The sequence below is a fragment of the Clupea harengus genome, chromosome 14 (genome assembly GCF_900700415.2).
Source record: "Clupea harengus chromosome 14, Ch_v2.0.2, whole genome shotgun sequence".
NCBI classification, from domain to species: Eukaryota; Metazoa; Chordata; class Actinopteri; order Clupeiformes; family Clupeidae; genus Clupea; species Clupea harengus.
In genome coordinates this window covers 22,006,525-22,069,609 of record NC_045165.1, presented here as the reverse complement: position 1 = coordinate 22,069,609, position 63,085 = coordinate 22,006,525, and the positions used below count along the sequence as shown (strand labels likewise).

The following is a 63,085-nucleotide window of genomic DNA, read 5'->3' as shown; positions in this document are numbered from 1 at the left end:
TTGAATGGGGGTGATGTACTTGCCCGGATTTCTTTTCCTTACGTAAAGTGAATGTAATTGTAGCTACCCTCACAAACAGTCCTCTGTGCTCTGAGATCATAGGCTAGTCTCTCGGGGCGTGCAGAAAGGCTGTCTTACAATGTTCATCAATATTCTTCACGCCGCGGAATAGTTGTATTGACAGCGATAAATATCATCAGCGGAAAGATTTCCTTCGATATAAAATCGCGCGGAGGGGTTTTACATGCCACTCAAATCGTGTAATCATGCCCGTACTTCTATCAGCAACGGTATGTGACGGGTGTACTGACTTTATCCGTGTCTGCATTCAAACAAAGCCGTTATGATGAAGCTCTGGTATTTTGGTCGCGTCCATCCAGGTTGTTTTCCTTTGTAGTCCTGACAGATTTCGTTGGCAATCTGCGGAGGTGCGACGTTGCAGCACTTCTCTCGCTTGGAACGACAGCTGCAAAGGTCTGGAGAGCACACCAGCGTCGCCCCATCCCTCACGGTCAAAATCACTTTTCAAATCAGATCTATTCTGTTCCAGCGGTAGTCCCCTGTTGGACCGCTTTCAGCGTAGAGATTGATTTAACGTGTGACCGAGAAAGAGAAAGGGAGGGAGCGGGCCCAGTCATCTGTTATACATTTCCCCTTTGATCCAACAGCGTCGAGTCTTATTTTCCAGCCTTACTCCAGCATGCATTTTCTTGTGTGTTTCCTATTTAGAACAGCTTTCGGATGAGTGCCAATTCGTGCTGCTCACGGCCCCGTTCATTATGCAAACTTCTTTTCCCTCTCTATTTTACCACTCCATTCCAAATTTTCTCTGTCACTGTCACATATGTCCATGTTGTCCAAATTTACAGACAGGCACAAACCTCACAGTTTATTTTTCTTGTCCAGACGCCGCTGTGAAATTACTTTTCCAGGTGACAGCGTAAGCCCCGGTCGTACAAGAAATGTTTTAAGGGTCTCATCAAGATAGGGTCAGTCTGTCTTTCCTTTCAAATAAGCCTATTCAAATGGTAAAACGAACTTATTTTACTGTGTGGGCTGCCAGCAAGAATCGATCTGACCTCACATACTGCTGCAAGTTGCCCTTAAATTTGGATCGCACCTTCAGGCACATATTTCAAATTGATGGGAGAGCATAAGCAAATAGTCGATTCGGTATTGAAGACTACTATGAAAGTGCCAAAACTTTCTCGTTAGTAGTACCTCCACAGCAACACTAGCTCCACCTACTGGTCGTGAAGGAGTAGTACACACCATGGAATTGCCACATCCCTGTCATCAATAGTCTACTTTTGTTCGAAATTTGGCACAAAAAAAAATGAAAACACTCTGTTAACGATTTTCTATAATATCGGAGTGGTTCTTAAAGGCTTGAGAACCAATGCAGTCATATGGAATCCACTTCATCTGAACATGTATTCTGCAGTCTTCTAATAGCTTAGAAGTGTTTTTGCATCATCTGCTGCTACACCAAGGAGTTTAGCTGTAGGCTACAAATCGGGTTCTTATGTGTGTGTGTGTGTGTGTGTGTGTGTGTGTGTGTGTGTTTCACAGTAAACACAAGAAAGCCTTCCCACACAGTTCTGTAACATCCAAATGATGGATAATTAAGTACATTTAAAAGTCTTGACCTTAAATGTGGGTTGGTTAAATGTGTGTGTGGGCAGTTGCGCCTGGTTCCTCATTTGCACCATGTTCCTGCACATATTTTTTCACATGTATATTTATAGGTGTGCCAGTGCACATAGAGCAGCTGAGGAGGGGAATGTGCCAGTCTAAGGTTATCAGGTTGGCCTGGCACTGTTTAATATGCCATGAGAGCATAATATATTGCATACATGTCATGGTAGTTTTGGCTATGGAAACACACAAAAGAAAATATGTTATAGTTTCTCACTGTAATATATATAACATATTGTCTAATGGAACTAAAATGAAGACAGAGCTACCCTCATATATTTGAATAGAAATTATGTTTTCTAAACAAAGTTCGAGAAGAGCCCATAGGAATGATTGACAGCTGTTGCTCACCCCACTTATGCTTTCTAGGAGATTCAAACCTGCCTTATCCGTCCGTCACGTCACATGCTCCAGTGTGCCAAAGTATCCCACCTCCTCCCCATTCTATTCCCTTTCACTAGTAGCTCTAAGCTCACATTACCCCTTATCCATAGTGGGCATGCTCGCATACAATCTCCCCTATAAGCATCCCAGGAGCACGGCCAGCTCCCAAGGCAAACATGCTTATTATCAGCACTCTAAATCAAACATTCCAAAGGGAAAACTAGTGAAAGGTGAGTTATCGGAGTTAAGTACTTTTTAAAAAGATACTTCAGAAAAAAAACACACAGACCAGTGATTCACCATTAGAAGCATTTTTGTTTTCTCCTTTAAACAATGATATTACATACAAATCTCCCGTTTTTCATAAATGATCACATAAGACATTGTTACAAATGTAATACAAATACAGAGGTACATTTACATACAATGAGGTGACATCTCTTCATAGGAACGCTTCTGAGAAAAAGTAAGGCACCGATCAAATCGGTGGATAGAGGCAATTTGTTCAAAGGAAAATAAAATGAGACATAGAAGAATCTATACATGACAATAATCAATAAATAATCAATCAAAATCAGCATGACCAAGCAGTGCATATAACATGTACTTACAAAGTTCTGCATGTGTTGAAAAACCTCTTTAGTGGGAACACACCTTGTGAAAGTATATATATTTGTGTCTTTGAAAGTGTTAAGAATGGTGAATAGTGTGTATTGTGCTGCCTGAAATAGCAACCCTGGTCTTCCTGACATATTTCTTGTGTAATGCTGGTGTTTGTAAATTCCTGTTGTTATCCACTGCAGGCACATACAGATGAAACTCAGTGGCCTCTCTTTGGTAACAAAAACTTTTTTTTTGGAATTAAAGGACTCAGCTTGTCTCAGCTTTCATAGTAGGCAAAAACACAGAGCTTGAACTTGGGATTACTCAGGGTTCTCTGCGCTGGTGTTAATTAGCGGGGACTCTTTGAGTTGTACTCAAACTCTACTCCAGTCATCAGCACTCTGCAGCAAATCCACGTCTATCGCCAAACTCTTATCGAGTGGCTAGTCTTTACTTGTGTTAGTCTGACAGGAATGACTTAAAAGCTGCCGGCAAAGAACTCCAAATGACATTTGTCACAAAGCAACATTGGTCCTGTCTGGCAGCAGAAATGCAGTAAAGGAGAGTGCCAACGGCCAGCTAAACCCTGCAATTACTGAAGCAGACGACTCTCAACTCTTGTACCTTCTCTGGCATGTCAGTCTCGTGTAATGGCCTGATCATGATCTGGATTTGTGTAAAGAATGGCTACAGAGTGAACACTGCTGTGCTTACAAGGTTTGGAGACATACATACATCGACCGTGGCAAGTATTTAGTGGTTCAGCCTAAATGAAAGCTGTAATTAGTGGGAGCTCATAACTGTCGAGAGACATTCTTTGTCAATAGTAGACATGGGCTAGCGTACTGATCATCCTAATTCCGTGGCCATCCTGACACCCCATTCTCCTTTACAGTAAGCCATGCTCTCTTCTAAAGGGAAGGTTAAGGGTTGAGCAGGCCGTGTGGAGGAGGCTAGAGGCCAATGGCTATTTAACACTGTGCTTCCCCCTCTGCTTGAGAGCAGCAAGAGGAGCCGTAATCCTGCAGTGAAAGGCTTGGCTTTGATCACACCCCAGACTTGGCACTAACTCCTCACGGCAACAGATTCCCACGCAGCCCCACTACCTCTGACGCCTCTGCGCACAGAGCTCCCTGAGCCCCCAGAAAGAGAGCTAGAGAGAGAGAGAGAGAAAGAAAGAGAGAGAGAGAGAGAGAGAGCGAGAGAGCAAGAAGACAGGAGGAAGAAGAGGGAGATCAAGAGAGAGAGAGAGGGAGAAAGACTTGAAAGGGGGAGGGGTTGATTCTATTCCTAGGGCAATGTTTGCATACTCTGCCTGACTTTCTTTCACAAGGTGCATTTCACTGTTGTGCTGTAAGGATGTGCTTCTTTTTTGCAGTCACAAAGGACACCAGTTCAAAAGACTGACTCCACTTAATGTATTTTTTCCCTTTTTGACTTCCTTTTTGTCCAAGAGTGAATGACACTAGACGTGCATCATTACTGACTTCAGCACAACCTAGGAACAACTGCTCATATAGTCACAACACCTCCCATATATTTAGATTGGTATGCCCATTATTTCATGTTTTAGATAAATTTCCTTGTACCTTGTGGCTGGATAAGACTCTCATCTCATCTTTTTTTGTGTTATTTCACTACAAAAAATAAATAAAAAATACAACAGTTTATCAATTACATAACTGAGAAAGACAAGTACGAAAAATAGGACCAACTGAACATAGAGGTCTACAGAACCATACCGCTCACAGAGCTTTGTAACGAGAAGCTGTCTTGGTTCATTAGTCCTGTTATCAATACAAAAATAGATAGGAAAAATCTATATAAGCGTATACAGTATGTAACAATTGATAAGTGAGAAGTTAACTTTTGCTCAAAAAGAATGAAAAGAACCATTTAAATTGTAAGATCACACAGAGATCATGACACATGACAGATTAGAAAAGCAACACCAGCAAGCAGGCCACTTTTAGTTCACCTGTCACTAATATTTCCTCTGGGCTGCAGGGCTCAGGAGGCTGACACCTTGCTTGACATCTTCTGACACAAGCCCACCACAAAATGTGTCATTATATTCATACAGTTCCTGTTACAAATTTTTACAGCTCATTGCCAGCTTACATGTTTTTTTTTGTTGTTGCTATAATACGACTACAAAATGTACCTGACATTATCGCCACACTCATATGCAGTCACTCATCATAATAACAAAACAATATCATCAGTATACATAAGCCAAAGCAAGCATTCATCTCGTCTTGCTTATGCATGTCAGATAGGTCCATGTAATCATGTTATAATGCGTTCATATATCTGAGCATGTTCTAATAGCAGGCTTAATCACAGGCATTATGAGAGACTGTAAGACATCTGTGGCACCTTTCAGGGATCTCATGAGCCATTGTTATTCTGACACAGGCTTGAGCTTTCCTGCTGTGGCTGGTTTCGAGGGACCCCATGCAACGCTCAGCACTGGTGTTGGCCTAGCCGAATAGTTTGAGTGCGTGAAGAGCCTTCCACAAGTCTAATGTGTTGATTCTGTTGGGAAAAAAAGCTTAAATTATGGAGAATGGCTGTGAAACTATTTCTCGTTTTCGGGACATAACGCAACGCCGACTAAGAAAATAAAATCTTTAAACTTTATGCAACAACCAGGAGGAGTGCATCACTCAGATCTGATTTGTAACATTCTTGGGTCAGATTCACGAGACGCCATTACAAAACTGTAGATATGCCAGCTTCTAAGAGAGAACTATGTGGGCTTTATGGCAGAACATGTCAAGTAACTCATTACATAACATTGCATTTGCAGCGGTTAGTCAGCATCACATTACACCAGCACTCTAGCTGAATCCTAACTACACAAAATGGGCTCTAGCTTCTATAAAATGACAGAGTCTGTTTTCACTATGGGAACCTGAACACATAAGCCAGACCACAAATGAGCAAGGCTCCACTAAAAATCGCTGGACCCACTCCAAGTTTCGCACACTGTTTAGTGTCTTGCCACTCATTCATAAATGCAGACTCTAGTGTGAGGCATTAGAGACGTATGTCGAAAGTGTTTTTTTGTTTGTTTTTTTGTTTTTCATGTGTTTTTGTTTGTTTTCTTACAGTGTGACTATTGACTGTTGACTGACTGACTGCCGAAGAGTGAGTGAGGACATGCAGGTCTGACCTTGAAAAAGACACGCTGGACCCCACACACAAGGATGGCAGCCATGCTTAACAATAGAAGTGTGCAGTGTAAAAACAAAAGTATAAGGCATGCAGAGAACATTCTAGGTGTGCCACTGTAGAACACAGCACTGTGTGGATGAGCAGACATACCAACAAAAGAGGGAGAATGTAATTGATGTCACTATAAGTGTCCCTTTCAGTAAGTACAAATCAGAAAACACTTCTCTTAGGAACATCAAGCTTTTTTTCTCTGGGTAGAGGATAAAGCCTTTCAGAAAGATACAATGGAAAATGGATGTGTCCTGCTTTAAACTTCAAACATAATTTGATTGGCCAGGATTTTGAGTTTCTGTGAGTCATCCTCTTGCACCACAGAAATCCCCACAAATCATTGTGTGGTCAAAGAGTCCTCTGCAATCATCACAAAAATAGCCTTTTACAAGTCTTAGACCTGTTTCAGACGCTGGTGAGAACATTGGTCTGGCTTTATTACTAACGTTTAGAGTGAATAACTCATAGCCTTGCACTGGTGCAGCTTTGTCAGTTCAATCATTCAATCATTTACTTGCATTTTCCATTTCATGAATATACACCAATTTATCCATCACAGCACTGTTTGATTACTAACTGCTCACAAAACGGCACATTTCAAAAATAAAATTATATTAGCGTGATTTTGAGTGCCTTACATATAATTAAAGATTGGTTATTCTTTAGTTCAGAATTAACAACTCTTGGAACAATTAGCCATATGTTTAGAAAAAGTACTACACTTTAAGTGCCTATGTTTAAAATGAATATGTGGCTTTTTACCAACTGTTTGGTTTAAAAACTGATTTTAGAAACTGGGAGCACTGCTGGTGGAGGCATGACTTGCCTATGACAACAGAGGTTTGTGTCATGGAGGACAGGCAAGAACTCTCTGTACACTGACAAGTGCAAATATGATGGTGCAAGTATGTCCTTGAAATGTTTAGATAGCTGTCATCAGGGCTCAAGATGTCATCTTTTGAAACACGGTGCAGTCTGAAGTGTGCCATACCAGTGACAAAGCTCTCAGATCCCGCCAATATCAACACACACAGTATACTATCGGGACAAAAGAAAAAACACTTTCTTGAGGAACCTGAAACCTTGGCAAGAAGTAAGCCAACTACTATATAACATTGCTTCAAATTCAGGTCAACAAAAAAATGAATACATTTAACAAATGAAACTCATTTGCCTCTCAGAAACCGTTAAGGCCACAGCTTGGCTTCATATCCCAGAGTGCACGGCGGGACAGCTCTGTCTGTCCCTGAGCACCTCTGAGGCTCGGCCTGGTCGGTGTCCCCCTCAGTCTCCATCCCTCCTTCCCTCTCCTCCATACCTACAACCGTCCATCCATCCATCCATCCATATATCCTTCCATCCATCCATCCTTCCTTCCTCTATGACTCCAACAGGCTGTGCCAGTGACAGACCTGCTGCCCCTTTGACTCCTTCATCTGTGTCCAGTGTGTGAGCTCCTCCTCGCCGGAGCTGTTGAGTCCTAACGAGATCCAGCCGATCATCTCCTTGCGTTTGATGCTGCGCTTGTTGTAGACGGAGAGGATGAGCGTGACGTCCGAGAGCTGGAAGAGGGCCACCTGAAAGACAAACGTCTCCTTGTAGGTGGGGTTGGGCTGTCCGCGGCAGATGGACGTCTTGCACTTGGACATCTCCTGGCCCATGGAGTTCAGCAAGGTCAACTTGACAAACGTGTCTGGGAGAAGGCAGATGAAGAAGGAAGTCCATTAAAATGAATGTCAAAGAAAGCCTCACTTGACTATACGGAAAATCCAACACCTATTTGAGGATAGATTGCTAAAAGTTTAAAGAATCATGGAAAAGTGTATTTTAACCTAATCTCTTGGAATTTTTTTTTATGTTATTACCAACATCAATGGTTGGAAAACCTTAATGAATTCAGTGCCTATGTTTGTCCACAAGATATGCACATATTCCTGAGAAATAATTAATACAACTAATTAAACACCATTGACAAACAAGTCTGAATCATTCAACCAGACTATCAAGACAATTTGTCTACATTTGTTATAATCTTGTGCTAAATGCCTTACTTGGATTATTGCCTTGAACATGTATTGAATTTCATTCCATTCATTTTCTTATTCCTTATTAGAGTTGAGGTTTAAATACCAGATCTGAGTGAAAACGTTCAGCGTGTCTGTCAGTCTTTAGTCTTTTCATTTCCAATTAACTCCTGACGGCAAAAAGCTCTCTCTGACCAGAGTCTTTGCCTCAGCTCAAACGGCAGGAAACTACCTTACGTTCTCAAACGCTTCAGTGAATGTGCAACACATCGCCGCGACTCCTTTTTTGTATTTGTCTGGGCCTACAAATGTATTTTATGATAATGCAGTCTATTTTCAAAATGTCAAAGTGTGTCAGGAATATGTCAAGGGGCTTTCATAGTGTTGAGAGCCAGATGCTTTCTGGAGGCGTATCTGCATTGCTTTGAATAAAGTCTCGTTCCACTCTCCTCTCGCACATAAAGAGCCCAGCTGAAACAGGCTTGATTTTCTTTCACCCGCCAGTGAATGGAATTGACAGTGGCGCCTGTCAGTTCTTTAAGTGGCCAGTGGCAGTGGAACTCTTCTTCAGCCATTGTTTTTGAATAAGCAAGAGTTGGGAGTGCCAATTAATGAGCGTGCAAGAGTGGCAGGCTGAATGCAGATGGTGCCATAATGACCCTGAATGCCAATTCCTGTTTCCTGTCTCAGCTATGTCGTCACTAACTATCAGTTACTGACATGATGAGAAATGTACTCTAATAATCTATCGGATCATTGTAAGTATATTTGGATATTTAATTTGTGTACAGTAAAACTTAACATACAGTACATTGACACTAAGTTTTCAGAGCCACACATTTTATGTGCATACCTTGTTTGTTTGTTTCTTTGTTGTTGCATCGTTTTAGTTTTTTTTTTAATACTGATCATACAGCTCCCACAGTCAAGCAGAAAACACTGACCAAGCAACACTTTTGAACTAAATATGAATTAAATTCTCAGACTGCTGAGATTACATCCACATACTTGGGGACCCCCCTGGTAGCCACAACACAATGAAATAAGCCATGTACCGTAACTAGCCAACGCACCTTACAAAGTAGTGCAGACAGGCTAGTCTACTGAACTGAACCAAAACACAAGACACATGCTACACAAAGACAAGCGGTCACATTTCCCAGGCAACATCAACAATGCAAAGCAGCGAGGGTGTGCAGGGAGGCAAGGCATCAGGGAAATGCGATGGTGACATTGTGGGAGATGGCACACACTACTGTGCACACACACGGTATACCATACATAGTAGCACACAGAAACAAGTGCAAAGCTTTACTCATGGATGGCCTACCTGGGAAAATGCCTTCTGGCTGATATCTACTTAGCCACTCTAAGGGCTATCGCTAACATAACCATCCATGAGGGAAACTTTACTAATCTACGCCCACTGATATAGTGAATAATGAGAGGAAGAGATGGAAACAAACAGAGAGTGAGAGAAAGAGAGAGAGATAGAGAGAGAGAGTGTGTGTGTGATAAAGTGTCCAACACTGATAGTTTGGATAGTAGCCAGCAGACGCAGTTGATCTGCAGAGCTGACAGACTCACCTCTAATAATATAAACCTGTCCACCTATCATGTGCTTTAGACAACAGAATAGTCCATCTGACAACAAGGGTTGGGAAGCAGTAAGAGAAACAATGGACCAAGATGTCAGTAACAGGGTGAAAAGTTCAAGGAAGATCAGAGCAGACAGCCAGACAAAAGAATCAAAGGGGACAAAACAGAGAACAGCAACTAGGAGAGAGAATCCAGGTCAATGACATCACACAAGGCTTCAGAGTGCATTTCTGTCAAGGTGACTTCATGAAGCTCTCAAGTATGTTCTTTCTCCTCACAGGGCAGGGCAGCAGAGGTGATTGTGGGTAAAAACAGAGGGGAAAAGTTGGCAGCATGTTGGTTGTGTTTTGATAGGATGCAATGGTCTCAGTCTGTACAGAACTTGCCTGAATAACACAGTGACGCAGGAGTCAAGTGTCCTTCAGTCTGTTTCATCATGCACATTCAATATTGTGTCTGTGCTACACCATGTGAAAATTCCACATGGCGGACAAAACATTAACCATGACATGGTTATATAGATCAAGATGAATAAGCAAGAGACACTTGAATGCTTGTGTTTCCTCACGTAATGGAAATTTACATCTAAATGTAAAGGGTTTAGATGCTTGCTCTGACTGTTAACATTCACTTATTGTCTTTCCACTCTTCACTCGAGTCACATACATTGTAAGCTCGTTACATGTTGCATTCGTGTAATTTCCATCCGAGCTTTAGACAGTATATTAGGTGCCAGATACTCCACACCATAGTTGTCCCACCACTTGTCAACATTGTTATCTATTTGACATTACCCAAACATTTTCAGTCACTTGGAGTTATCCAACTAGACTTAAAGCTGTCCAACAACAATGGAGGAATGCATTTAACAAAATGTTCACACACTGTGGGAATTATATCTCCAGTTTGACCTTACACTTTGCTGACGATGTGGTCTTGTTGCCATTTGAGCTGCAGAGCTTGCAACTGACAAGAAACCGCTTTAGCGTACTTACTGGGTGGCTTATTGGCAGCCAGATTCTTGAAGTGGCTGCCTTTGATGATCTCCACGGAGAGACGGCCAGTGGTGGCATTGTAAACGAGACCTACCAGGATCTCTGGCGAGGAGCCTTGGCCCTCCGACTGGAATGAAGACGCACTCTGGCTGGACATCTCTGAGATGCTGACCTGGGACTCACTGCCCTGGAAACAAAACAGGCAGGCAAATGCACAGAGGCAGATGTAGTTCATCAGTAGTTTCATTTTAGATTTTCATTTTTTTTATGTCAACAGAACTCCCTTAAGTATTTATCAGACTTCTGGCCTATTTGTGACATGCTATAAAAAACATAAATGGTCAGTACATCTGTAAGCACTAAAGTTATTGACAGGGGCCTATAGAATGATGGAGAGAACCTCTGTGGCATTCCATAAATCTAGAACTAGGTAAATTGGCCTTGCATCCCTCATATAATCAAAGTTTTACAGCCATGAAAAAGTTGCCTTAGGACACATCTGGCCAAGCGCCAGACCTGTCTTCCAGTGGTATGATCTTTCTGTAATCTTCCTCTCTGGGCATCTCATGGTGCTGTAACTCACTGGTATTGTTGGGCAGGGATCCAGTATGACAGGCACGGACATCTTGCCCTGCAGGTTGAGTTTGGTGAGGTAGAACACCTTCTCGCCCAGCACCTTCTCCTTCTTCATGCGGCGTATGCTGTACAGGCGGAAGCGCACGGCGTAATTGCCGATCATCTCCGTCTCGATGTGGCTGAAGCGGAATGTCTCTGTGAAGACTGGGCACGGGCCCTTCTGGATGCCCGTCTTGGCCCGCTGCTTCTTGGTGGGCAGCAGCACCAGGTGCACCTGCCAGGAGATGTTGCCCGTCCGCTTGAGGGGAGGGATGTCGGTGACTGCTGTGACCGTCACCGCCAGCCGCTGGTCCTTTGAGTTGTAGTCAAACACCACATCCAGGGTGCCGTACTGGGCCACTGGGTCTGGCTCGTAGCCTTTTGGGAGCTGGCCAGCAGACCCACGAGCTGACATGTCCTGAGGGGAAGATTAGCCATGGTTAGAGGGTGGGCATTGAGTTAAGCATGCATATCACAGAATTCCCCTGGTGTCCGAGTTGGAACACACACACACACACACACACACACACACACACACACACACACACACACACACACACACACACACACACACACACACACACACACAAGCATCCCTCATCCCTCTCCCTCATTCTGTCTCTTTCTTCATTTTCCTTCTGTCCCTCATTTTACTGTTGCGCACACACAGACACACACACACACACACACACACACACACACACACACACACACACACACACACACACACACACACACACACACACACACACACACACACACACACACACACACACACACACACACACACACACACATCCACGCACACACACAAACACACAAACCAAAATGAGTAAAAAAATGCTGCTGCACATTACAGTTGCATTACAGGGCTTCACTTTTTAAAGCTTGTGACCATATGGTTATACAGTGAAATGTCTTTTTAATAACTTTTTATGCTACTCCTGTGGCTCCTTTGCCAGGCAACAGGAGACTAATGTACTCTTGGTGGTGGCAGCAGAGGAAAAAAAAACAAGGAACAGGGAAAATATCACCCGGCTACAGTGCAATATGCTGCATAAATAAACTTTCCCTCTCGGATTGTCATGGCATTTTTCCCTGTTTCAGCATGGTTACCATGGTTTCTTCCACAATGAGCTCGATGCTTACAGCCTCTCTGTATTTACTTGTGTTCATTTGGTATTGCCTAGAATCACACTGTTCATGTTTCTAAATGGAGTAAAACTGCAGTTTACCTTTCTGCAACACACAGTGACAAAAGTGATGAAATGAATCAATATGGTCAAGCTAAATTCGTTTGGGAAATAGACGTGTGTAGGGGGAACATGATTTCTCATGATTGCTTGAACTGGATGCTCACTACACCAGAGAGAGCACTCAGTTCTGTAGCTGTAAGGAGGACTTGAGGAAAGCTGCTTAACCTTCTGTGCTGTGATGACTACTGAAGCTGCCAGAGAGTACTAATCCATTATGGAGCAGGTTAGTGAATGCAGCAACACACTGAATTATTTAATGAAAGTGAACTCGTTGACATGAAACATAAAGAGACATGCATAAAAAAGTGAAACAGTTATTTAGTAAGTCCTCGTGCCCTGGCACGAAAGGACCACACTTGGAGCCGCCTCCGTTGTATCATGCCCTTGATCAGTGTAATACCAATATGGCAGATATTCAATACTGATTATGTTTCATTTTTAAGCAACCGTGTCAGGCGGCGTGTAATTGTTTCTGACAAACTGAATTATATATAAATGGAGCAAAACATGATAAAAAACATGTCAATATTTGTTGACTGAAACATATGCCTCATATATGGATAGATGTCAAGACCTCTATGCATCATTAATCAGTATGGTATAAGCGCATGTGACCACATGAGGATTTTCATAGTTCATGTTAGCCTTCAGGTCATTTTATATTATCCTTACATGGAAAACAAATCAATCACACCATTTATGATATATATGTAATTAATGAAGTGGTGCTGAATTTGTAAAAACAGACTCATCTGGGGGGTGGCTGTTGCATTTGGTCTTACCTCAGGGCTGAGCACGGCCGTGCTGTCGCTGGGCACGTCCTCCTCGTAGCCCTTGGTGAGGTAGCTCTCTGTCTCTTGCGCGCCGCTGCCCTCACTTGGGCACTTGCCGTATGAGTGGCGCGGGCTGTCGCTGGCGTGAGACAGGCCGCACTTGGCATCGCCCAGGTCGGAGGGCGTGCTGGACATGCGCGGCGAGCCGTCCTCGTCCTGGTAAGGTGGCGGCTGGAGCTCGTCCAGCGGAGGCGTGCGTCTCATTCGCTGAATGCAGTTCGCTGTAAGGACATACAGGGATAAGAGTACGAGTTCCTCAGCCATCAACACTCCAAGGCCTTGTTGCAGATGCAGTGAAGTACCATAGGTTATATGTATAATGGTAAGTGTGCGATGTGCAGTCATGAGACAGCCATATCAGAATCAGCCTGAAATGTGGGCGGGAAATATTTCAAAGTTAACTTCAGTTTGAAACTTCTAAAGCAATCCAACACTTTATGATGGTGTGCTTCAAAGTAGGTGTGGTGATTCAAATATGAGAGTAGGGTGAAGCTCTTGTAAGCCCCTAGGCATAGCCTTGTCAGTAATGGATTTCATCCTGATCCACTACTGATATTTGTATTTAAGTTGTATCCAGACATGTGCCATTATAAAAAAGTGGCAAAGTCCCATCTGGCCCCAGAGACTAGGAATAATGCATTGTGAGTTATGTTATACGCTACCCATACAGACCATGGGGACAACACTTCATGTGGTGACAATACAGTATATCCGCCACAACTGTAACATTATTTTAAGCCAATGAGGCATGGGAAAAGCTACAACATATGGGAGGCTAAAATCCACAAAATAGGCTGAAAATGGAAAAAGATAATTCACAACCATGCCTCAGTGTGTCATGCGTAATAAGACCACTGTGACCAAAGTGTTGGCGAAGCATGCTGTTGTGTCAACCATTTTGAGTTATTGTCTGTAATAACCCTCACTGTCACTCACAAACTGATATAACTCACATAGATCTTGCAACTAAACACAAAGCATGCAGTTTGTTCAGTCTTCACTGTTTGTGTACCCTTGAGTAGACTGCTTGTTTTGTCTCAATTTTGAACCAATTTATTTGATAATACGGCTAGTGAAGCTACCGCACTGGTGAACGCAAGAAGACAATTTGACGGTAAAATGCCTCATTTGTCAGGAGTGATCATGTATGAAAACCGAAGCAAAACTCAAGAGAAAGAACATTTTCTCTCAGTCTCAATGGATTCTGACTTTCTTTTTTGCGTAAGATTAAAATAAGGCAACTGCTCTCACAACGGTACTCTCATTCAAACATGAAGCTCGACCTGCTTAAATAAAACATCAGAGATGTGAGCCGTAAAAAATTAAGCAGTGTACATTTTAACCATCCTTAAATGTTTTTTTCAGTATCCCTCCTCTAAATGATTCAGCTGCCCCCTAGCCATCCCAAAACATAGTCCTTAAATGAGCTCCCAAAATAGAGAAGTGTAAATGCAGCCATTTTCATATGGCTCTGGCCTGAAGAGCCCCAGTTTCGCTGGCCATCCCCGTCAACAAATCCCCCGTCCTACTCAACGGCGCTCCGCCATGTCGGAGAGATGACCCAACGCGCCTCTTGGCATCAGTGAGCACACATGCAAACTCCATTAAGCCCGGGCGGTGGAGTGTCACACGCACGCACACTCACACATACACACTGCGAGGGGAACGGCGGAATGCGCCGGTGACCGCAGGAATCTGCTGCCGATCAGGACGGGAGGCACGTTAGGTGACCTCATTCAGCGATTATCGTCTGGTACCCATTAGCACAACCCCACTGGGATTCAGACCAGCGAATAAACCCAAGACCGTCATAAACAAGACTGGCCTCAATGGCTCACAGAGCACAGGCAATAAAAAGCCCCAGTCAGTTATATTCTCTTTTCATACCGGGCGAGACGTTATTCTTAATGTCGACTTTTCGAAAGCCTCCACACTAAGGATACAACAGCATGAATAACAACCACTTCAAGAATTGTGCTGCCTTCACTGCCTTTGTCCTGCCAGAAAATTATTAAACCTAAGTACTTCAGTTCTGTGACAAAAACGACCTCCTTAAGTAGGTTTACATGTTTTTATCCAGGATTTATAACAGTGACTCCTGTTGTCCTTGTCCCAAAATTTCTGAGTTCAGACTTGCCCAAAAGGGTGTGATGGTGAATTCTGCCCATGCGGTATGCTCTCAAACTCAACACTAACATAAGCGCAGCCTCAACTTGAGATAGAGCGCACTTTTTTTCCCCTTCTAAAGACTTCAAAATGGAGATCTATGTGGGAAAGGCTTCCCTGCCTCGGCTTTTTGAGTGACACAGGGGTGGGATCTGATCAAAGGCGAGCAGCCATTTTTGAACCCCGGGCTGTTTTGATTTGAGCCGGGGGTGAGCGATCCGTCGGCGCCGACTGCGCTCGGTGCTCGCTAATTGGGACTGTCACCGTCGTCCCGTCCCTCGCTGTCACACTGGCTCATCCTCTCCCTGCCTAACGAGGTGAGGATGACAGGATGAACCCTTCCTTCCCTCCCGACTGAGGCATTAATGTTTGACACCGCATTTAAGGAGGGCTTCTTTTCATCATTGGCCTCCGCACGACACTGAGAAGGAGGGCTGAGGAGGAGGCTGGAGAGCTGCTGGGGATTTGGGAGGTGCTGCTCACCCGATGCTAGTCAGCACTTAAGCGCTGGCAGGGGGAAATTATAATAATGCTGTACGTTAGGAGCACGAATGACATCTCAACTGCCTTACAAGGTAGTGCACTACGGCAGCGTAACCTTGAGACCTTCAGATAAAATATTAGTGATATCTAACGTGACCTGGCTGACTGACTGCTGCAACAAAATGGATGATGATGTGGTATAGCCTATGATCTCACAGTACTGTCAGCATATTGCACTGAGCAAATACTGGATGCAGTGCAAAGGTAGAGCTGCTAACTCCTACTGCGCACCTGCAACCCCAAAAGAGACTGGAAGTTGAAAGAGAGCTGTCTGTGAACGTGAACAGAGGAAGACCAGACAAGTCTTATCAACCTGTCAGTGGGAATGTCATCGGCCGATGCTGTTAGTATTCTGGCTTGTCAAAGGAGTCAAGACACTGGGTGGAAGAATCACAAGTAACATAAAACAAAACCTTTCTGGACCCGACCAAGGCAGAGGATAAACACTAACACTGATAGTCACTAGAGACACATGAAAGGGGGATGGTTGGCCCAGTCTTATTCCCCCTGACGACTCGAAGCTTTGCTGGGATCCAGTGGTTGCTGTGCTCCAGTGTTTTCAACCTGCAGCTCTAAACCTCATTTCTCCTGAGTGCTCATGGTGATGCTGAAACCAGCCCTGGCCTCTCAGCATCTGCGGCAGTCTCCTCATGTATAATACACATGTCCTCCGGCAAAAGCCCTCCAGCTCTCTCTGTTTCTGTTTCTCCCTCTCTCTCTCTCTCTCTCTCTCTCTCTCTCTCTCTCTCTCTCCCTCTCTCTCTCACACACACACACGAGCACAGAAAGAGAAAAGCATGTGGCAACAAGGCATCACTCTCCCTCTCATTCTCTCGCACCCCTCCCTCCCTCCTCCACTTCCTTTTACTCCCCCTCTCATTCACCCATCCCTCATCTCTTTGACAGCCCCCTTAGTGCAGTTGGAGAGACAGCCAGTGAATTTATCTCATCTTTTCTGACAGGTTCGCATGGATAAAGACTCTTAGCTCTCCCTGCTGTCTGCCTGCCTATCTGGCTGGCCCGGGCACACAGCGTGGGGATCATTTCTGTTCTCCTGCTTCGTCTGAGACACATCTCCAGCATTTTTCTATAATTCTTTTTTCTTTTCTTTTTTCACCCCGATTCACAAAATTAACATTTTCAAACAGCCCGCACTGTTTCACATTCAAATGCAGTGTGTAACCCAAGCCTCCGATTAATCCACAACCAGCTTCATTCCTGGCGTTCCCCAAACCTCCCTGCTAACCTGATGTCTGGATGGGGGGGGGGAACCCTGCAGGAAAATGGCCTCCTGTGCATAACTTTGACTGAGGGGGGGAGACAGAGAAAGGCAAGAGAACATGGCTGCCAGAGCATCTCCGGTGACGCGGGGGCAAAAGAACACCGCAGCCTGCTCTCACTCCACCCCACCCCTCCCCTCATCCTCCCTCCCTCCATACCCTACCCCAGCCCAGCACCCTGCAGGACTGCCGGCTGGCTCTGACATGAGGAGTCTGGGCAGGGTGCCCGGACCACCGCTCTCCAGGGGCGGGAGCTGGCCCCAACCACCTCAGGGCTGTCAGAGAGAAATGGAAACCAGCTTTTGTTTTGCACTGTGTGTTTTGCAGGGGGACACAGTGCTCCTTTCCAGATTCCACACACTGGAAAAAGAGAACAAATGTGCGTTTCTCAGAAGAGGCATTATGAGGGGGGAGAAAAATATATAAATGTACGAAAGAAGGTCAGGGCTGTCACAATTTCCCTCTGATGTTCAATATCAGGTATTTAGCCATGCCTATATCTGTGTACCTCATGAAATTAAGATCTGTTCCTCTGCCAGATCAATGCAAAAGCTTTTTTTTTCCCTTTCTTTTTTTCTTTCTTTCTTTTTTTTTTGGCTAAACTGAGACCAGACTGTATTTGAAACACATTCTGGGTACATAGCTGCAATCATCAGCTTGGCTTGTTTGGTAGAAGGAGTAAAAAGGCTCATAAAGAGGACTGGAGTACGAGCTTACCACACCTGGCACACATAATCCGGTGCGGAACAAAAAGCAGGAATCTCAAGTCGGTCATGAGGCCCCGCTGATTTATGTGGTGCCAGTGTTCAAATCAAAGAAATGTGGACGCAGAAGGTATTCAGATGTGGCTAATGCTATTTAACGATTTATAAATTGGTGCAAGAACAGAGGGTCGTTGTTATCAGAACATGCTTGCTAAGGTCTGTTTCAGCTACACTTTCTGTCTAACTGCCGAAGCCATTACATAGATAAACTCATTCTGACTGCAAATGATCCCAGTGGGACCGTTAATAAACATCACTGCGCAATTAATGAGCTCCTGTCCCATCACATCCATCAAATGCCACACCTCCTCATCTGTAATTCCAACACATTATTATGAAGAACACACGGTATCTTAATCAGGCACCTGTACACAATAATGTAGGCCTTAGGTCCAGAAAATTCATATATGGAATTCCTTTACAGTACACAAGCCATGAATCAAAGTCTGTCCTACAGCGAGAGCTCTCACCGTTAGAAAGACCCAGGAGTCCCCCTAGTGGCAACTTATTTAAATATCAGATATTTGCCATCCAGTGTATTTCTTTAATGTCAGTTGATTCATAATGGCCACAAATCCATTACTCTTCATCAAAATAGGACATTTCAGCACTGATATGCTAAGGTGTTTTCTAAGGTGTTATTTGTGGCTCAAGAAATAGTTTATCTGCAGGGAACCTGTTCTTGTGACCTTTCTATATTTCATATATTTAATGAAGGCCAGACCTGCCCTTGTTTTGTTTCTGAGAAACATTCTCATTCTGAAAACCTGTGTTGGATTAAACTAGGGTCATACTCAGTTTACTCATGCTATACACAATCACCAGCTTCTAGACCGCATGTGCTGCAGAGATTCGACTGATCACTGGTTGGCTGGCTGCTTTTTGATTTATCTCTTAAATTAATTCTCCTCGAGAATCCCATCTAAACAACAAGTGTGGCACCTCTGAGACTGACTTTTACACTTTCATAAAAGCAGCAGCTTAAAAGTGAAAGTGACAGACTGCACAGGATTAGTGCGATATCACTGGGGGCACAGGGAAGCTAAATTGCAGAACTGAACAGCTTGTGTAGGCATCTTTTAAAGGAGATCTATTATTTTCAGGTTTTTCCCCTTTCATTTAGTGTTATAAAGCTTTATTTGTGCATGTCAATGGTCTGCAAAGCTGCAAAAGTTTAAATTACACGCCAGAGGGAGTAACTCTCTCCCGCAGAAGCCACTTTTCTCAGCTGCCTGAAACGCCTTGTTGGAATTCCAGCCTTTTCCTCTGTTACATGATGATGCAATCTCGTAACACAATCCTTATTACCCAATGGCGATGTTATTGCCCACGGAGCTGACCAATCAGAGCAAACTGGGCTCATTGACCCCCAAAATACAATTACAATGAGCATAAGAGGCCTCCTTTAAAGGTAAGGAAGGGAGGGTATGTGTAGGAGGAGACATTCCACCCAGTCATGAGGGTGAGGTGAGGTGGCTTTAGGCTCAGAGTAGGACTGTGTGTAGGTTACATGACTAAGTGGCAAAGGAGAATCTGGGTCTTTCTGAAAATACATACAGCATCTTTCCCTCAATAAATGCGGTTGAATGAATTGCTTTTATTTACAACAATTTCTCTGTCTGTCTCCTTTCCTCTCATGACTACATTTCAGTTTATCTTGACTGAGGCCTAATAGACCTGTCAGGTGAAAGCATATTTGGCTTTTGAAACAGTATGGCATCTATCATCATGCCTTTATCCATGATATGGTGTACAGAAAGGCTGTCCCAGGTATTCACTAGATGGCACTATTGACTTCACAGTTGTGACCAAGACTAAAAGAAGCTGTGAAGAGAAGTCTGTTGCATAAAAGGAAACCATTCTGTACACATGTAATGATGGCATAACCTCAGGAAAGCACAGTGCTTTGCATTGGCTAAATATAGGTGCATACTGGGACCCTAAAAGGTGAACAATGTGTTCTAAAATAATTTCTTTCCACAAATATAGAGATTATTAATTCATTCTAAGGTGCCTGATTGCCTATAACATATATACAAATATTTCTATGAACCAATCGTGTTTATTATATTGCTAATTTAGATGCCACATTTATTTATTATATTATATATATATATTTTTTTTTACACTAGCCACCACACATGCGTGCACCTGTCCTCTACTAAAGTGTCATACTGACCTCTGATCCTTGAACCCTCCATCCGTTAACCTTATGTTAGAAAACTCACCGTCCTCGGCAGAGGCCTCGCTGCTGTACCCATCATACTCGGCGGTGAGGGGGCTATACTTCTGACGCGTCTCCCAGCCATAGCCCTTCGGGTGGCATGCGCTAGCCGCACCGCCGCGCAGCCCCTGGGAGCGACTCACAGCCTCCTGGTACTTCCCCAACACCTCGTCCTCGCTGTCCGACGACGAGCCCTGGAAGTCCCCATCAGGAAAGGTCTTATCTGGGAGCAACACGTGGGGATGAGGAGAGATGAGACAGGGAATTAGTGGGAAACAAACCACGTTGTCTGTGCTACATCAAATTAATCCTTTTCAGGCTAAATGCAACAAATCTCTCTTTCAGATATGAGAGTGGTAATGACAATATCAAGACACTGTGGGGGGAATGTGAAGATGGTGAGCTACAGTCTGGAAACCAAAACAAGACACAAGAAGAAGAGACCTAACCAACTGCACTGCTGTCTGTTCAACACTAGGGTTCAGCAGAGTCCCTTTTACTCGTCCCTTCAAAGTCTTCAACCACAATTTCTACAGTGGACAGTACAATAAATAACAGTAGTACATAGTGAATCTACTTTTACTATGGGATCTGGAATCTGAAGAATAATCATATTAATGTGGATATGGTTTGCACTGGTTTGTTAATGTCTCTTAATTGCGTCTTAAGTGTTTGATTTCATGCACTGAAATGCAAAATGAACAGCATAAAAAAATGAAAAAAGAAAAATATATATTTTTCTGTTGAATGACCCAAAATACAATCCGAGGGGCTCCACTAAGAAGGCGGCGGCCGAGGCAAAGAGTAGACAGAGCACCTGCATAAATATTCACGAAGGATTAGGGACACTGTCCGTCATCCTAGGGCTCCTCCAGACGTGTACATATCGAGAGCACATTGTCCACCAGAAACCTAAGCCCATGTTTATCTGTCGCGTGGGTAGAGCTTATCTGTCACCCCAGAGTGACAGATGAAAAAGCCCAGGAGTTTTTTTTCTCTCTCTTTTTCCCCCCCTCATCACAATGTAGCTTTTCTTGCCCTTTGTGCCAACTATTTTGAGCCTTGGTACAGGGGCAGGTCTAGGCCAATTAAAGTCACACAGGACACACAGGTCATTCGAAAACGAGATGCTGCATCTCAAGGGGTTATCCTCCAAACAATACATTTAAAAAAATTGGTTTGAGTTAGTCCCCGTCTCTAGTCTTCACTCAGGCCTACACAGCACAGAGGAACGGACATTAGTCACTTGCTTCTGCTACTCCGGATACTGTCTCTCTGCATACCTCAGATAGAGCAGGAAAAGTTTGACAGAAGCCTGCGCTGGGAAAGCGGTAAAGATCCTGCGCGCTAATCTCTCAGCTAGAAGTGAGGGGAAGAGACATGCGGCTGGCTGAGTGGCAGAGAGGAAATGACAGGTCCAGGCAGGAAGTCAGAGCAGATTAGGCCAATCGACAGACACTGGCAAGGCAAGAGAAGCAGATCACACGGCAGCGTGGCACTCGGGCACTCAATCTCTCACCTGGTCTCCTAGTCCTGTCTCGCTTGGGCCTGTCCTTGGAGCTGGATGAAAGGCGTTTGATTACATTCTCCTGTGTCCTATTACGCTTAGGCAACTCGTCCTGATTCTTGGGCCTACCTGTTTTTAAATCTTCTTGGGAAAACGAACTTTTCTTGACAATTGATGAACCAGGTGTCGGGGAGCTGCCTTTGTTATTGTCTGAATGGTTTGCTTCTTCAGAGCTGGTCTTTTCCGCCCTTTGCAAGGTACTATCCTTCTCTTTGGGCCCATCGGGAGTTTGGGACAGGTCGCTGCCTGTGGAGAAGCTCTCTGTGGACTGGTCCGTGCCTGTGCTGTAGTCTGTGGTGTAGGCATCCACAATGCGGCTGGACTGACTCAGCGAGGTCTTGCTGTTGAATGACGCCTTCTGCCTCAGCTTGCCTCGCTCAGGCACTGGGTCTCCCTCCTGGGCTGATGCCCCTGTGGAGGGATAAGGGTCCAAGGAGGCCTCAAGGGCAGCTGCCTGCCTGGCTGCAGCCTCTTTTTCAGCCGCTTCCACCTTCCACATCCTCTCGTGCCCTTTGACCTGTACCTTGTGGATCATGGTGTTGACCTGATCCGCTAGCTCACCGCTCACATTATAAGTTGCATCACCTATGGCAAAGGCCAGGTCGTCCACCTTCTCTGAAACGGAGTCCAGCATAGAAGAGATGGAGGGTAAGCTCTGCTGGAAGCTCTTGAAGAAAGCCATGACGACACAGGCAGCAGAGCCTCAACTCCGCACGGCTTGAGGGTTTCCTAGATCTGTTGTACAATGCGATTGGCTTTCAAGAAATGTTCCTCAATAAAATGGGGGATTTTCTTGATGGATTCCAGGTCAGTACACACAAGGGTCTATGTGAAAAAGACAGTCAGCTAAGAGTTTAACTCGGAAAATCAGTTGCCAAGTTCAGCAAGCTAATTTCAGTTAAAAATCTTTAAAAATGTCACAAATCATTCCCATACACAACTTAACATCCTAAGAGATCTACACAGCCTACTATCTATATACCATCAAATCCAAACCTGGGGGTCTAACTGTGTCCTTTTATATATCCAAGGTGGACATTTACCAAAAGGTATCACAGGCAGATCTCATCATTGGCACATTTTATGAAGGACACTGACATCTAATCACTACTTTTGGACAGTGCCTCCTCTATTTCGGTCCCACTCTCTCAAAATAAAACGTTAGACCCAGTCCCATCAGACCTTGCCGAGGGAAGGGAAGTCCCACTGGACAGTGTCCAAAAAAGCACTGGGCCTCATCTACATGCAGACTGGAGCCAGGACATTAATCACCGTGGGATTCCCCAGAGCAGCAAGCCTCAGCAGCCACCTCTAAACCTGATCGGACATGGATTAAGCTTGAGTGGTCAGTCACCAGTTGCGTGATGTGATGAAAAGCGCCGAGAGCTGGATGCTAGCATTGACGCTCCCGGGAAGACTGTGATTACTTTTAGCCGAGTATCATGAACAGCCTTGTGTCAACCACTGCTCACCGACAGTGTGAGACACAGAAGACAGTTGAGAGGAGAAGCTCAGCAGTCTGTGACGCTTGGCAGAGACTGTTGAAAGACTTAAGACTTAATGCATGCCATCACACTCGCTTGAGCAAATTTATTTCACTGCATTGGCAAGGGGCACTCCACCCTGTTTCTCATGATTGACTCCTCTGCAGCACAACCCAACAACTGCCCTGCTCTGGACTGTGGCTCACACTTGACTAATGCTATGCAAATCCAGTGTAGATATTTGGGAAACTGAATTATACAGAAGATGCCATCTGGGTTTTGCTGACGCTAACATGATGCTGTCATATTTCTAGCACAGACTGCGTATTTGACAATGACAGGCCAATCACCATATATTCTCTATTGTGCTGTCAAAATTCTCGTGTTAATATTTGCGATTCATTTGAAATATTTAACACTTTTAAATAATGAACGCAATTAACGCAATTGCCTGGGTTTTGTTATTATTTCTGTTAGTGCATATGCCACGGGTGAAATATCTGGGGACAACAATCGTAGACTAGTTGAATTCACAAGTTTAGAAGTTTATTAAGCACTTTCAAATAACCCCACGTGCTGCACACCACGTTCTAACTACCAATCGACAGAGCTAGTCGCCAGCTCCCTCCAAAGTATCTCCCTCTGCAAAATAACGTCTCTCTTCTTCTCTGCGTTTTCATCTCAAGCCCTATTTCTAATTAAAAGACCCTTCACACTTTATGTGCGGCTCATAACGCAAATATGCCTTTCAAGTTGACAGTCAATTTTGATGGTTTTATTGGAAATCTATAGTAAAAAGATGCTATTAAACATTAGTATTTGATTTAAATATACTTTCTTTGTGTTGATTATACATTAATTCCATGATTTTACATTTAAATGTCCAGTATTACACGCTTCAGTCTTAAGAAGAAAAAAAGAAAAAGAAAAAAATCGTGATTTATCATAGCAAATTGTGCAATTAACTAGTTATTTTTTTCCTATCTGAATGACAGCACTGCTCACAACTATTTTGCAATAAAAGCTTATTTACAAACACTGGCCAAACAGATTAACCTACACACGGCTGTCATGATCACGAGCATTTCACTGGTTTTAAACTGCACAGTGGAATATAATTTTTTTAGAATAGTGTAAGATTTAAACTTTCGAAATATAGCAGTAGAGTAGTAAGCACATAGACACGTGCTAGGAGGTATTTTGCACGTGCGTGTGGTCTCAGTGTGTGTTTGAGTGTGCGTGTGCGTATGTGTGTGTGTGTGTGTGTGTGTGTGTGTGTGTGTGTGTGAGTGTGGTCTCAGTGTGTGTTTGAGTGTGCGTATGTGTGTGTCTGTCTGTCACTGCCAAAAGTCTAGAACACGCACGCCTCCACAGTTCATTTGATACCCTTTAGAGAATGCTGATTACAGCTCGGTTACATCGCGTCTGAGATTCGAGCAGGCATTATGTAGCCTTATCTTATTCTGGGCCATCGCTGAGAACAAGGCTTCAGCCATCCGTGGGGGGCTCTGATTTCAGGTGACAGGTCTGAAGTCAAATGTTCAGTTAAGAACGGTTCAAAACAGACAGATAGATAGAAAATGAACATAACTAACATTTCTGAAGACAGGAGAAGAAGAACACCCATGACAAATCTTAAGGACACATATCAAACGAACAAACAGCTAGTGGGAGAGGCTGACCAGCTGTGGGCAGCTTCACAGGTCCAGATGTCTTTGTGGGATGAACTTTAATGTTTGACCTTTTATCACATCCAGAAAACAGAACTCATTAAGATCTCTGTTTGCCTGAAGGACCTCAAGCCTGAATCACATGCTCACCTTGCGATTCCTTGGTTTTCCTGTAGTCATCAAGGCACGGCAGAGGCCCGGCGTTCTCCAGGGACAGCTTGTTGTTGAGGTATAAAAAGAGCAGGATCATGAGAACGATGAAGACGCCAACGGCCGTCAGGAACCCCAGGGCCTCGGGAGACACTGCATAGAGATGGAGAAAGCAATGAGGAACTAGAACCATCTCAACTAATGGCTGTCTTAATTGGAATGGGTACCAACAGGTATTGCAGCACTACCCATCTAAAATCCCTTAGAGCAGCAGTGTGCAGTCCTTAAAGCTAGTTTTTATATCATGCCACTAGCCGCCCCGTTATACACTATGTAGTGCTGTGGTCATGGATTGTCAACCCAAAAGCCCAAAGACACCGGCTATCATGCTAACAAGCTTTTTTTTATCAGTGCCAACAGTACTGGTGTTTGTGTTTCCAAGGTTTTTGCAGGCCTTAGCTAGTGAAGTTACTAGTTTTACACCAAAACCCGTCAAGATGCAGGACATCAAGATGCAAGAACGGCATGTGGGCCATGTTGTAGACTCAGTGTCACTTGTTTAGATGAAATGCACCAATCCATGATTACACATGAGGTGTTCCTGACCACTGACTGGCATTCATAATGAGTCAATCTGTCACATCATGAGACTGGTAGCACAGACTCTGGCCCTAGACAGAGTTTTGGGGTGTCACTGTTGTCACTCTTGACACTAGTCTAAGGTCCTGTAATGGCAATGTAATGTCTGAATGAGCAATTAAAAACAAGATGTCAACTTTCAATTAACACGGTGTAGGCGTCTAAGGAGATAACAGTAGTATGAGAATGAACGTCGACTCATTTTGTAAATGATCTAGCATTTCAACGATGACCTTCCTGAGAATAGAAATTCGACAGCCATGATGAGTAAGCCATGAGCGGATGGGTACTGAATAGATTTCAAAATCACAATTTTATCATATATTTTTGAGGTCATGCCTATTTATTTATCTCCATTCAAAGTGTGCATCTAAGCACCTACTCCAGTTGCAAAGTCATGCATAACTTGGAGGCATTGTCTCACTGGCTCTGATTCAAAGACTGAACGCAATTTGGTCTTAGATTACAAAGTCAAGGCAGCAGAACGTTTCACTAGAGATTGGAATGGACAAAACACAGACAGAACTGTCACTCACTGCTTAAGAACAGCGGCTCCTTAATAGAAAAACAGAGTTTCATTCCCTTGCTTCAGAGGATCCGACTCTGTCAATAGATCTGTTTTGTTGATTGCTCCAAGGAATACACACTCGAAGTGCTGCAATCCAGTTACGTTCCTTATAGAATTGATGGGAGGAAGTCTTGTATTTGCACGCAGTGAGTGCACGTTGAAGGATGAATATACAATGTTTGTGTTTTTGTGATGGAAATCAAATCTATCTCTGAATGAAAGAAAATACCTGACTGAGCAATCTCTGTTTACCTTAATTGTGTGTTTTCCTTGACAAAATGTTGAGCGAGAGCACAGTTTGAACCAAGCTAATTTAAAAAGCATTTCCAGGAATATATAGGAGGTGTTTGAAAGACCTTCAATTTTATATCCTATTATTGGTATTATTTCATGTCTTTGAATGTTCCATTAATTGTGAGGGCCCTGGCAGGTGACGGCTTCTTCAATTTCAGTCATCTACATCCAATTACAATTCTAGGTTTTCCAATATGGTAGTGAGTATGAAATTGAGGAAAAAAGGCCCATATTCATGATCTTTGAGAGGAAAGGAGCTTTTGTGATTTAGTTCTGCACTAGGTCTACTCTAGAACAGACCAACGGGTGAGGAATGTGAGAAGAGAGATGAAAGCAAGCAGGGGCGGCGCCAGGGGGGGGCTAGGGGGTGCTATAGCTCCCCCTGGATTAGCCATAGCACCCCCATAGCACCCCCAAGAAAATAATGGTTTATTTATTATTGTTATTAATTTAATTCTGCGTTCTTATTTTAATTTATTGTGTGATAATAATATTTCAATCACAAAAGAAAATAATAACAGATTGAAATGAACAGATTGTTCACGTAGCACGACAGAGACACGTCGCATGCGTGAACGTTGACGTTTCCTGACGATTGAAGGAGAAAGAGAGCTAGTGCACTGTCAAAGTCAAGCGGTAGTATCAACAAATTCACAATAATGGATCGGTTTTTGATACCCAAAATTCTACGAGTAGAAGAATCATGTGACGTTGAAGACGAAATGCAAGGGGTATCTGAATCTGATTTAGAAGAAGAGGAACGTCGTGGTCAAAGAGATCAATCCTACACCTCTACTGAGGGTGCTAGCCGTGCTACACCTGGTCTGCTGGGTTGCCCGGATTTTGCTTTTCCAGCATAGTTTTGTTTGCATTTTTGCCTGTTCTTTACGAGTTGTATTGTACAATGATACAATGATCTAGCTCTGATTATTGTGGTTTTGAGTGCCTACTGTTTTGTTTCATTCACTTTTAAAAGAGGCCTGCATCTTTACACCGTTTAAGATTTAAGGTGGAACGGTCTTGTTAGATGTGTAACATTAATGAATGCGGTCTCTTTTTGGGATTTTTCGGGATCCGCCTTAAAAAATCAGAGATTCTAGCCTAGGACGAGCAGTCTGTCTGTGCTAGCCAGTTATACATAAGCTTCTATGTTTTTATTGATTGTGACCTGAAATAATATATACTTTTTGAAAGCATTTCTGACTCTTTGACTGTTTTAGTTAATTCTATCTGCTATTCTTATTTGCCCCCTTTAGTTTAGAATGTATTGAACTATTTATGTTTAGTTTAATTTGTCAGACATGGTAGTGGTGACCTGGTGGTCATCTGGCGCCAACTTTAACCCCCAATGAAGTAAGTGAAGTATTTGGGATTGCGGAATCTATAACATGCTGATGCTGCATGCATTTTGTCAGTGACCGTCGCAGAGGAACACGGCTATGTGCGCGTCCGTCGGAAGCAGCCTAATGATAATAATAATAGACCTACGATCGATTTGTATGGCGCTTTTCATGGACCACAAAGACGCTTCAGAGAGCAAACATGTAAACAGATATGGTGGGGAGGTGTTGTAGTAGAGAACCACGTGACACGTATGCTATCACCCTAATTTCATAGCACCCTCGGTAAAACGCCGAGCACCCCCATAGCACCTGCAGCAAAAAATCTCTGGCGCCGCCACTGAAAGCAAGGCGGTGGGCAAAGGAGAGGATGGTTCTGCCGAGCGAGAGGAGGGGGTTAATGGGGATAGATGGAAAGGTCGCCCCTCAAGACATGACGGAACGGTTGCCATGGAGGCTGTCTGCGCAGCACTCGGGTGTCGAGTTCCTGCAGATGCCTCTGATTAGCCGCTAGGCTGTCTTCTTTCTGCAAGCAGGTTGTTTGAGTTAAACAGGAGGAGAGGCTAGAGGGGGGTGTCAGTCTCTGCTGCGGCTGACTCAGAGGGATTTGGGCTTTTTGTGTGCTGCTGAACAACATGCTCCTATTTTGAGGTGTGCCTAATCGCAGACTTTGTGCAAATATGAAATTGTAAAAATGTGAAAAATTGTCAGGCCAAATGATTATTAACCATTCATAAGTAGCACACACCAGTTGGTATTTTAGTTTGAAAACACTGACAACTCTCTCAAGCTCTAAGTTTTTGTTCAACTGAAATCAAAATCGAACTTTGTCTTTATGCATCCAATGGACAACTCTTGCCTTCACCTTTTCCTGTCTCAAGTCCACAGTCTTAAGTGTCTACCTGATATCTGTCCTTGTACTGACTTAAGGGCACGTCTCATGACTGGCCACTTGTAGACAGATCCTGTCGTTTTGTGCCAGCATTCAACCAGATTAACTCAATCACACAAGTGACACTTAATCAGGCCTTTCATTGGCCTCTGCCCAGGCAATGTGTCATGCGTCCTGCTTTCTGTGAAGTAAAAGTAATCATGGTATATTACTGAGAAGCACTCAACTTCTGATGCCATTTCAATGTCCTACATGAATGTGTTGAACTGCAAAACCGATGCAAGAGAAACATCTTGTCAATCAATACGGCTCAGAAAGACGCCACTTCTGAAGACAACAAACACATGCCTGTCGATGCCCGTGTTGTCACCCCTTACTCCCCGACACTAGACAGTCAGCTCATTTAATCAGTGCTAGCCTGAGACTGCCTTTCATCTACTAAAGAGGACTCAAGCACATCAGAGGGACCACATGAAGCCATGGCAAACTAAGTGACATTAGAGTGAAATGTCACAGGTTTGTTGCTTTAGACATGTGGATAGGGTCCATATCTGTGCATCATAAAGTGGATGAGTTTTGCACAACTGCTGAAGGAGTATTTATCGCTGGTTGTTGTTGGTAAATCTTCAATTCACTGATTTAAAATTCAATTGATTCAAGAACAGATTTGGTCAACTCAAGAAGGCTGAATTAGTCATTCATATCAATCCTGTCATCTTGTTATAGCTGGTACTACTTCAGGTTTTCATCTGAACATAAATATCAGTCGTAAATATCTCGATAATAGGAAAACAAATCATACCTAAACATGGTAGTGTTGAAGACGCTTTCCTCTAACCATCTAAATCTGATGGCAATGGATCAGGAAATGTAATACTGTTTGATCCATTTCAGTATTGCCAATCCCATTACACTGAGCATGAAAAGTTGCTGAGCATTTCAAAGCTTTATGACCGTGTCAGGTAAAAAAATCCACACTGCATTCTTACTGTGTGCATGCGTGCGTGTGTGTTGTGTGTGTGTGTGTGTTGTGAGTGTGTGTGCATGCGTGCTTGTGTGTTGTGTGTTTTGTGTGTGTGTGTGTGTGTGTGTGTGTGTGTGTGTGAGAGAGAGAAAGACAGGGGGAAAACATCATTATTTTCTGAGGTAATGAGAAAGGAGAATTTTATTGTAGTAAAGCATACCATCCATCAAAACAGCCAATCACTGCACATCACACTGACACTGTCTAAATAATTCAGATGGAGGTGCAACCGAATCCTGTCCCTAGCTCCCCTCTTACTGTCTGGAAAGAGTGTGTGTGTGTGTGTGTGTGTGTGTGTGTGTGTGTGTGTGTGTGTGTGTGTGTGTGTGTGTGTGTGTGTGTGTGTGTGTGTGTGTGTGTGTGTGTGTATGTGTGTGTGTGTGTGTGTGTGTGTGTTTGTATGTGTGTGTGTGTCTGTGTGTGTGTGTGTGTGTGTGTGTAGGGCTGCATGGAGATGACAGACGCTCATTTCCTATCACTCAGAGTGGTGGAGAAGGTCTCTTCTCGGCATCTAAACTTATGCCAAGGTCTGGTAATTAAGGCTGTTGTTCCCATCTGGTCTGGCGGCCGTGAGGCCGAGGGCAGCCAGCTCCTGTTCCAAGGAACAGTAAAGGTGATTACACAGCCGCTAGAGGCCCCTCTCAGCTGGGATACACATGCCATGGAGACACCAGGGTGTGGACAGTCATTAGTTCCTATAAGACGTTTGGTTCCTTGCTGGCATAAAAGGGTGATACCTGTTTGGTGTTGACGTTGAGTAATATCTCCACTCTCATACTAAGAGTGTGATTAAGATACCTCATAATCCTATTAGTAATGCCTATATTTACTGATATTCCCTCTTGTGTGTATTGTCAAATTCAAAGACAGTTCTTCTTTGAATAAAAGGTGGAACTAATTTGTTGTTGAAGTTGAGTAATTAAGAGTGTGAAAGATGGACAGGGGGTATGAAATGCACACCGTCTGAAGTTGTTACACAAGCGTGTGATGGAAACACTGTGTTAACCCCTACCCATTAATAATTAGGCTAGCTAAACGGTAGGCCCTGATTATATTATATGAGTACAAAGTAGGAAATAACCTCATCACCAAATAGGTCAGTTATGGGCTACTATGCTGTATAAATACTAAAACATTTGCTGTGTGGACGTTCAGGTTTCTTATTCAGTCCACACACTCATCTTCAAGCTATGGGCTGAGATCTGAGCAACTGCACAAGTCTTTATATGGAGTTATGCATAAAACTAAAAGAAAGAAAAGGTAGTAATCAATCTCTATGGAGTACAGGGGAGAGGACTAATCAACCCAATCCATCCAATGCTGTCATGATTTTATCTTACACAGGTGTATTGCTTTGGGTGAATATCATTTCTGCAGCCCATCTCCTATAATAATTGATCTGGGAATCTGTCCTCGTGTACCACATAGTAAAAAAAGGGTGCAAGTGTAATTAATTTCTTAAGAGCTCTATCAAACGTCAGAGAAATGACAGTGAAACTCTTCATGAGGACATGATGTTAGGACTTCTGACTGAACTTTCAAAAGTGAGCCTTACAGCAATGACACACACTGGACACACAGTTGATCATTACACTGCAATGTTTGTGTTAAACTTCATCTAATTTACGCTTAGTACACATATGCCTCAGTCATATGAATATACATTTATCTCCGCCCTGGATAAGGTATTTTGATGAGACTGTGACATGACTTGCATAGAACAGGATCCTGACATCCCTGGTTATTTGTGCTAAACTTTGTGCATACTTTATTACAATTTCAATTAATTACAAACTCAATAAGAGGTCAGAAAGGCTGGATCCACAGCAGACTTGGCCCCTAGTTTGAGGTGAAAAAATAAAGCTCATTCGCTGTGTTCACAACGTTTGCATGAATGTTAAATGTTTCAGCAGCCATTCTGGCCTTGCTGCGGTGCAATTTGTGGGAGCAGGAGAGTTCAGCTCTATTTTCTACAGAAATAAAAGTTCCGAGATGGAAACCCAGGTTTTGTTAGCATCTTCCCTCTTTCCCCCAATAGGATACGTAGCCTATGGTGTGCTGATGCAAAAGAATGGTCTTAACAACAGCATATTACGTTTGTCTCAGGTAACTATTCTTGGAACAAACTGCATGCTATTTGATGCTGTCGCTACATCGTCGAGAACCCCAGCAGAACCGAACAGGTTCGTGAAAATCTTGTTTAGCTGAGCACCGGGTCATCAGGAGAGACATGTATTCATTTGGATGACGCGAGGCTACTGGCGACTGTATGTGTGTAGATATACGGACACCTCTCTGTGATATCCCAGAGACAGTGCTCAGGTTTGTAAAGAACCCGCAAAACACAAGAGCAGCAGTGAACATTAGCCTACATGAACAGAGGGAATGCATAAGAAATGATTGTGATGTTATTGTTGATGAATTTGAACACCTGGACCAAACTAAATTCGATCTCTTACTGCATTGCGTCCATGCCAAGAAAAGAGACCTTTAGTGCTGGCCCCAGCATTTCTTCTTCTGTCGTAGTGTAATTACGCTACAATGTATGAAAAAGTCACTACTGTGTATTTACATCACGGATGACATTCGTTTACTGCTGAGTGGACATTTAATTGAAGTTGGACAAATTAGACCTCGTCTCAGACATTTGAGTCTTTGACAGAGTCTAATCTTTTAATTAAAGCATACATTTTAAGGATATCTGAGATAGATTAACTGCATAGGTTTGCTCCTGCCTCCTTGCTAATACAGAAATATGTAGACATAATGTGCCACTCTTACAATAATAAAAAAAAAAACTGCCAGATAGATACATCAGAATTGGGCAGTGATTGTTTGTGATTGGTGCATGCAAATTTTTACTGTCAGAGAAGAACATGTCTCCATGCTTCTATCCAAAATCCACACCTCCGTGGACATTTTTATTGCCAGAGTTTGAGACAACCTGGACGGAATAGGCCGTAAGTCTGTCTTCCTGGCGTTATATACTTTTTAAAATGTTAACTAATGCTCTCAGAGTTTCCGCCACTAAACTAAGGCCCCTTGTATTTGATTCATGATCATGTGCCCACTAGCTATCAATGACACATTCTACTCCTTCAACAAAGACTCCAGTTGAATGAACAATGTCCCTATTTCAACAAGAATAAAAACGTAAGCAGAAAAAAACAAGCTTAACATGCCATCAATAATGTAGATAGAGTGTCAAGTTTTGGCAGCACAGCGACTACTACCATGGCAGTGTTTATTAAACTTGTCTATCCGAGCATAGATATCACTGAATGGATAAATCAATTTCACAAACGCCAGGGCTCCACCCTAAGTCAGACTACAGGAAATAAAGACAAATTAGTATTATTATCCGTTCGGAGGTAATCCAGTTTCAACAAGCCAACAAGACTCAGTCATTACCCTCTTCCTTTGAAGGCCTTGTAGCCATCAAAGATGAAACATCTCCCTGTTATGGATGGCAGCACAGTAGAATAGTGCACTGGGTTTCAAAAGCCACATCTTGTCTGCTCTGAAGCGTTTCAACTTTCTGTCCTCGCTAAAAAGATATTTTTTGAACTGAAACATGGCCTGGCACGTCTCCTGCAAGTCCTCAGAGCCCGCCTAATGATCGCTTACATTTCAGGGGCTGCACACCCTACATTGTGGTGCAAAAGCATCCCCTGAGGATTGGATGCGTGAGTGCAAACTCTCACAAAAGATCTTGGTGCATCTTAAAACAGCTGCAGTCCTCAGCCTCTTAATTAAACATGGGACCAGCTGCGGGTGGAAAGCCCCACTGCACCATGGAAGGTAGAAAAGGGAACTTTCACAGATGCCTTCACCAACAAGAAAAATAAAACAGGCTCTTCCAAAGTGGCTGTGCAGAATACCTTAATGTGTACAATAATTTTCTAATCTTTATCCTAATTCTCTCTCTCTCTCTCGCATACAAAACACACACACACACACAAACACGCAGACATTAAGTACATGTATGAGTACATACATACACAGTCAAATTGTAGAAGTGCTTGTAGTGTGTCCGACATTGATCCTGATAGAGGAAGCCACTGTTTACGTTCTAATCTCATCTGGAAGTGACACAAAGGTCAAGCGCACTTTATTTAGAGCACTAAGCCGAGCATAAGCACACAGAGGCACAGTAGGGTCTGCACTCATCTTAGAGCTTCAGTTCTTTTCTTTTTTAAGTGCCATTATACAAACACACACACACACACACACACACACACACACACACACACACACACACACACACACACACACACACACACACACACACACAAACTCAAAGCAATTTCAACATTTAAGAATGCCAGTTTCACTGAACTGTCAAAGGCATTTATGTCTGGAACAAAACACAATCTCTGAGAAACTGAGTTTGCTTTTGACTCCATATTTTTAGATACCAGAGAAACTGAATCAGAAACTACAGACAGTAAATGGGACAATGCCTCAGTGCATACAAATTACATTCCTGTGAAGATATGTATTGCAGTGTTTTCATCAAGCTTTCTTTGCAGACTGAATATAGTCTGTAGCTTGGTCGCCAATATCACCAATAGCATACAAACAGTAGGTTTTATGTAATGCCAGCACCTCTGTTGTCCTTGTGGCGTGGCTATGAAGGTGTTACACAACTGTCTAGCTTGAGATGTTTTTAGACATGCACTGAGCCATCATGTTATAGCTGCAAATCGCAAATCTGCTCAGTCCTTATTAAATATATTTTATTAAATAAAGCTATGGAGTGAAATCACGGGTTTATCGTGGAAAAATGTCCAGGGAAGAACAATACATTGGCGCAGGATAAGTTATAGGCTTAAGGGGCATTGAACTCTTCAGTGCACCAGTCGGGCGGTGGAGTCAAGCTCTTTCCACAAATGGCTTGTGGTCAGTGAGGTGCCTCAATTGAAGTGTCCAGTTAACAAGTCTGCCACTGTGCAGGGTGGATTTCACATGTAATTAAACTTTCATGTCTGTAATGGACCTCTCATTAGGGCCAGTTTGGCTTGAGTCTCTCTCTCCCTCCCCCCCCCCCCCCCGAGCTGTTTGTTACGTCTACAGACACCAGACAGGCCACAAAAGTTCCTCTTTGATCTTGCAGACGACACCAGGAGTGCACATCACACAAAAAACAAACAAGCAAACAAACAAACAAACAAGCCCAATCATATCACAGGGCTCCTCCTCAGCTACCCGGCTATTTTGAGGCCATGTAATTGATTTACTCCTGGGCATTTGAAAAGAGGATGTGATCAATGTGACTGTAATGTATTCCTGGTGCACCATCTGTTTAGCTGTCCTCTCTCTTTCACCCTCTCCATTTCTCACTCTCTTTTGCACATCACTCTCTTGCAAACCATCTCTGTCTCTCTCTCCCTGTTTTCCATGTGCTTAGGCTTAGTGTAGCCTCTGTCAATCAGTAATTTGTACAGGAACGTTACATTTGGACGGATGAAAAGGAGATAGACAGAGAGGCAGAAATGCCACCAGCCACTGGCTTTGGTAGATCCAGACATAGATACTACAAGCCTTACTGATCTCTAGACTGCATTTATTTTTAGGAAGTGGAGCAGCTTTAATTAATAGTGCAGCCATGTACTTCTGTCTGAGACAGAACCCACAGGCCCATAGCTATCCACATTGTTAGCTGTGGCTGTGAATTTTATTATCCAATCAATAGTTTCAACTAGGGTCACTGAAACCAGTATACCTGACAAACCCAACTAGATACATCATAGGCCTCTATTCAGGAATTATTGTATTCAGCGAAAGTCACATGTCAACCGTGTCATCATCAACAACAACAAAGAACAATCGCTCAGTTTGGAGATATAATGACAGTGGATGCACTCTGTTGGTCAAACATTGACTTTGCCAAGATCGATTGCATCCCTGTCAGACAGCAGCATCCTTAACAAGCTAAATTTCACACTAGTATAAGAAACAAAGAATATCATACATCAAAGCTTTCATGCTAGGGGCCTGTAGGGGCTGGGTTTTATTGATTCAACAAAAGGGTCTCAGAACACGTTCCATCATTCTTGACCGGGGTTTTTGGATGAATACAGAACAAGTGTGGGATAAAGCTGGCAATAGTGTACAGGCAGGTATCCATAATGGCTTGGGAACAACACATGAGCATTTACACGTGATGAACTGGTCAAACATTAGCAACAACTTCAGCATTTTGCCAGTTTCAGGAGAGTGTATAAACGGCAGGTGACCAGAACGATTTCAATTCTGCCTATAAATCATGCACCGTTAGGATCATTCATTCTGTACACCTCAATGCCTTCCATACAGTCTCCATAAACATCAGCTGTGAAAGTCATGGGTATGAAATGTGTGTGTACTCTCACTGTATCATTACCATAACTCGACTGCCTAGCTCCACCAATGAGGGAACTTTTAGCACTTCTTTATCTGTGTCCCAAATGCTTCATTAGGCCCCTGCAGGGTTCCTCTGGGACCAGTGCAAGGGCTCAGCTTGGGGTTCTCTGAGGCCTTTGGCAGCTGAGGCAAGGCCTAATGTACTGCATCGAATGAATCCAGGTCATCAGACTCGCACTGACTCATCCCGGCCAAAACGCAATCTGGGACAGGGAAGATCATCCGAGAAATGAAAAACAGCTGTGCCCCACAACAGGGCCCCGCTTCTAAGCAGGCCAGGTACAGGAAGAGGCAGGAGAACTTGAGAGAAAGTACTGAGAAGGCTTCTCAAAGTCGTTCTGCCCACAGGGGACTTTAGGAGGTGCAGATTCGTGGCCAAAGGCTGCGCCTCAAAGCACGGCCTCACACGTATATCACATAGTTCTAGCACAGCGGTAGAAGTTCAGAAGTAGAAAGTTGAAAGTTTTGGTAAACTCACGACCAACATGAGACTAATCCTGCATTCCTTGTTACCTTTTTGATTTACATCTTTAATGCTTTCCTGCATGTTATAATGATATAATGCTCCAGTATTTAAATAAAATATTATTATAAAACCTCTGCCAGAGCATAGAATTTACATTCTGGTTGTCCAGGACTGATACTGAAATAGTTCTGAAGCTGTCAGTGTAGTATTATTCCAGTATAAAATATATATGTCTGGATGATCTAGATAGAACTAGCCATTTCAGTCCAAATAGAGTCCATTACACAAAATACCGTATAACAAAGTGTATGTTTTTGTATGTACTGTAGTTACAAGTGTATTTCTAGATCTTTCATCAAAGCACAGGTGCATTGGTGGAAATGTATGAAATGATTCTGAATTGTGTGGTTGCCTCTTGCAGTCCCTCTCATCTCAGCCTGTTTTTGGTTGGCATGGTAACCTGCATCAAAAAGCTCTGACCATTTCCAAATTGCACGCCAGCGCACACAGCATAAGCCCTCTCAGGGTCCCACGCATCCCACCAGTACCACCAAACTCTCACGGCAGAGCTGCTCTGCAGACGAAGGCATGTTACAATCTGAACAGCCATCACTCAAGCAGATGAACACACACACACACACACACACACACACACACACACACACACACACACACACACACACACACATACACACACACACACACACACACACACCTACACACACACACCTACACACACACACACACACACACACACACACACACACACACACATCTACACACACACACACCTACACACACACACACACACACACACACCTACACACACACACCTACACACACACACACACCTACACACACACACACACACACACACACACACACACACCTACACACACACACACACACACACACACACACACACCTACACACACACACACACACACACACACCTACACACACACATAAACACACAGAGCCTCCGTTCGACACCCAGTGTGGTACATGCGAGCTGGCCTGACCCAAATCACCACAACTTACCGAACATGGAATTCAGAACACACTAATGGACAGGTCATTGGCAGCTGCCACCTCTGGCAGTTCACAAAGTAAAAAGTGACTCATCTCCACAAAGAGCCTGGGGGCAACAGGCACCCTGTGCATTAGCATGACAATGGGGGATTTAATTGACATTATTACCAGCCATGAGTAAGTGGCATGTAAAAGCCAAATGCCACCATTAGTCTGAGATCATGTTAAAGCTGCTTTTGAAGCCAGACACCACATCAACAAGTGAAAAGCCAGATGGACACCGGATTTGCTGACAATTCGGGGCTTCTAAAGTATTATGTACTGTATAGGGTCAGTAAGAATTGAATAACCTTAACTGAGGAATATTATATAACCTGAAGTGCATACATAGGATTATGAGATCACCTGAAATCACCATTTAAGTCTCTAAAATGCTTTTAGCGGAGAGCCTTTCTGTTATGCAGATTTTATGGAACATTCTTACAGCATCAAATTGTCTTCTAAAAAAAGACTTGTTACAAGTTATTATGACAGACATCAGGATGTAGTTATAAAAGTATCAAGTTACAAAAATGGGGCTAATTATAGAGTGCAATTAGTATGACACCATTTCTAGAGCTGAAAATGTCAACAGCAACAAATGGGACTCACAACATTGTCTGGCAGAATGAGGCTGATAGTAGACATGTCCAGCTGTTCCCTGTCACTGGATGTACATTTTCAGCTTAGGTCAGTGTGTCTGACACTAGTTAAAGACAGCCTCAGGAGGAAATGATCTTCCTGTGCTCAGCTAATCAGCTCATGGAAGACTTAGGTCTATGTGGAGATGTAAGAGTAAGAAGGGCAGTTAAAGGGAGGAACATAGGCAATACATCACTGGTGTAATGCTTCCCGTGGAGGTTAGGACATCGAGGCCTCTATTTCTCCCTATTTATCTTTCCAGATTTAGCTCTCCGTGTGAAATTGTGCTTGTACCTACAGAAGTTACGTTGACACAATAACTGAAGTCCTTTAAGAACAAACTGTTTTCTCAGCCTTGGTGCTTAAAACAGTGTATGCATAAAAAGTTTCACAAGGCTATTTTTTCAAGGCAAATCCAGTGTCACCATATATATTTTGTTCACAAGTCCTAAACTATATTTTCAGCACAAATGCAACCACTCTTACCACTGAGTTTGAAGCAAGATGCAAAGTGGCTCAAAATGCAGATGTTTAGTTGCTGTCATTTGTGCACTTGTCATTTAGTTGGACAGCACAGTTCTGTTTATCAGAGTGTAACACTGACAACATAAAATGTTACTTACTTACTTTTGCCTGACATTTTAAAGTGCCTTTGCTGTTTGCAGTGCAGACAATCTTGAATTGCCAACTCTCTAGGTCATTAACAACATGCAAGCCCAATAGAGACTTGAGTAGAACATTATAAGTATTTAGGCATCCACAGTGACAATCCCCGATGTAAACACCAAACAAGATGAAGTGAAATAAAAAAAAATGCCACAAAGACTGTTGACACATTCACACATGGCCTTGAGAAATAACACAGAATGGGGTCGAGGACATGAAGTGGTGGTGTGTATAAAGAGTGTTGTGCTTAAAGTGTATTTGATGACGGAAGGTGGTGAGTTACTGGCCACAGATTGGAGATGGCAGCCATTTTAGATTAGGATCCATCCATGGCCAACTTACCTTTTCTGATGCAGATGAGCTCATGTACTCCACAATTACGTTCGCCACCTGGAAAAACAATGCATGCTTTAATGGCACACACTTGGGACGCTAAATGAGGACAGACAAAAAAATAAATAAAAATAAAGCACAGACACAGTAACAGACAAAGGTTGCAACAAAGATAGCCAACATGAACAGGGAAAACATTACACCACGTGTTAGGACAAACATAAGACACTAGCAAGCCATTTGATGGATGATGGAAATTCAGATGACCATGTCCTACTGTTAGAGCACAAAATACAGTTTGAGGTCAGGTAGGTCATTCAACTTTTAGAGTGTGTGTGAGACACAGCACTGCTGCCTTGCAGCCATAGATGATCATCTTTGCTGAAGCAGAATTTAATGCAAATTGATCACAACATTCGAACCATATCGCTTGACCAAACAAATGAACATCTGATTCAGACCCCCCCAACCCTATTTAATGAGACATGAAATTGTGTTTTCTAATCAGGCATCTGTCCTAGCCACCTCAGAGGCCACACAGACCAATCTCCATGCAGAATGCAAACAGCTGGTAAGCAATCCACCCTGCTGCTCACAAGCCATGATCTACTACAAACAGTTTTATAGGCAGATGCTATACACAATTCACCAGGGCATGGGCTTCTGGAAGAGCTTTTGATTCATAAAATCTGAAGCTCCTGCACAATTGAACTACTTTAACAGCTTTAAATATAAACATGGTAACAATATGGTTGAGCAAAGGACAGCAAAATGAGCATTTGCAAAACATTTTCTTGCCCAGAACGTCGAAGAAGGATTAGGTTTTAAACAGTTCTCAGCTTTCAAGTTCAAGTATTCATCAGATGGAATTGCAACTGCATGCAACATCTGAAGTAGGTAACAGACACCCACTAATTAACGCAGTGATATTTTCCATGATGTATTGGAGAGAGTAAAACAACCCCCCCTCCGCCCAATGATGAACTGAGAACAGTCTGGGAACAGACAGGAAACAGAGATGGAAAGTCTGCTTTTATTCGGGTCCGAAATCACCGAAGTAATGGTAGCCAAGGTCGTCGTTAAGGTAACAGACAAATGTATTGAGGTTATGGGGAAGCATACGCCCTTTGTTATCTCAAGACAGAAAAACAACACTTTTACCACACCAGTATCTTAATTCTTCCATAGACTCTGACAGTGATTTAAGGTTTGTTTTTACTTGACCTCGGTCACAGGGTAAGGTCACCTAAAGTAGCTTAAGATGGCCGGGACTTTCAATATAAGTAAAAGTGCATTTACTGATGCCTTGAGTTTATAGAGAGGTGCCTGATAGCGTGGACTATGCTGTGCTGCGGTGTAGATGTACATTATCAGTGTAGTTTGGTCTAAATAGTAAATTATCGTTTGAATGTAAACTGAAAATAAAAAACATCAAAAGCTTTCTGAAGTGCATTCATACCAATGAAAATACTCACAGCCGTGTGTTAATGCTAAATGCTAAAACCAGCAAAGCTCCAATTTTATCAAACACAAATGATTCTGTGCTGCACTGAATGGTTTTCTTCATGTTGTACTTTCGCTCCGAATCAATGGAACATCTGTGAGTGGGCGGTGGAGCATGAAAACGGCTAATATTCCCGCTATACTCTCTAGCAGCTGCACACTGCTAACACTACACTACAGCTACAGGCTGATTGTAATTTTGTCAGCAATGATTAGAAACAACAAGTGCTTTAAAGGTCACAGAATGACTTGAAAAATGACAGACAACTCCTATGCCTAAAAAGGTTGTGCTCTGACAAAAAGTTTGTATTTTTTAATAAAACATATTTATTTTACAAATGTATTTACAGTACACTTTTATCAGAAATTAGCATTCATGTATTCTCCTCTAATGCAACACCCTGCCTTCCTGTGCCCTGTGTGTTCCCCCACACCCCTTATTTCTGCTGGTGAACAGCTGGCATGGCGCACTGCCCTCATTACCTGTGCCTGTGCTGTGAGCCATTCATTTCAATCATCTTGGCCATGGACACTCACACACACACACACACACACACACACACACACACACACACACACACACACACACACACACACACACACACACACACACACACACACACACACACACACACACACAAGATGGACAGAACTATTTCACTAACCAAAGACTCACACTCATTGCTCTGCCTGAAAAGATTGAAGTCCCTTCAGATACCTACAAACAGAACCAGCGAGTGAGCAATTCTGGAAGCAAACCAAAGAGTCTACAGGTGCATTGGGTTGTTGATGGTGAGGTCTTGATGAAGTCACGCCTGTTTTTAGTTTTTGTCTGATTGAGAAATGTCTCAGTGAAGTCAGAGTGAGGCAGGAAGTGCAAACTAAGCCAGGGTGACGCTTTCCTGTCAGACTTGCTGTTCTCTGCAGCAGACAGCCACACTTGTATTTTTAGGTTTGTCCCAGATTCAAAGAGGAATCTCCGGGCTACCTGCTAAGGAAAAACAGGCAACAGGTTTTCAGGGGCCTGGAGCACTGTAAATATACCACAATAGAGACCGTCAGAAAGAAAAAGGTGTGAGAGAGAGAGAAAGAAGAAAGGTCTTGATTGGGCAGCCTTAAGTGAGGTTCAGTTACCTCCTAACCCAGCAAATGTTCTTTGTCGAGCATACCTCGCACAAAACAACACTTCTTAGCAGCAAGTCTTACTGAAAGCCTGTCCCAGTTATACTGTCACTCTCTTTACCTCAGGAAGCTGCAGACAACCACGACAAGCTGCTGTTAATTCTACTGCCTCAGGGCCAACACATCTGAAAATCCCATCTTTTCTGGTTAATAAACTGTGATACATGAGATTACGTCCCCACCACCAGTTAACTGCGGCAGTCTATTGATTGGTTGCTGTGGCTCAGTAATAAGATTGTAATTCACCACTTTGAAATGGGGAGACGGAAAAGTAATGAATAAACACGAGAGAGGCCTGCGATGATATTATATGCTGAAATGAATGTTAGACAGTGGATGTGCAGAGGAGTCACACTGTTAAATCAAGCCTAATAAAAGATATCGACCGCATGTCGGGAGGGGAAAGTGATACAGACTGAGGGGAAAGGCAAAACGAGACAGTGTGTGAGAAAGAGAGAGAGACAGAGAGAGACAGAGAATGTGTGTGGTGTGTGTGTGTGTGTGTGTGTGTGACAGAGGGTGATAGTATGTGTGTGCCTGTAAGAGACAAGAAAAAGAGGAAGAGTGCGACTCACACTCAGCTAACTTACTGTTAGCACTCTAAAATCTCACACACACCCAATTAGCACTACGGGAGGACTCCCTTTGAGGTCTCAGATAAACTAACTATTTTATCCTGGTGGGTAATGCTATAGCACATATCTAACTAGGTATGTGAAACCGTCTGGATCCAAATACTTCAGCTGACAGCCAAATTCAGTTTGAAACTACCAGGCAATATTCCAAGAATGCTCTTCATTTTCATGATTATCAATACTGTGGAATCAGACTGATGGAAGAACACCAAACTAAAATCAGACTAAGAGAGATGGCAGCCTGTTTGCTATGGGTAATCTCAAATTGAAATTCCTGCTGTTCTCCAGTTCTATCGTTGGACCTGTTAACCTGTGTGGAATGACAAATTAGATCTTGTCTTTTTTAGTGTCTGTGTTCGTAAGTTCGAAAACTGGATCAGTATTTGTGGGACCCAGCTAAACCTCACTCTGGTCTGACTATTGGGATTGCCAAAGCCTCTGGAGATGCTGTTCAATTCAACTTACTCGCACATTTGCTCCCTGAGGAGAACATGGGCTTATTTTTCACGGGTGACAGATTTTTACACGGAACATCCGAACACTATCTAGTCTGTGGTGACGATATGTGACATGCTGTACGGTTCCGCTACAAAGGTGCGGATGACAACATGCCACTCAAGAGTAGCGTGGCCAACGTGTTGCCATGGCACAGGCTTTTCAGAACTATGACAGAAGTGCCCTTTATGGCTTTCCTCTGAATTAAGGAATAATTCATTCTTTGTGAGGGCTAATTAATCAAATTTTGCTAAACGTGTTGCATGCTACCTTACCACCTGAGCAACCTGAAATGTGACAAGGAGAAGTTGTGAAGAATTCTGAGAGAAAAGATGAAAGGTCAAATCTATATTCTATTACTATGGACAAAATGAAAGCTCTAAGAACTCACTATACAGCAGAGTTTATCTCAGATACATATTTAAAGTTTTCTTCACATAATTTGGCCATCCTACAGCTGAAATTAAAGTTAACGATATAATGCATAAGACCTTAGTGACAAATTAATTAATATACAAATTATATTAAATGTAAGTTTAAGGAGACCCCTAAACTGCTAACAACCATACTTTATTTTTATTATATTATATTAAAATCGGACAAATTACCACCATGGTCTCATTTAAGGGGGGCTTGGGAGCTGCACTGGCTCCGACCTATACCCTTAGGGACACTGATAATGCAATGGATTAACTCTCTTTTCCTGTGTGTGTGTGTATGTGTGTGTGTGTGTGTGTGTGTGTGTACTCATTAAAACAAGTAAAAACACAGTGATACTGAAAGTTCTGAATGCTGTTATTTGTTCAGCAGTATTAGCCCTTAACATTTAAAGGCGCTTCACAAAACAAATACATAAAACATGTCAATTATAAACAAAACAACAAATGAAGCATGTTAAAAACTGACAAATATGTTTGTGTAATCATGGCATCACACCTCTCCAAAGCAATCTATACTCATACCATTCCTATCTACACCTTTCTCCTAGTCTGTATGTCCCTCTCTTCTAGGATAGAAGAAAATCACTCACAGAGTTACCTTGGAACCTAAAACTGTAATACAAACCCTGACAGGGCACCCTGATCTAAACATTCTAGACAGTGTTTAACGTAATCCTTGTCTGCCCTTGCTGTTCCTGACGTTAATATTGAATGGCGAGCCAGAGCACCGCAGCTTCTCGCTTTCAAGCGCAACGTTTTGACTGTGCGACGTAAATCAATGGCAGCGCTGCCTGCCACCACGACGGCGAGGTGAACACAGAGCGTCACACTGAGCATCAAGATTAACAGCCAGCCTTATTGAATTAAATCAGAACGCTGTAAATCACCGGAAACCTTAAACATGTCCATCTGCCACAAATGCAGAATAATGCAGAAAGAAACAGCGAGGCACTCCTCTTAGGAGCCTTATTCAATATTAAATAGCGCTATTAGTCGACACTTACACCCCCATAAGTCCATGCAATACTCATTAATTAATCATACGGACTGATTTGGTGATATGGCTCCAGACACTCTGGCACAGTGAGCTCTCCAGAAGTTTCAGTGGAAAACAAGCACCCTCCCCCGCAGAAGAAAAGACACCTACGAGACGAGCTTTGATTTTTTTTTTTTAGCACTGTGTGTAATCACAGCCAATAATGACCTGATGACTGGCCACCCAGTGCTCGAACATAATCAAATTGAAAAGGGGGTAGTCGTGCACATAAAGGCTGGAAATAATTACATCCATGTCATCGTCTTGGACACCATTGAACGAACTGTGAGCTAGATAAAATACTACTCAGTGACATGTTGTCTTTTTCTTGTAAGAATATTTGCCCAACCCAGACTATATTATTTTCTGTTTTCTGTTCACTGGGGAAAATACAGAGGAAAACAGTACAGTGCAGTAAACAAGGACGCAAGGAGATCAACTTTTTCACAAGGACTATTAGCAGTCTTGAGAGACACTGGCTAGACTTTTAGACCATGGAGACAAATGTGTCCTATATTCTCCTTCCCCCTTCTTTCACTCTCCAACCTTGGGTGCAGTGAACTTTACATAGGTATTACACAGATGGAGGGTTAGCAGTTTAATAGGAGCCTGGGTTATTTATAAGGCAATGCCGACCTTTAGTGACTTTAGTGACTTTAGTGACAGAAGCTGAACTGTTTTGAGACTAAATCTCCCATCATGCTTTTCATGCCTCTCTCACCCTCTCTCTCTCTCTCTCTCTCTCTCTCTCTCTCTCTCTCTCTCTCTCTCTCTCCTTAGTTATGGCACTGGCACAAATGGCTGACCACCCTGTTTACTGCAGTCGGGTTCCGAGTGCAACGCATGCACTTTCAGACTCCCCACAGACCTCCACAACATGGCGCACCAATTACCTCCTTCTCCTTCCCCCCCCCTCTCTCTTTCTCTCTCTCTCCTCACTCTCTCTCTCTCTCTCCACTCTCTCTCACTCTCTCTCTCTCCCTCTCTCTCTCTCTCTCTCTCTCTCTGCTCTCCCTAACCACACCAACTCCCACCTGAGAGGGCTGTCAAGGAGGCTGTTTTCAAGCATCCCTTCTTTGGAGAGTTGTTCACAGCAGTGGTGGGAGTGCTAGGTGCTCAGCATCCTCCAACCCACTGGAGAGCCACACAAGCTCCATGGTAATGGAGTAATGGTAAGGGCAGCAAACATTTGTACATATCACATGTATAACATATGTGTATCAGATGAGGAGATAGCTGTACTTTTCATGAACAAAACAAGAGGTATAGCCTTAGCAGGTATTGTGCTTCCAGATAACACAAATGATTACTCTATGCATGAGTGCTCAAATATAACAGACACAGGCATGTCTGCAGATGCTCAGAGTCATGACTCATTTGTGTTAAAGAAGAGAAGAAAACGGAGGCATCGCTGGCACTGAGCATGATCTGCTCTTCCTTTCACTTGCTTGGCCTGCGTCTCACCCCGTGGTCTAATCCTCCCAGCCACAAAGCCAGCAAATCCTAAAGCTTGTGTTCTAATGGATATTATTATTCTCATTTCCCTTTCCCTTGTTGTAGCTCCACGACCTCTGTGCTTTACAGGGTGTTTTTTTTCTTCCAAATAACTCTCCATGTCTGCGTAGCTGAACTCTGTGCATTCCTATTTGTCCCCTGCTGACAGATTCTGTAAAGTGCTGATTCTTGCGTCTCCTCGGAACAGTCCTGAGGTAAAGGTGCCGCTGACCCTCCACCCGGTTTCCCTCATTAGCTATAATCCCTGCTAATACACTCCCCTCTGGGCTAGACACATAGGCCTGAGGGATGGGATCTCTGACACACACACTCACACACACACACACACACACACACACACACACACACACACACACACACACACACACACACACACACACACACACACACACACACGGATCCTTATTCATGCACAAGCACACATGCAAACACACACAGTGTCTATACACGAGCCCATCAGAACATAAGTTTAAACACATGTTTGCTCACAGGTACTGCATGATTTATGCGTGCGGCCCCAGTCTCCCCATTGACAGTGATGCCCGTATCTCTCGCCGCACAGCTGCTCTCCACGCCTCACCTCATTTTGCTCACCTAATGTGAAGGGTGATGAGGCTGGCCGGGGCCGCAGGCAGGCCTGTTTGTCCCAGCAGGCAGGGAGCAAGGCTAACAACCACATCCCAGAGACACAATGAGGACCAGAGCCCAGGAGCCGCCGGCGCTAGCTACCCACTGGAGTAAATAAGAGCTAGCGCTAGCCCTGTCAACAAAGGCAGGAGAAGGGATTAGACTGCTGTCTGAACATCTGAACCATGTTACCTCCAAGTTGCGTGCCTTTGGATCCAACCCTAATGCAATCACTTAGATACTTTTACACTGGAATAAGTGTGATTAATGCCATACATACTTGCAGACAGGGTTTTATAAATGATGCTGTCAGAAAAGCCAGAAAGCACCGGGCTATTGGAGATGAATGTCCTCGTAATGCCACTTTGATGGTAGGCTGGCAACATTAGTTTAGAAGCAAAACAAAACAATCTGAAATGTCTACAGTCCAATGAAATAGGGTCCAGCTCATATACTGCTGAGAGTGTGAGATGGTGACTCAAAGCCGCCACATGTAGATGAGGACCTCACACCTCATCACTCCTCAGTCCTGACAGCTCCATCTTTTTCATCACTGTTGAGCACACACTTGCTTATAATCTTTTAAATTCATATGTAGGCCCAAAAAAAAAAAACATGCATAGCGAAATATCTAAAATTCAAATACACCTTGCATCTCTTGGTCTAAAACCTCTGATGGAGAATGAGAAGCCTGCTCAGCCAGCGATTCTACTGCACAGGGAACTGTCTTGCGGTGAATCACTGTAACTGTCATATGATACAGGTCACGTTGGTTTCACAGTGAACTCCATGAACTCCACTGCACTGAGTTTGCCATTACACTATAGTTAAAGCTTAACTTAAACACCTATAAGGACACCACAGTTTCAACTAACTCCCTTAATTAAAACACCCACAATGTTCAGTAAGGGGTCCCTCACATGGAAGACAATCAATTTCCTTCACGGAACGTGGAGCACTCTAATTATTCGTCCGGGCAAGGTTACAATGGAAAAACCCTCCTAAAATCAATCGGGGGAGTCACAAGTTGAGAATTACAGCACGTTTCATTTCCTGTTTGGAAAGTGAGCACACAACAGGGACATTGCTTGGTTATCCGTTAATCAAAGCAGTTGTGGAAAAAGCCTGAGAAGCAACCAGTAAATACTGTGAAACATAGCAGCAAATGTTTTATCACTTTTCCGCTCCGAGGACAGAATGTTCATGACACATCCCTAAATTAGGTCCGTTCATGACGCACTTTCATAAGGCGTGACTGAATGACAGAAACCCACCTGAGTCCACCAGAGAACAACAAGAGACTGCCTGACTGCCACAAACCCTGTGCAATCCCCCAGACCAGAATCTTTTTTATGTGGGCCTGCTTTCTGCCGGCTTCATCGCCACCAGCTCCATGATAAAATATGGCAAAGGCTGTTGGCACTGCAGCCTTTTAGAGCATGCCACGCTGAAAGATGAAGCCGGCTACAGGAAAGCCGATAAATAAGGCATGCTCTTTCAGACTGTCAGTGCACGCTACGCCCGCAGGGAAAGCTTGGTGCAAAAATGGGGCTGTGTGGATTTTTGAATTGGAACAAAAAGTTTTCAAGAGATGGCTGCTCTTCTCCATCTGCCCAGCGTTCATGTTGCTGTCCTCAAGTTTTGTTTAAATCTAAGGGTTTAATTGAGTCTTTCTTTAAGACATATTGTCAACTTTCTCTTTTGGTGCAATCATTGTGGACGTTCTCCTATTAGGTTACCCTGCCAGGACTGTAGAAGTAATGATTATTTGAATGAGGTGATTTTGCTGCCAGGTTGAAACAAAAAACCTTGCTGGATCTCTCCACAGTGCCTCATGAATGCAAACTGAGATGGTTAAACAAAACCAGTGTGGATATTTAGAAGACTGAAACAAAAAGAAGGAGCCGTTTCTAAACTAAACACTGACTGAAGTAATTAATATTCCAAATTAAATATACACTGCTAAGTGTTTAAACAGACTGGGGATTATTAACAGTGGGTACAGTCACTGTCAACAGCTACTGTTTTCTATAGCCCAACATAAAATGTCTTCAGTTCTGTTATGGCTAATTGTATCAGCTTTCAGTTCCACAGTAGCGTGTCCGCAGCTCACCAGCCATTAAACATTTTGCAATCACAGTGCACAGATTTGTCAGAAAATTAATTAACAGCAAACACATAAACAAACACATTATCAAACACATATCTTGCAAAAGCATGAAGGGCAAGAAAGTGAGCAAGTAAACTACAGAAACGTTCTATTTCTGTTAGACAACAATGACCCTCTTCAAAGGAAAGAAAATTGCTTCCTATGCACCCATTGAATGCACCCAAAAGTGCTTCAGTTTTCCAGTCTATGGGACTCTGTTCCAACACATCTCTCTTCCTTGCATGGATGAAGATTTCAGTTGCATCTCCTTAAAGCACACAGGACGCAATTAATATTTCATCGAGCCCCGCGTGTCAGGCATAGGAGGCAAATGGAATTCACGGCTAACGTGGATGGAGAACTTTGCTGTTTTCTTGTTGGAGTATCATGACTTATTCATTGGCCTCCAGCAAGCCTTTTCCTAGTGCAGAGGTCTCCTGCACGTGCCCAGTGCCTTCTATACGCGATTGCTACTAATATATCAATTGAGATAATATATATTATATAATATATTGAGATCAAAACATGATGCATTATACAGGATATGACCATTAAAGCCCTTATGGCAATTTCATTATTATGCCCCCCTCCCCCCTTCAACCAGCTTCTCAATCACTCCATTTAACTAATTCAGACCATCTAATAGAAGCCACACTGTGCAGTTTGACTTGTATTTCGAGGTTGATTAAGATAATGTATTCAACTGTTAGCTCTGGCAACCCTGTGAAGGAAAATGCTAAATATTTACGGCCTATTAGAGAGAAATACAAATCCTCTTCTTTGCTATTTTGCAAATGCTTTCAGATTATGAGAGCAATACTAGACAGTCTTTTAACACACGCAGGAGGATAAGGGGGACAAGTGCTGAAGACTTGCAAGAAATGTATATTAAAACTCACCACATGCTTAGGTTGTGTGTGACAGCCTAAATTGTAACTGTTCAGCTGGAGTACACATTTCATAGCCAATGTTATTCATGATGACCTGGAGCAATATACTCCATTGGCAACACGAGGGGCAAAGAACACTAGTCTAACAGCCATTGTTTAAATGCAGAGTACAAAATGTCTGCTTTAGATATTGAGCAGCTTCGTAATCCTCACAACCTTATTACTCCAAAGACTTCATTATGGATTTTCATACAAAGATATTTGATGGATGAAATCAGAGCGTTATCTATACAACCTGTTTGAATGTCATAAACAATCTAACGACGCGGCGTAGACGGTTATTACAAAACGGTAAAACTGATATTGACACTGAATTGTCTTACTGCCACATGCACAGAAGTTGACAAGTTAGAAAACCACCCTTAGAGAAAAGTGATTATTATTCTATCAGTTTTCACTTCTAACCATAACGGCAGGGCAGTGACCATATAAACACGCAATCTGAACACGCAATCAGAGATGAGAAGCTGGGACATGCTACCATGTATGATAGAAATACGGTCGAAAAATGTAAGGAGCTGTCCTTTCAGTACCACATGTAGCCTATGGAACACAAGCACGGCAAATCAACAGCTTTCCAACTGTGCAGACCCGGGATTACTATACCGTCCGCCTGCAATCTCTGCGAAATTACAATCGCCTCAAACTTTTAAAATCTCCAATAAGGCACGGCGACATTAACAATAGCATCTCAGCCACCATCGCGTACATTTCTGGTTCGCATCAGCTTAAGTGAAAATATTGTTAACAAAACAGAAGTTATTTATGAGAAGAGGAGACCGTTATTGGCCTACTTACCATCAATCGCCATGATGTTCTGTTTGGACTCAACCAAGGCAAGTGGTTAAAACGGGGAGGAACAGGATGTTGGAATGCCCGAGAGGGGGAGAGGGTGCATTACGGTGTGGTACGTTCTAGTGGGCTATTATGAAACACCTCGCTTACCTCCTGTGTGATACATTTATAGTGTAGGCTACACAACATCTAAATGTCGAGTCTCATGGCTGTATCTCAGATGATCGGATTAATCTGAAACGCGAATTATAGCGCATTTATGAAATCGGCTCTATTTGTTATTGGGATCTATTCCTCATTCTGAAATGGAATATTTCAAGCGTGTGCCTATAGTTCTCAACTGCAACGCTTAAACTCAAACGAGACTTCATATTACAGCATAGCCTACAGTCTATCATATTAAATCTTAAAGCATTTCTAATGCAAAATTAAAAGGTGTGGTGTATAAAAGGTAGGCTATTAGTGTCATTCTGGCCCTTGGTGTATATGCATATTGCAGAAGAATAGATTTAATGATAAATGCCATCTAGATATTTTCAATTCTGCAGTAGCCTCTCCTGAGTGGGCTATTCGTCAGACTTATTTTCATGTTTTCAAACCTGAGTATTGACAATAATTGTAGGAAATGAAGACAAATGAGGGCAAGGAAATGCATCATGGAAATTAGACCCCAAAACATTCACAAATGGAAAGCTTTTGTGCTCCCCGGATGACAAGCGTAAGTCAGTAAGAGACTGCCCTCCGTTTCCTCCTCTCCAACAGCGCTAATGTGGTTTTCCTTCCGCAACAGCACCATGCGTTATTATAATCTGGTAATTAGAGAGAGCACAAGCTTTCAGCTTTCAGGGAACATCCATATTTGACATGATGGACAAGGATGTCAAGGCAAAAAAATGGATCAATCAAAATTAGCATTCATTTTCAGTTACATAATCCACACATGTACCTACAAATCTGGTTGACAGTTCTGTATTACCTTGATCACCACGGCTGTTACATAAGATACTCAACAACAAGGCCATAATGTAACAATAGTTCTTTTGTGGTCTAGCTGTGAGTGGAGCCAAACATTATTTTCCAGGGCCATAACTCTGCCTTTAAAGGTAAGACAAGTTCTGGCTCTCAAAAGCTTTGAAATTTCACCCAATATCACCATAGAAACATCCACTGTTCTGTGCATTATTCTCTTAGCAACTTGAAATGAGGTGTGAGGAAAAAACGAGGAAATTACTTACAACAAAGCTTGGTTGCACAGACTTCAATTTGCGGCGGCCATATGGGTGTGCTCTGTCTGTTAATTAGCAGATGTGCTCTGTCTTCCAGGCTATATCAGCCTAGCTGAGTCATGACAATAATATTTGTTTTCTCTTATTGGTAATCTGAAAACATGACAATGGTAGCTAACCAAGGTAGTAGTATTGAATCCTTGTCATTTCTGAGAATATCCCTACACCTGTGGGCCTATGTGGTGGACACTGGGGTCACACACAATGTGACCTTTCATCTGAAATGGGGAATGAGGAAGCTATGAAGCTCCTAGCTAGGAAGGGATACTAGTGGATTTTATTTTATTGGCTTGTTTGAATATTTTAAGGTCTCAACCTAGTGAGATGTGTGGATTTAAACCCACTAAGTGAAGTGAATACACCTTACAACTGCAGAACTTATAATGATCCCCAGTGCAGTTGCAAAGACACCTACCTGTAGTATTTAAATTGAGAGCAGAGCCTTATATTCTCAGTAATGAGGTGTGTATTGTATTGCACTCTTTCTCTTCTCCTCCCTCCCTCAGTCTCGCCATTGTTTTGTATTTGAGTTATTTTTGGCTTGGCATACTGAGAGCCCCATCCTCACGGTTCACAAAAGCCTCTTGCTGTTGTCATAGTGATGCTCTGCGTCTTTTTAACCCTTTGAAAGGCTGTAAAACCACATCTGAGCTTGACTTTCAGGAGGGTCTGTGTGCGCATGTTTGTGTGTGTGTGTGTGTGTTTGTGTGCACGTGTGTGTGTGTGTGTGTGTGTGTGTGTTTGTGTGTGTGTGTGTGTGGGTGTGTGGGTGTGTGTGTGTGGGTGCGAATGTGTGTGTGTTTGTGTGCACGTGTGTGTGTGTGTGTGTGTGTGTGGGGGGGGGGGGGGGGGGGGGGGGGGGTATTCGCTCCCATCTACTAATGTGAAGGCTGTCCCTCACAGTTCTGGCATCAGTAATGCTCATCAATTCACCTACATCAACATATGGACCACTTCCTCTGCTAATGTACAGACACAGAAGAGCTTGTGCTGTTCATGTGCGCAAGAAAGAACAACAGGTCTTAACAGTTTTTCAGAGACCTTCAAAAGTCTTTGTGTGTGTGTGTGTGTGTGTGTGTGTGTATGTGTGTGTGTGTGTGTGTGGGATCCATACTCACGTGACTCCCTGACCTGTGGTTTTGTGACATCAGTGTATACACTGACACACCACTGGCATAGGTCGTTCACAATTCCTCTGAGGTAATCATGCAATTTATGTAATGCTTTCATACACTGATATGGGTCAACTTCGAAATGGCAGGTGCCTCAGCAATCCATGCCATTTGGCTGCTATGGAAACCGAATTGGCCATTGAGTTCCATGGCCCAGGTGGCAGGACTGCTGCCAGAGAAGGCTCTGGGACCCCCGACAACTGACACCCTGATGTCAAGGAGAAAGCACCCCTGAGGATGAGGAACCAATCACAGCGCAGTCCCTGAGAACAGAATCAGCATTCTTGTCAGGCCTGGTGATTTATGCTGTCATCCTAGCAGATGGGGTATGTATCGCCGCTGAAGGTCACATTACACCACCATCCCATCCACGGGCATAAATCTCTGCAATCACCTCAGTCCACCCTGGTGATCATCCCAGGATCAACAGGAAGCAACCAAGGCTGCGGGCCAGATGTGGTTACCCCAAACCAATCATGCGGAGGGTGGATATGTCTGTTTTAGAACCAGTTTGGTGGTCTTCGGTGGAGGAGAGCTGCTGGTTCAACCTTCTGCTGTGGCACGGATGCTCATCCTCCGCAATCTGTTGTTGCTCTCTCTACCCTGCAACCCTTTTTGTCTTAAAAAAAACAAAAACAAGCAACAGCCTGACTCTTGACACCATTCTAGAGCAACCCCCTTCCACAGACACGCGGGCCGCTGAGGCAGGGTTGCCACGGTAACAAGCTTCCCACTAACGCGGCGGACGTGGTGGAGAATAACAAAGACCGTGGGTCCTTAACGGATGAGGGAGAGTGAGGTCACCTTCACTGACCAGTGGGCTCCGAGGACTCACAGACAGCGTGCACGAGCCTGATTAACGCATCTGCCTGCCCTCCGCTACGCACACAGCCACACACTCATTTCATCTTTATGGCATACATTATAAATGATGATTATCTGACGGTGAAAGGTACACTATCACAAGTCAACACCTGGGAGCACCATGCCCACTTAAGTGAGGTAACACTGCCTGCAAGAGAGCAGACTGGTGAATTGGGGTGGGGTTGGGAGAGAATTTGCCTTTCTGAGGCAAACTGGACCAGGGCCAAACCACACAAATGCCCAGCCATATTCATAATTCACGACGACAGTGTCTGTGCTTCAGGAAGCAACAGCCACTTCATCTCCCAGCTGACAAGTGAGAAACAGAAAATGATGGATGGGGCTAGAGAGAGGAGAGTACAGTAGGGAGAAGAAAGCCAAACAGGGCTGAAGAGAACGAGAAAGTCTACGGAAGCATTCTCTCGCTAAACCTCTCGCTTCACTCTCCACACCTGCACTGGGTCTCATTTAACACATTTTAAAGTAAAAAAATATATACGGTATATGTATTTATTAATAATAATAATACATATATATATATATTTATTAATAATAATTATATATATATATGAGAGAGATTTATGAAGTTTATTTGAACACACAGCTATTTCTCCGTCGCCCCACAGCTCACTGGTGCGCTGGCCTGCATGAGCTGTTGTGGTGGGCACACCGCTGGGTTAAATGTCAGCTGTTCCTTTCTCCAGCTGTGCTCAGTCGGCTACTGCGTGTGACAGGGCCCGTGACATTATTACACAACCTCACAACACCCCGGGCCACAACACTGGAGAGGTTGGTGGGTGAGGGTGACGCTATTTTTCAAAGGTCTGCAAGTTCTAGTGCAGGGAATGGACCAGGATGATGTTGTTGGTATTAGTGTTGCAAAGAACTGCTATTCACAATATTTGACCATGTCAGTGAAGTGTTGGGGGGGTATCTGTGGGTTCTACCCTGCCAGAATTGTGTGACCTGGGTTCAGCCTGGGTCTGACCGAACACTGGCGCTGCTGCCACTGTTGGTACGTCATGCGATCACACATTTCTGGAAGCTGACCTGACACGGCTTCTACGTACTGCCAGCAGTCGATTATAACACCAGTCTGTTCCAAGTTAGAGGTGCATCGACAGGGAGCTAATTATATAACATTAGCAAGGACGGCCATTGGTTCCTACGCAAACAAATGCTTTAGCGACCACTTTAGTGATGTCAGCTCAATTTGCAATTAAAAGGGCTGCTCAGTGTAATTACGATAGACGCATATGAATGGTGACGACACCGTAACCTATTAGAGTCACTCTTCCTTTCTCTCTCCTGACGTCCATTTGCCTGCCAGGCCTTTCGTCCCTCAAGTCTCCATCTTTGATTTTCGCGGCGCGTTGTTGCAGGTGATCTCTCCTGTTTTGTTGGGGTGAGGGACTAAAGCGAGCCACCAGTCAAGAGACACATCAGCACTCTTAGTGGGGGTAAGCGAGGGGCCGCAGCCGGGGGACTGACACGCGGCTCGGAGACGAGGGGGAAGGTCAAGCCGAAGCTTTTAAGATGTCATCGAAAGGATCCCGAGCTAAGAAGAGCCCCAGAGGTGGGAAAAGGTGACTGCAGTCTGTTAGTGTTGCTTGGAAGATCTAGTGATTCTATCAGGGCTGGTCAGGGTTGACATCAAGTACAGCGGCTGTTTCAATAGCGGAATTATGTAAACTTCAGCACTCGTCTTAATCATTATCCCAAAACACATTGTCTCAATAACTACATGTTTTGCTCCCCACTCAGTGTGGCCACTGGGTTTAAATGGCTGATTGACAGATTCAGAGAATTCAGTCAATACTAAGACATGCATACAGTTCCAGCGGCCCAACCCACCACACCGTGCGCGCCTTATGAAGATCGATGTTGCCAGGAGATAACGGGATGGGAGGGCGGGGACTTCACTTTCCAGCTGCCTCTGGAGATTAACAAGGTAGTTTAGAAAAGGGCACCTTTATCACGTGGATACTTCCAGCTTTCAGTGAATAGGAGTGGATGGGGGCAATATGGGTGATGCGTGCTGGTTTGTTCATTTAGAATACACAACATCTAGTGATTTACTACACTATCAGAGATGTGGCCGATTATGTGACAGCTTTGACCCAAAGATGGACACCATCTTTTTGTGAGCTTTGGAGAGACTTTATAGCTTTGAGGTTGCACAAATACGAACTACTGAGCCAATACAATACCTGCCCTCTATAAGTTACTCTGCACACCAATCACATAGGTTATGATAATATCCAAACAATTTATTACATACCTTATGGACAAGATGTGAAAAACATTATGTTAACTGTTGTGTATTGTGTGAAATAGTTTGCATTGAAAGACAATGGAGAGACAATATCAAATACAAACAGTCTGAGGAGAAGAGCTGTGTCACAACTCCTAAAATCTTTCCATTCTGATGTGTATCAAAACACGAGTCAATCAAATCCTCCTTACAAGCCACAGCAGATGCACTTCCCTGGCAATGATCGACGCAACAGACATCATGGCCATTTAACTGCAACGGCACCATCTGCATCCTTCTCCGTCTCACAAACACACACACATACACATCATGGGCTTCCGGAGGAGGTGTTACAGAGCAGAACGACTTATCCACAGGCTTTCAATTTCACAGAGCCCTTCAAGTCAGACAGTCAGACATGTAATTAACTCTCCCAGTTTTGCTCCATTTAGGCCGAAGAAGAAGAAGAAGAAGATGAAGAAGAAGAAAAAAACACCCCAAAACAGCTGCTTCCTTCCTGAGGCAGTGCAGCATTTAATTCTGATCTATGTCTAGTCACACTTTAGTGTGTGCAAAGTCTGCAATGCTTTTGGGACGTCTACCCCAGTCCAAACCCTCTTGTTCCCTCTTTCTCTTTCTCTTTCTCTCGCTCGCTCTCCCTCTCTCTCTCTCACGAGGCCTTGTCCTCCCCGGTGATGAAGAGGTGCACTGGCTTTTTGGACTGCAGCATCTGGGCCGCCCGCTCTGCTCCGGCCACGGCGGCCAGCTTGTGGGCATCGTAGCGAGAGTAGAGGGCCGTGCAGGTGCAGCTTGCAGTGTCGACCACATCAGTGCCCGCCTGCAGCATGTTGCACACCTCGCTGTAGAAGTGGGGATAGGTGGGCAGACCGTAGAAGAGGAGGTGTCGGATCCCCTTTATGGTGTATCTATGATTTCAGAGAGAGGAGTATTGATATTAAACCGAGAATAGCCTACTGTTGATAAATGACCATATATTCTGTCATAAACCTACATTAAATTTTATCTTAATGACATATGATATAACACTTCTATCTACCTATCACCTTAGAAGACAAAAGCTCTTTTGAGTGTACAAAGTAACAACCTCTCTGTTTTAAGTAGACTATAGCACATGGTGTGATTCAAAGCCAGTAATCTCATCAGGGAAAATCCTCAAATCCTGTCAGAGAATCTGAGAAAAATCAGCACAGCCTGTGCTCACAGAAATGGTGGAAAGCACCACGGTTCCAACAGTATGTTCATGAAGAGGTTATCTGTGGTTAAACATTTTGGCAAAATGCCATTTCTGTCCCCTCACCTCTTGTAGAAGTGGAACCGCTCACTGAAGAGAAGGAACTGGATGTCACCGTTCTGGAAGTAATGGCGCGCCCGGGACACTTCAGACCGCGGCGAGTACTCCGAGATGCTGGTGAAGTTCACCTCCTCCTTCTTCAGGTAGTTGCGTAAGCGCACAAAGTCAAAGTATGACGGCACGTAGATGAAGGTGTGGGACATGACGGAGTCTCTGTACTGGGGCAACACCTTGTCCACAAAAAACTGAAACCTGTCCAATGAAAGCAGTCAGTTTAGTGGCAGCACTGGACCCATGTTAGAAACATTCCATTTATATCAATGGGTTTACATACAATAAAAATAGTGCCATTCAGAGGAATAAGAGAGAACACTAGAAACACCAGCAAACATACACCTGCAGCAGATGCTTAAAGAAAACAGCAAGTCACAAAAACTACTGTGATCAACAGCGCCCCCTTGTGTTCATACTGCTGCACAATTTCCCAGGAAACACACCTCGCATCCTGGTCCATCAAACTGTCTGCACTGAACAGCTGGAATACGTGTGGCAACTGCACAAGCACCTGGCAGATTGAACCTGTTTTGGGGAGATTTTTGGTGGCAACCTAACAAAGATAAACATGACAATAATTAATATCAATTAAAAATCCCATTCTTTTTGAATGACATATTACCAACATTAACAATTAAAAACCCTGTTAAGGGAAACTTCAGTATTTTTCAACCTGGGCTTTATAATGATCAGAATCGGTCCAGTATGGAGTTACAAGGCTAAAACCAGCAACCACAAAACAGCTAGACAAGGAAATCCCATCCTAAGCCGGGATGTCAAAGTAAGTGTTTGTACGGTCAGTGCTTTAGCATTCTCTTCTTCCAGTCTCTGACATAGCACCCTGTTCAGTAAGTACTGGAATCATTGTTTACCAATTACAGAGCCAGGAGTATGCGGGATCAGTTTTTTTTAATTTTTTCAATGAACACACAGGACAGAATTAGTATGTAAGAACTGCCTCACCTGTCCTCTGCAGTTGAAGCTGTGCTTGGTCAGAATGTTATTTATCTTAGGCTCCTGGATGGAACTGAACACCAGAGTCTGGCGGTAGTACTTTGCCCAGCCGTTCAGGTTCCACATGCGCACTCTGGAAAAGTCCACTCCATGGGAGTCCGACGGCTGCAGGTTCAGGTGCTTCATTACATGCTGAGAAATAAACAGGGGCTTTGGTCAGACACCCTTGCACCAACTTCAACAATTTCGAGTTTCTTGCTCTCAACTGCCATAACAAAATGCTAAAGCCATGATTCTGAACACCCTGCCTGGAAGAATACATTACAATGGAGTGTCATGTCCTGCACTTCTATTTGAATACAACCCTTTGCCTAAATGAATGGATGATGAACCTATCAAGATGAATAGACGAGTTCAACAGGCTAACGGGTCATTTATATTCTTGTGCATTACAATACTGGAAGGATCTGCTCGCCGGTCGTTTCTCTTTATACACTGGCTGATCTAACTGTTAAGCCTCATTACAAATAGTGCAGGATCTCTTGCAAACACCGTTCCACGGGAGCTTAGCGGCGGCTCTAACGAGGGCGCTCTGGCTCAGTTGAGGACGTACCAGCACATGCTCCCAGTTCTGCATGAGAAGGACATCCGCCTGGTCCAACACCACCACCTCGATGGAGGACAGGAAGTCAAAGTCACGCTTCTTCTCCCCCTCCACCCCCAGCACCGTGCGCAGGCCCAGCGGGGAGGCAATGATGATATCCGATGAGTAGAACGGCGAATAAAGACGAATGCTGCGCTTCAATATAGATACACCTACATGACCACAAACACAGGAAAAGGAACAACTACAGGAGTTGACAAAGAAAAACACAGCAAGAAATGCTTTTCGTGAAATTGGTCGTAGGAGAAACCAGACCCTCGATAGGAAATTAGTAGAAATGCTCGCTTACATATCCTGAAATGGTCATCTACATTGCCAGAGAAGATAGCTTGGTAGTCGTCGGGTCTGATGAGGTTGGTTGGCCGGTCCTCGGGATCCTCCCCGAACTCATCCTTGAACCTCTTCTTGTTGCTCACGTCAATCTTTTTCTCTTTGGGCTCCAGGAGGTGGACGAAGGTCTGGACCACCTGCAAGGCACTGTCTCGGAAGGGCACCACGATCAGCACCTGTCCAAGAGCAAAATCAGTGCATGGTAACCTCAGGGTAGGCAGATGCCATCTCACTCACAGTTTCAAATGTACCCCCTTACCCATACATGAAAGTCACTGAATGCAGGTGCAATGTATTTGACATCCTGATATCTATCTGAGGCTTAAGAATGTTACCTTTGGCCTGGTAAGGCCTTGGTCTCGGGCCTCATCCTCCGCCATCTCGCCAACTTTGAGGCTGGCGTTGTGGGTGAGCACGTTGGAGTTGGCCTTCAGCACATGGTTGAGAACATGGAGGCAGTAGGCGCTCCTCACCTCCTTTGCATCAGTGGAAGGCGAGCACTCGGGAACATACACATCCCTGTAGGTACCCATGAGACCCAAGAGCTCCCTCTGCAGGTCGCTCAGCTCCTGCAGAGGAGCACCCTTTGGCTGAAAGGCTTGGTTCAGCGAGGTCCAGTTAGCCTGAAGGGCCTTGTGGAGAGGGGGGATGTCAATGCTGGAGGTTTGCCCTGGGGCTGGGAGCCTCTCCAGGCTAGAGGTGCATAGCAGGTTACCCAGTCTGGGCCACTGTATGGAAGAACATGAGATTTATTTAAATATGGCTCCAGTTCTATCTAGTTTTAGACCTTACAACCCAGACTATCCAAGAAGTTGAGGATTACCTTGATCTGGGTCTTAGTTTTTCTACCATCTGCCATCAGCTTCACCTCCTCTTCAGTAAGTTCTGTATTCATGTGTTTCATGAAAGTGTCTGGAAAGAAAGAATCATCAAGCCCAGAAGAATTACACAATTGATTTTACAAAATAAGTCAGGCTTCCAGGTGACAAGTGCTGCTGTTGGATGATGTGTGTTGGATGAAAGAGTTATCACCTCTGATTCTAGTAATTGTACATCAACAGCAGTTTTTTTCTTTTTAATACATTAAAAACTCTTTGTGGGGTATTTTTGAAAATGTCTGCCTATTTTTTATGTTAACGTTTAATGCAAAACTTGAACATCTATGGATCCACACATTGCATAATAACCATTCAGGGCCTAAATTAAAGAAGACCCTTGGGCCATCAACTGCATTTAGTTAAAGGTTAGTATACATTTCAGAGCAGCAAAAAGTAAAACTTTGTCATAAGAAAACATTTTCTGTGCATAGCAGAATGGCCTAGCACACCACCATTTCCATTTCCAAGTGTCTCGTCACCTATCCAAAATCTGTACTACAGCAAACCATTTTGAATTCATTTCAGTGTAATAAATGGTCTTGAGAGTATCTATGATGGTGTAGGTACAATGGGTACCATCCTCACAAGGGAGCACCAAAGAATGTAGGTACCTTACCTTGTGAGCAGCCACCACATAAATGTGGGTGCAACTGTGCATAAACAGTAAAACTGTCTTCTCAAGGGCCACCAAGACAACATTGCTACTATCCTGACAACAGCACCAATATGTTGGTAATCTCAACCGATTGGAAAGGCATCAACCATTCAACACAAAGGCAGATAAATTAGGTTGAACATATAGGGGGGCGCCACACAAAGTGTTCTGTCCTCCACAGTGGTCAAGATAAAGATCAATCACAAATTACTCTCAATGTAATGTATCAGTCTCATCAAATATACTAAACTATTCATTTTGGAACTCTGATTAATAATTAAATTAATAACTACAACCAAAGTTACCTAATTAATAGCGAGGTTGAAGGAGTTATTAACAGAAGAGGTTGGCATCACCCATTCTTGTTTGACATTTAAATAGACCAGCGTATATAAATCAAAGCTTTTATTAACACAATGATCAGAAATAAAAAAAATATATATAATCTAACTAAATGTAACTAACTAATGAATTGAAGGAGAGTGTGTGTGTGAGTGAAAGAGAGGTAGTATGTGTGTGTGAGCTTGCGTGCTCGAGTGTGCGCTCCTTTGTTCAGTCACCGTAGTTCCGCATGCATGTGTGTGCACGTTTGTGAACATAAATGTGATGTAAACAAAGGACGAGCCTATGTGAAACACGAGGTTTGAGTGTTCCCTTCGCGTGTTTGGCTATATGAAGGCCAATGAAGGTGTAATCTGTGCAATTATGGTGCAAAATTAGGAGAGGGAAATGGTTAGCATTGCATGCCAGACCATATGTCTCTGAGAAGCAATACTAACAATAACCCTTGCATGGTGTGGCGAAGCCAACTACCAAGCAACCATGAAAATATATCACGAGTTATGTTCAGTGAACAAAACAGATCAAGTACATGAACAGTGGCAAAGGTAAAACAGTAGCTAAATTCTCAGGGAACGGGAACGTGCCGGCGGATCCGATGTTGATGAGGTAGAAAGTCTCCGTAGATGAGTCGTCATAGCTGTGATGTCGCAGTTGCAGTGCAGTGCAGTGTAGGTCGGAGGACTTGGTCGCAAGTTCCTGATTAAAGTAAAACACAATGGACAAATTCCAGTTTTACCAACAATGGTCTATAGCCTCTCCATAATATACTCAAAAACCTATCCAAATCCATATAGAAGTACATCATCATGCATGTTTTTCGTGGTTTTGCACTTAGAATGAGGTAGCCTGTCCTGATGTTTGGTCCAGTGGTCTCAGTCTTTCGTAAAATAAAATCAGTCAGGTTGACTGAGCTTGTCTTTATGCCACTCTGTGAAGCACATCCGACGCGGAATTATGCAGAGAGGCACATCACAAGCCTCACACTTGTAAATGGTGGAGCTCTTGCATCGTCGACACTTCCTCCTCCCCTTGGAGGCAGAGAGAAAGGGGTCATCAGAGAGCTCACAGACGAGGCCCGGGTAACAGGTAAAAGGCTTGGGCTCTGGCTTTGGAGCAATGACAACTTCTTCCGCCTTGGAGGTGGATGCCTTCCCCATCCCAACTTGAGCCAGCTGCTCACACAGAACCGTCCTGAAGCCCTTCTGGGTGAGGGACTTCTGCTTCTTCGCCTCTGCCATCTCCTTGAAGATAATGAAGCTGTTTACCACCGCGATATCTACAAAGTGCAGAAACAGCTTTGTGGTCCACTGGAACGTCTTCCGGTGCACGGTGAAGTACTTGATGAGGGCATCAGAGAGGTCCACCCCCCCCATGTACTTGTTGTACTCTGTGACCGGTTCAGGCACAGGAATCTCCTCCTTGGACCAGAATCCATCAGGGCGCCGGACACGCCGCATTACACACTCCCTACTGAAGGCTTTGTGGATACTGGAGCACATGATGACGTCACGCGCGTCCTTCCACTTCACAAAAATCAGGGGGCCCTCACGAATCCAGCGCAGTTCCC

General features: G+C 43.6%; 4 protein-coding genes across 7 annotated transcripts in view; all 4 read right to left on the bottom strand.

Moving 5' to 3' along the window:
• Positions 1–1,269, bottom strand: part of sertad4 (SERTA domain containing 4) — a 16,794-nt gene extending 15,525 nt beyond the window's left edge. For both annotated transcript variants that reach the window (XM_031580742.2, XM_031580743.2), the window contains exon 1: positions 1–1,269. This exon is cut by the window's left edge and continues 1 nt beyond it. The gene's annotated coding sequence lies outside the window, so the exon portion shown is untranslated.
• A 1,108-nt stretch (positions 1,270–2,377) lies between these two features.
• On the bottom strand, positions 2,378–51,068 carry syt14a (synaptotagmin XIVa). Of its 3 annotated transcripts, none has more exons than XM_031579744.1 (9): positions 50,757–51,068; positions 39,436–39,483; positions 25,087–25,239; positions 20,220–20,438; positions 13,188–13,459; positions 11,118–11,567; positions 10,535–10,721; positions 9,528–9,605; positions 2,378–7,609 (listed from the first exon to the last, which is right to left on the bottom strand). In XM_031579744.1, the coding sequence occupies exons 1-9, from the start codon at positions 50,767–50,769 to the stop codon at positions 7,296–7,298; spliced, it is 1,734 nt and encodes a 577-aa protein (XP_031435604.1). In that variant the 5' UTR covers positions 50,770–51,068; the 3' UTR covers positions 2,378–7,295. The 3 variants fall into 3 exon arrangements, with proteins under 3 accessions (XP_031435604.1, XP_031435605.1, XP_031435606.1); XM_031579745.1 differs by having other exon boundaries at positions 9,528–9,584; XM_031579746.1 differs by lacking the exon at positions 9,528–9,605.
• A 5,151-nt stretch (positions 51,069–56,219) lies between these two features.
• utp25 (UTP25 small subunit processor component) overlaps positions 56,220–63,085 on the bottom strand; it is a 10,522-nt gene continuing 3,656 nt past the window's right edge. The window contains exons 5-12 of the mRNA XM_012824072.3: positions 60,467–60,555; positions 59,979–60,371; positions 59,603–59,819; positions 59,263–59,465; positions 58,659–58,841; positions 58,139–58,248; positions 57,648–57,893; positions 56,220–57,255 (exon numbers count right to left, since the gene is read on the bottom strand). Of these exons, the coding sequence (XP_012679526.1) occupies positions 57,000–57,255; positions 57,648–57,893; positions 58,139–58,248; positions 58,659–58,841; positions 59,263–59,465; positions 59,603–59,819; positions 59,979–60,371; positions 60,467–60,555 (1,697 nt within the window). The 3' untranslated portion in view covers positions 56,220–56,999. The remainder of the gene's footprint in view (positions 57,256–57,647; positions 57,894–58,138; positions 58,249–58,658; positions 58,842–59,262; positions 59,466–59,602; positions 59,820–59,978; positions 60,372–60,466; positions 60,556–63,085) is intronic.
• LOC116223529 (piggyBac transposable element-derived protein 4-like) overlaps positions 60,580–63,085 on the bottom strand; it is a 5,104-nt gene continuing 2,598 nt past the window's right edge. The window contains exon 2 of the mRNA XM_031580601.2: positions 60,580–63,085. This exon is cut by the window's right edge and continues 1,211 nt beyond it. Coding sequence (XP_031436461.1) covers positions 62,412–63,085 — 674 coding nt within the window. The 3' untranslated portion in view covers positions 60,580–62,411.

Excerpts from the sequence above, each read along its gene's own strand:
- syt14a (XM_031579744.1), bottom strand. Across the intron at positions 13,460-20,219 it reads CGAGGCCTCTGCCGAGGACG|CGAACTGCATTCAGCGAATG; the intron begins GTGAGTTTTCTA and ends ATGTCCTTACAG. Across the intron at positions 9,606-10,534 it reads GGCTGCCAATAAGCCACCCA|CTTCCCAACCCTTGTTGTCA; the intron begins GTAAGTACGCTA and ends TTTCTCTTACTG.